The following is a 72,089-nucleotide window of genomic DNA, read 5'->3' on the forward strand; positions in this document are numbered from 1 at the left end:
GAGACTGAAGGGCTTGTGGTTCTGGCACATCTCAAAATTCAATATGGCTCTCAGCCATTTTTTGATATCTTTCATTACTGAGAGGTCACAGTGATTCAGTAGAATTCTGAAGAGAAATCAGCATTGGTAATCAATGTAAGTAGCTGTAGGAAGTATGGTCTTGTTAAATCTTTTAAAATATATTTTAGGATGCCAAATCTTTATTTTCTTAACAAAACTCATTATTTTCTGACTGAAGATAGAATCCATTCAACAAACATAACTCTCATGAAAATGCCTAGAAACTTAGAAATTCAGCATACTCCACCAAATCCTCATTTCTAGTCAATTTATTGAAATTAAAGACAATCATTAGAACTGGTCTGGAACATTTATACACATCATTATACATTCACACCATGACTTAGCCTATTCAGTTCTCTTAGGAAAATTATTACTTTATTCATTTGCTTTCTCCCCGTTTTGTTTGGCTATAGCTATTCTTACATGTCGCCTGGTGTTTACAAAAACTGCTACATCCTTCCATCCAGGAAAACAACTTAACTGATCTTTTCCAATAGGGCCCAATAATTTTATATCCATAAATTGTCCAGCTGTGTACTACTTTTATGCTTTTTTTTTTTCTAAAAATATATTTTAATGTTTTTACGCATGCCATTTAAACACAACATTTTCCATTTTTTAAATGTAATTGTTAGACTACACTCCAGAGATAGATTAATCTCCATGGAATTACAGACCTACAAGGAGTTTGGAGAAAGTGATCTAGACTCACCTTGCCCAGAGTTTCATGGAATTTCTGACGAACATTTTTTCTCGTATCTGTTTTAAAAGACTTTCAGTGAGGGAGGCTCCACACAAAATCAGAACTTTCAGAAAATTACTATCCTGTTCTTAATATCAGACCTCTCACTTAAATGCATTTTATCTTTTCCAGCATATTTATGAAGAAAGATGGTTTCCCTTCCTCTTTGCAAGTATTTCACATATTTGAAGGTATGTCACAGCCTTCAAACATCTTTTCTGGAGCTCTGATCATCCCTGCTGTCCTTTTTTGAGAGGAGACAGGGTCAGAGTGGAGACATGGTCAGAATTCATCTTACTGAAATTCATGACATTGATCGATCAGAGTTATTTGAAATACCAGTAAATGTAAAACAATAACTTGCTATACTTGCTATACCTGTTTACATTGTACCTCAGAAGAAGGCAGATTCCAGTCTTTGGCTGGGGCTTCTGAGTTCCACTGTACTCCAATTAATTTGTCAGACAGCAAACTCCGGTGGATATTGAACCAAAACTGAGATGTGAAGATGTCAACTTTTCTATTTCAGCACTCAAACATGATTTTTTTAAATCTGTTTCCTTCATAAAACCTGCCGAAGGAAAATCTTGCATTACTAATAACTTTTCAGAACCTTGATGTTACAATTGTACTGGTGAACTTTAGGACAAGATTACATTTAGTTCAAATAATGTGACTTCTGAAGGACTGTGTGTAGTATATACACAGAATAACAATAAATTATTTAAATACAAGACAGCCTGACGACTTGCCATTTGCTCTTTGAACTGTCAAGCTGCTGACAAACCTTGAATTTTGGGTTACAATGGACTTTAAATGATTGTGTAGATGTAAGCTCACTCCATTATTATGTCCATATTTATTAATGATCTGCCCAAACTTAGTTTAGAAGGAAATTAAGTTGTATATTGAAGTTGCCTCACCAATATCTGGTAATTCTATTATTTGTTACTAGGTATGGAAGATTAATTCGTTAAGAGGAGGAATTGATTACTGCCCTAAGCACAAGGGTAAGCAGCTGTAAAGAGCAGTTTGGGAAGGATGCTTCCCAATGACTCCAGGAAAAACAAAAACTTCTTGTGTTTTAATTCCTGGTGTATATTCCTGTTTGGGGTGCTTGAATCCTTTGAAGGGTCCTGAAGAACTATAAAGAAGCAAGATAACTACTGATTACTAACAGACTTTTTTCCCCTCTAATTTGGGTCTGTCTTATTTCTTCTCCATTTCCTTTCCACAATATCAGACATTTTAAATAGTTCAACTTGAGAAAACTTTCAAACTTTGCAAAGACATTTTACAATATCATTTACAAGAAACTGCTGAAAAAACTTGGTAATCAGCATGAGACAAAGTCATGGCATGGTTTAAAAAACTCTAAGTGAGAGAGCTCTAGAGCTTTTTCCCCCTCCTCAGCTTAGTTCACAGACTCTCATTAACCAAAGCGTTCAAGATTACACCAACATAGCATTTAACACTGCCCACTGCAAATCTATAGGCAATGGCTGTGAAAAAAATAAAGCTTTATGTCTAGCTAAAGGAGAGGGAGCTGCACGCCAAGGACAGGACAACAGTGGGACAATCCACAGATTTGTCAAGCCAGAGCAGCTAACCTTCCCGATAGATTTCTTCACTTCTGCCTCCAGTGGAATTATTATCCAAGAAAGCTTTCGTGTGTATATTGTTGAAATGTGCATACTTATGTATTAAGAATCACTGGATTGGGTAACTTTTTCAACTTTTTCTTCATAAGGAATCAAAGTAAAAAGTATCACAACTTCAAACCAGCTATAAATAAGTAAATGGATGTCGGTCACTCCTAGCCAGAAGGTAGACAGGGTCTGAAGGACTTGAAAGCCTGTGGAAACTAGTGCTTGGAAATAGTTATTCACTTTTATATGGTAAATTTTAAGTACACTTTTGCATTTAAAAAAGGTTGCCCTGTTTTGCCTACATCAGGAATAAACCTTCTAACTGCAGGCCCATGATATTTTACAATACTATATTTCACAATGCTGTTTCAATCCTGCAGCATACAGCAATTTTACAGTTCCAGATTAAATAGCAGTACCATTTAAGAAGCAAATATTGAACCAGAGAACTTCAAAGCTGCAAATTTCACTTACACAGCTTTCATATATTTAAAAACTAAAAGAAAATGAAAAGAAAATCAAATGATCAAGGTATGATCACTTAGCTGAGGATATTAATTTGAACTTAGTTTCAAGTTTAGATTTCTTTCAATCTCTCCCAAATTACGCTATGCAAAAACTTTTTCAACTGTTGTCTCACTAGACTGAGCTAAATTCCTCTAGAGCAGAATCCATTGGACTATGCAAACCTGAAGTATATTAGTGAATGCATTGCAGCAGGCAGGATTACTCCTTAATGCCTTCCTTTCTTCTTTCTGTTGCCTTTACCGTAAAGGCAGTCATGCTGTCACTGGCTCCACTGCTTAACCACAGTTCATTTTCTGGTCAAATACCACTTACTGATACACAAGCAGATTAAATTCAGAATTCTTCAGCTTAGTAATGCATCCTGTGCAGCTGTAGTACACAGACTTATAGTGCTTAAACTTGCTATTTTTGATCATCGCTTTCCAGGAAAGTCGGGAGGAGGGCACATGGGGAGAAGACTTTTAGCATTATTGACAAAAATCATTTCGAGTAATTGCTAAATAAGCAGGAATGTGAAAGAAAATAGCATTTTGGGGAACTCAGTTTATTTACATGACAGGAAAAACAAACAAACAAAAAAGCATCACAGTTCAGAAACATTTATGTGCCGTACATTCTGCGGCTGTGTTGTGCCAGCCTGAGTCTTTCTAGTGAAAGAATGACTCATTGCAGCAACAACACTCGAAGTCCAGCTTCAGCTTTGTAAATGCTAAATGCCACACATATAAGAACAGAAAAACTATTTAGCTCTCTCCCTATTTTTTCCCCCACATGCTTCTGAGGAAAGGGAAGAACCGCACTCTCACAGAAACAGAGCAGCTCAAAGTTGTTGAAAAGAACTGGCCTCCCAGCAGACACTTGGACTAACAGTTGACACAATGCCAGCTTCAAGCAATTGCTTGAAAATACCATCTAAATAGAGAGCAAACAGTAGACAGAGCAGAGACTAGCAGACAGTTAGTATACAAACCTCTGAGGCCTAGTATTAAATCTTCCTGTTTTATAGTCATTTAACATGGAGGAAAACTGTTTCAAGACGTCATAAATATTGAGACAGCAAGGCTTTTCATATTCTACTATATCAAAACACAGATTAAAAAACTGAATACTTGCATTTACCAGCTTTAGTGAATGAAATATTAATCTTCCAGACATCTCAGGCATGACTGCCAGAGCTGGTGTTTCAGGTTTCTCATCAGTACTTCTGGTTAGACAGTTGCAAAGGAAGTGAAGGATTTCCATGGCTGTTTCCTCACCTGCTTATCAGTTGCCATTAAGTAACAAGGGCATTCATTCATTTTATCACTACAGAGGAAGCATTTGTAAAAAAAGCTCCCCAGTGTCTACAGCTCTCAGGAAGAAATTCTTGTATATTAGGTAGCAGCTGTGATAACATATATAATCTGAAAGGATGCAGAATTCAATTAACAGAAAGCTTCCATCTGCTGTTGTTACATTGCACCAGCCAGAGATAGCTTGGTGAAGGAAGGCACTAATTTTTAGATCAGAGAATTGTACCAAAAGCCAAAAGATCAAGGAAATTCTTGTCTCTTTGCTATATTCAGATTGATGGCTTCTGCGTAAGATGAATTAGTCTTTCTGGAGGGAAAGCAAAGTGACTTTTAAGTAATCTAAAAAAGACTTTCTAGGCTAGATGTTACTCTGCTTATTTACATACACGAAAGTCTCCCTAGGGTGCAAAATACTTTAATTACCTACATAGTACATAAATTAATACACAACAGCTCTCCCAAATCTAAAGCTGAGAACTGAAAGACAGAATAATCAATCCCTCTACAATACACTGTGGGTACATTGTAAACATGAGAAGTTGAGTCAAATATTTTCTCATTACAACAAAAGCTGGAAAAACCAAGTGCTAATAACACTTGAAAAAGTTGTGATTATTTCCTAATTTTAAACCGTCCTGAAAATAAAACTGAATGAAATCACAAAAACTCTGCAAGACAAGCATAATATTCTTGTTTGGCTAAACACCTTAACAGGTCAACTTCTTTGCGAGCTGTTAACCTCCATCATTCTGCTTACACTTCAAAAAGAGTAAAAAGAAAACCTGCGACTCCCCCTAATACAGTGACAGAAAATACCATTGTTTTTCTTAATACAAGCACTGTAAAATATCAAAGGAAGCTTTAGATTGCAGACCTTCTGTCACCAGCTTTTTAACTGTGCAGCACACAACGTTACAACAAATGACATGATGGCAAAGTAGGAGCACTCTAGCCCAGGTACCGCATACCTGGCAGTGCTTGGAGCATTTTCTGAGGAGGGAACCCAGGAGAACACACTGTTCTCTGCAAAAGGTTTATGCTAGACAGGGCAAGCTTATATTACTTCTTTCAAAGCATCACTCTTTCCTCATTTGGGCAAATTACTACTACCTGAAATAATCTGATTGGAGGTTTTTTTTTTTTTTTAAGTGATGTTATTTTGCATAAATAGCGATAAAAATACTAGTTTTCAGAGCCACTAATAGGAAAAGCATTATTTGGATGTTCAGTCTCCTGCTGTGGTCCTCTACAGCAAAAACACTCAGGCATGCTGCAGACATTTCTGCACTGATGTGGGCCTCTGGTTCATACCTCAACTCTGGATCAACAGGGCAGCATTTCTCAGGCAGAAGGTTGAGAAACAGTTGAAAACTTGATTATTATTAATTTTTTTTCCCTTGGGGCACAGGAGAAGGGGTAAAGGAAGAAGGAAAGGAAGTGGTAGGGAAAAAGAAAAAAAAAAATGCATGGCACATCCTGCAGCTTCCACGTTAGATCAGGAGGCATCATATTCTTCAGCATGTAGCCCCAACCTGCATCATAAAATACTACAAAACAGTGCACATCAAAACATTAATAGGAAAAAACACCAATACTCTGTCAAGGGAATTGTGGGCTATTTCTCATATACACACTCACAGACATTACTCATTTAACATTAAATGCTTGGGAAAATGAGCTGGACTGTTAAACTCAAGGAGCTGAAATTACGATATCCTTTTCTATTTCGCCAAGACAGGTAGTAGTACTGTCAAAGTCCAGAAGAAGGGCAGATTCACTGAGCATTTCAATTTTGGGACTGCAAACATGACTTTATAAAATCCTGGAAAAACCGTCTCTGCTAATGGCGCACAGTTACTTATGATATAGATGCTTATTCAGGATTGAATTAATGAAAAGATTAGTAAGGATGTTTTGTACTTCTCCATGTCATAAAATTCCCCTCCAGACAGAGAAAGTTTTGTACATTTCAAGATAGAATAAAAGGCTTAAGACCCACAACCTCAGATATCTGAATGCACGTTAAACACTGGCATAGCTGAACACTGAGACAGACAAGAGTTTTAGGCCCATTAGCTTGCCCATAGACAAGCACAGTATATTTAAGTAGTGTGTTTTCTGTGTTATCTTTGATAGGATTACAAAGATCTGTAAATCTATTCACCAATATGTATTTTTTGTAACACAGACCTAGAACTTACTTGTTGCAGGGAGAAGACATCCATTTTGATATCATACGCTGCAGCAAATCAAAATAGCCTTCTAATTAGCAGAATAAAAAAGAAAAACAAAGATCAGAGTTAGAGCGCTTCCTTGCAGCCATGGATAACTTTAGCCAATGAATAAGTTTAGAATGTGAGCTTCAGCAGGGGTTTGCATTTTCATGTTCTTTGGAGAACATGTTCTACTTTTTTGATTTTTTTTTGTACTACTTGAAAATATAAATGTATCTAAGCATTTTAGAAGTATAGAAATTTCTCTCTTAGCAAGTACTTTCTCTTTTTACCACTTAATATTTATTTCACGTACTTCAATCTTCCACACAAAGTATTACTTGTTCCTGTTGTGGGAGAAAAAAAAAATCTTTCATTGCTGAAGTGTTTCAAATTTTCAGTATAATATATGAGGGGGTGTAGTGGGGGTGGGGAAGGAATGCCTTTATTAAGATCAGTGTTTAAAAAAAAAAAAAAGAGATCTGGAAGCTCCAGCTCCAGTAAGGTTTCTCATGTTTGCAAATAGGATGAGTCAAACATGGATGGAGGGTGATGCAGGATTAAGGTCCTGCTCAACTACCTCCTCTCTCTTCCTGTCAAACAGGTACAAGGGAATTCAGAACTCAAACAACGCATAGGTTAAAAATCCCTGAATTATATGCAAGCTAAATTAGTGTAGCCGAAAGAAGCAGTAAAATTCATCTCTGTGGCACCAACAGTACTACCATATTTTGCAAACATTTGGTCTTTCCATAGCTTTCAAGGAAAACCAAATGGAAAGCAAATCACATTACTTTAGAAAGAAAGTAGTAAGGAAATAAAGAATCTAAGGAAAAAAAAAGAAAAAAAGAAGGACAACATACTATAAATACATTGTGGAGAGCAACCCTGTAGTGGCAAGGAGATACGATAGAAGCAGCAATTAAGTCACTTCATTTTCCCTTGGTCTTTCATGTTATGATTTAATTCTTCCTTTCTATTTGTAGATGACAGATAGCCTTAAAGAGAATATATTCCTGGTTACACCTCCAAACAAGTTTTCTGCCTACTTTCTAAGCATCTATTAAAAAAGAAAGCTGGGCTGGAGGTAAACTACAGCTTTCGAAATCTGTACATTAAGGAAGAACAGAAAAAGATGAGAGAACACGAGCATGTTTTGCAGATCAGACCCGGAATGTGGAGAATGAATTGAAAGAATCTGATCTTTGAAAATCACTCAGGGAGACTTTGACATTAATTTATAGCACATTTCACTCTTCGTACATCTCTCTAAATCTCACCTCTGGCAGTTAAAAAAAAAAATCCACTAAAAGGTACTTATTCCCTTTCCCCAAAGCAACCATCTGCTAGGTAAGTGCTAATTTTTCTTAACAGACAAGACAGAATGACCAATTTATATCCAGCTGTTTATAGAGAGAGCAGTCTTAAAAGATCCTCCTTATTAAGCATATGGCCTTATTATTGGAGGGCTGGGTCTTTTTCAAGTTATTGTTTAATCAGGCTTTGTAAATACTTATAATTATTATCAGAAATTTCATTAATTTATAGCCTTTTTTTTTCTCCTTCCATTTCAAATCTCTGACATTAGAAGCTGTTTGCTTCCCATCTGTTTCATCTCTCTCTTTAAATAGGATCTTTTGTGCTTCTGAAAGGTTATTGACACTGGCTACAAAACATGGAAAAAAATGTTTAAGGTATGTCTAGCTCTATGAGACAATACTTCAATAAGCTTATAGGCTACGTGCAGAAAACGAAAGAAGGAAATAAATGAAGTTCTTTCATTAAAAAAGTGAAATACACAGAGTTTTGGACATGCCTCAAACACAAAAACTCAAAATATCTTTCCCCTTTTCCTTTTTAGCCTTAGCCCTACAGTTCAGCATCTTCTTACACGTGGATTGTGGAATCAGGTATAGGACTAGCTTTTCACAGCAATCTGTTGCAAATGTAATTGAGAAACATTTTTCAGTACAACCGTTCTTATGTAATAGATCAGAACGCACAAACTAGACTGCAAGACACTTCTTAAAATACCCTGAAGGAAACAGCATTTTACAAAACACTCACTTCCTCTGTAAAAGGTGTTTTTTTGATGCCACTTTGCTTTATGCAAAGCAGTAATGAACGGAAATTAAAAAGCATCCTTGTTTTGGAAAGCCCGTCCAATATATTCAAGATTAAAAATAAAATCAAAGGATACACAAATAAAAAGAACTCGTACCAAGAAAACTTGTTAGAATCTAACATTAGAATTTACTTGCTCTTACTAAAAGACTGCCATAGTATGAATGGCCTTAGCTCATTTAATTTAAAGACAAACACTGCTATTTCAGTCTTTAACACTGTTAGCTAACCACATTTTCTGCATGCTAACTGCATTTTCTGCAGGCAAGATAAATAACAGAAACTCTTCTGCATTGCAGAAACTGAATTGGGTAAACACCACTCTGGTTAGAGATCTGTCTTTACCTTAGTCATGATTAAACTTCTGTCTCTGCTGTGCACTAAAGGGCTATACCATGAAGTTCAGTTAGGAGACATTATACAACCCTGGGCTGGCTATCTTGCAGGTCTCTCAGGGATGCTGCTGCTCTGAAGCAAAAATGAAGCTGGATCATTAAAGAAGGACATGCAAATATTGATTTTTTTTTTTGCGGGGGGGACAGCTGCACCAAGAAGTTAGACCAAAAATGTCTGCCTATCTTCTGGCCATCTGAAGTGCATCTTTTGGTTTCTCATTGAAAATAGAAAAAAAAAATTGTGGTAGATTTGCTTTGCCACAGTATGCTGCTGCTAAAAAATAAAGGCCGTAAGGCTGTATTTCTAAATAAAAGGCTACTCTATTTATTTAATTTCATTTTATCATCATGAATAGAAGTTATTTATTTTTCAAGACCTTCCACCTAAAAAACCACTTTTGAGGCTACATTGCCAAATATGGATCTATTTTTTTTTTTTTTTAAAAAAAAGTGGAAGCAAAAGCTTTGGTGAACAAATTGAAATTTCTTTTGAATGTACTAGATGACTTTCTGTTAGAGCAAGCTTATCGGAAGCATGCATACAGGAATGTTCTAATAGTAAGTAACTTTATATATGAACCAAACTGGTTTATTGATGGTCAAGAAATGACTTTATGACTGAGTAATGGGTTGGGGAGCCTTCAAAATTATGCACAAGTGCAGACTATTAAAACAATTATCTCTAAGTGCACTTTAAGTTTGGTAGACAAATTGAAATATGCAGTCTATTGTGATTTTAGCACACTTTCCTGCCTCACAGCTTGTTATCAAGCAATGCCCCTTTATCTGAAAGCCCTATACCTTTAACATAAAAAGAACCTGGTATGTCCAAAGCAGAACCTCTTGTCCGTGCCATACCACTTCTCACCAAGACACTTCAAGATACATGTAACTGCATTAATGCTAATCAAAGTTTATGCTTGAATGAGATGCTTTTTAGTATCAAGCTGAATTAATCAGTTTAAGCTTCTTTAAAATAGCATGGCTAGATTAATATCACCAGATCAATATCACCACTCAGTAATCCAACATAACAGTAACAATTTTGCCTGTTATTGCAATAGGAAGCCAGTAGATATAAAAAAATCACGGGGCAATGTCAAAATCTTGTATTTATCATGCTGGCTGTGCAAATCTTTCCCTTGTTTGTGAATTCAGTGGATTTCACTGTGTGCATGGTTTTTCTTTTTTCTTCTTCTTCTTTTTTTTTTTTTTAATTCATCTGAAATCTGACTCCTGACTCTCTTTTCCTACCTGAAAATAAAGTTCACTTAAGTAGGGTAGAGAAGCTTTTTCTCGCAAAGAGCCAAACAGGTCTTGCAAATTTCTAGAGGAGTCTACCTAAACATTTTAGTGTTTTTCAGGACCAACACTAGAGAAACTAGAAATAATGACTAATAACTTCAGCTTGTACTGAGGTATCAATATCTCTTGGCAAGCATGTCTAAAGCATGTCTTACTGAAAACTGCCAATTACTGATCAGCATCTTTTTTTTTTTTTTTTTTCTTTTGCAAGTGCACATAGGCAAAGTCGCATCATAACTCCTCTGTAGGAGGTAGTCCCTATAACCTCTACAGGTATTTGAAAGCTCTCAAAGCTCTTGTGTAAAGAACAGGCAGACCACTGTCCATGACCACATCATGCCTGAAAGTCTCCACAGTGACATCACATGGAGTAGGAGACAGGACTCTAAAATTACTGGAGCTCTGACACCGCCAGATTGGTCATTTCAGCAGCAAGGTGCTTGAAGCACAGCATATCATGTTCAGGGCTCTAACTTGGCATCTTAATTTCACTGCACTACAAATTGTCACAATTTGTGTGTTTGTAGGTTAAAAAAGCAACATTCTGGATTTTTTTTTGTTTTGTTCTTCCTCAAAGACAAAAAGGCAAGTAGTCCTCGTAGTTATCTCCTAGAAAGAATCTATTTTTATAACTAAAATGGAGTACCTGCGATATCCAGAGTATACGCAGAAATTCAACTCTGAAACTACACAGGTAGTTTCAGATAGGTAGGCTAGCCTTTCCTGACTACACACATGAACAGAATCATAGAATCACAGAATGGTTAAGGTTGGAAGGGACCTCTAGAGGTCATCTAGTCCAACCCCCCTGCACACGCAGGGTCACCTAGAGCACGTGGCACAGGGCTGCGTCCAAGCGGGTTTGGAAGATACTCTCAGTAACAGCTCAGGGCCCATTAAGCATGGAAAAAAAAAAAAAGGCTTTTGAAGGATCAACCGCAAGCGCTCTCTCTTCCACCTTCTATCTAACAGACGTATTTCTGATTGCTTTATCAAAACAGGAAGACAGAATGTGAGCCACTGGCTCCAAGACTTGATCTATTAGCTTAAGAATCATGTTATATCCCATTAAGGAATTAGATTCCTGAGCAAAGGAGGATAAAAAAAGCTCTAAACATTAAAATCATCTAGCTAAGTGGAAAACCTACAACTGTCTCCCTGTCCTAAAGACAAGAACAGCCACTAGATGAACCTCATGCATTATTGTCAAAGCACTTTACTCATTATTTCAAAATGTTGTGAAATTAAGGCATATTTGTGAAGAGAAGCCTACTGCACATTCTGCAGCAGCCTTCCTGAAAATTGAGAACAGGAGAGAGGCATGAGAATAGAGGAGACAGAAGAATAGAGGCATGTAGGTATTTTCCAAATACTACCTGAAGAGTAAAGCAGCAAGGACAAGCAATTTCCTCAAGAGGAGGACTTCTATTTGTAGAAAGACTCTTCATATTAGCCTCAGATCACAATAGTAAGCAATACCACTACATGAAACTTTTTCTAGTTTTATGTTATTAGAAACACTGTTTGAACTATGAGGTGAGTGATAGCATTGCTGCCACTATGCAAAAGCAACATCCATTTCCTGGCCAGGCACCAAATACTGTGTTTTTCAAGCCATCCAAAGCACAAAAAGAAACAAAATGCTCTCCATAAGTTTACAACATAACTTCACTAAAAGCTGTTCCAGGATGTCAGATAATGAATAAAATGAAAAACTCTTTTGAAGAGAGTTTTGAAGAGAGCATATTTTTCTCAAACTTCAGAGTAATGTTCAAGTGATCCAACTGGAAAAAAAAATGCCTTTACAGGCCAACTTTCTTCTGGAATACAGCTGAAAAGAATTTGCTTCAAAAAATCAGCCACATAGAAAGCACAAAGTGTTTACATGTGCAGAAAAATTTGGTTATCCAGCCGCTGAACAGCATAAGTGAAATCTGCATTCTGAATGTTAGATAACTTTTCTGTAAAAACAATTACTACTCATTAAAACAACGACAACACAAACCCAACACAGGAACAAAAACTGAGTCATGCCACACTTATGAATTGCCACTGGTCAACATACTATTTGTATTGCCCTGGAAGCAATTCCAAAAAAAAAAGAGTATGATGGACATGTCCCTCTTCTATTTTCCACCACTTTGATGATGCAATGCATTAGAAATTCCTGTTTTTGAATTTAAGCACCAAAAAATTATTTAGAAGTACTATTTCTCCTATTTATGCAATTCCCCCCACTTCAACACACCACCTCCCTGTATTGCTTTTTCTTTCAAATCATACATTTAAAAATAAATCCCATCAAACAATTCAAGCTATCAGATCTAAATCTCTAATACCAAAGGTAATAATGGAACTCTGATGTGACAGTAAAGACACAGCAAGCAAAAACTATTTCTATATAGTTATGCAGAGAATACATCCATTTAGCCTTTGCAGATTATGTGGAGAAACATCATCTGCCCACAGACTGCTTCCTAGAATTTATGAGGGATAAGAGATGTTCAACAGAATGCATATAAGAGGGCAATGCAGACTAGAGAACCACAAAATTTATCAAAACATATTTTAAAAGGTATTTATGTAATTCAGAAAAATCAACTTCCTGGACTTGGTTTTCACAACAGCTTCCATCCCATATTTAAGTCTTAAGTATCAGAACATATTAATCACTCTGAACATGAGATAGAGCTTATATACCTTTCAGGCACACACACATACTTGAAGCCAGTAAAAATTAACACAGGAGCAGAAGGAAGAGGAGAAAATAAAACTACAAATTCTCATATCGCACAATTCAAGTTTATTCCATTCATTCTTGCAACACAAACTTAAAAATACAGTATCAATTAGCATTCTGATGTCTATGAACCATGATAATGATGAACTCAACTGTTACAATGTTGAAAAGAGGAAGTCAAATATCAAAATGCACAAAGCACTAATTTTCTTCCATCACTGCGTAGAAAGATGATTGTTTATCCATTTACAAAATATAATTAAGACAGTTCATTTTGAAATTTTGCATGCAACACTGCAATTGCTTGACCTAAGACACTCCACTCTTACCAGCCTCTTCTACAAATAATTCAATGCTGTGTTCAAGAAAAAGGAAAAAAAAAAGTTCCATTTAATTACTGTATTTCTTTTCCCACTTACTCCTCCTTAAGAATAAGGAGCAGCAGGTAAAAGATCCAAAATACATTTAAGGTTATAATTTATTGAGCAAAAAAATGAAAGGAAAAGGTACAAGAAGAGAACAGATTTGAAGTGTATGTAATTCCAGTCTGAGAAAGTATTTAATTACTGTTTGCAGAATGCAAAATAACTTACAGTTCGGTATTTTCATCTAGTTAAGACCTACAGGTAGGCAGCCATTTTTTTTGTTCACAACATAGCTAAAAAGAAGGGAATGAATGAACAAACCCTGTTTCTAGACAATCATGAAAGAGTTTAGCTTTTGTCATCATTATCATCATTTTTTTTCAAAGTCCTGGGCAAAATGACCAATCACCTCTCATGTAGTGCAAAAAAAAAAAAAAAAAAAAAAAAAAAAAAAAGGCATTTTTTTCACGATTCAATCAATAAATGCCATCTTTTCACTACCTAGAAAGGCATCTTGGGTGTACACTACAGCCAAATTCACACTTGAAGTTTGTTTGCATTTTTTCCTCAAGTAAGAAAAAGGTGTTCACACAATTGTAGAAAAAGAAAGGCAAAGTTGCCTCAGTGAATTACCAGAAGAGTTATTACAAAGATGATGTCTCTTTTATAGGATAATGCTCACTTAAATGAGAGTTGAAAGCAGGGGCAGGGAAAAATGAAAGTACAGGAGAGGGGAAAAAAGAAACAAAAAGCTTAACACTAATCAACACAAAACTTGAATAATCAAGTTGTCCACATAAAACAGATTGCAGTTTTCTAGATTAGGATTTTAGTAGCTAAGTATTTATTAGCATAACATGGAGACAAATTTATGCCAAGGATGTTTACTTTCGTGGCTGAATAAAAAATGAAACCTATATTCTATGTTAACACTACTGCAATGACATGACAATCAGAGTTAAGATTACAGGTTTTTCTTTAAGTACTCATTAAAGAGTACAGCTCATCAAGCTTACCAACTGATTTACCACTATTTCCTGTCTTCCTTCTCTTTCTTGTCACTCATTTCCAAGAAACACAATTAATTTCCAATTAATTTCACTGTACTGTTTATGGCTAGAGTTTTTTCTTTTTTCCCAGTGCTCTTCTTACGGAATATGTATATGTAAGTCAGTCCAGGGTCTCATTTTACTATTTAAACGCAAGATGCTTTATAGGTGAGACATTCACTAATAGTATGCAACATGATTCAAGTAAAACTAATCTCCATGAAATATTGTAGTGGTAGTCACCAGTCTACTTCTACCTACCCTCCCAATTTCAGCTATGATAGCAAAATAGTATCAGCTACTTTTGTTTAAGAATTCGGCATAAAATTTTATGTACAGTGTTGTTCTGTATGGTATCAGAAAGTCTGAAATTTGTATTTTAAAAAAGGAAGATGTACAACTTTGTGGTTTATACTTTTTTGTTATAAAACCTGTTATTCACTCTCTTGAGTGAATTGGCAGTCTGAAGAAAACTTTCAGGATGAAAGCCAGAAGCTCTTGCATTCTTGAGAACTGTAGGATGTGACAGGAATTCCTATCACTATTTTAAATACCTTCCCACGAGTTGTCAAGGCTGTCAGAGTACTGCCATGTTTAGTGGTACAACAAATCTTACCTAAATATTGATAACTAATATGGAGGGCTGTAGTGGGAGCTTTCAGAATAAGCTCCATGCCTTAATAATCAATTTTAAGAGGTTCATTCAGGCAGGAATGAAACATGAATTCAAGAATATGCACTCCACCCCACCTCTGGTAGTTATAGCTAATTAAGGTTTCTACTTGTAAGTCTTCCTGTTCCTAAAACTAAACTCAGGAAGCTTTGCATGTATTTTAAAGCTTACCAAGAAGTTTAGCATCTATATTTACCTCTGATATGAATGTCTAAGTAACTATTGTTCATTTTGAACATTTCACTTGATTATCCCTGCATACCAAACTGCCTGGAATTTTCAAACTATGCATTTTCAGCCCACTAACTTTATGCTGACATGGTGAGTAAAGAAATTCCTTTTTACAGTCCTTCTGTAAATAACTCAGTTTAACTCAAAATAACTCACTGATGTTTTTAATTTTCTCAAAAACAGCTGGTTAAAACTTCTGTTCTGGACTAGAACACATATAGGAAAGGAAACATCAAAGTTCAAGCATCCAAAAGTACCTTGGCAGATATTCTGGAGTGTAATGTAACGGGGCTTTGCCTCAGCTGATCTCCCTAGTTTACTCAAGAGTCAGAAAACCATTAGTGTGACATCGAATTAATCAATATGAAGTACAGCTCCATTAACCAAAAGTTCTCAAAACTGCAACATAAGCTTTAGGCAGAAGGATAAAGCTACCCATTGAGAGAAGAGAGAAAAGCAACCCAGTCAGCTATATTAATTACTACACTTCAGATTCTGGTAGACACTAATAACCATGGGACTATTGTCTCCTTCACAATTATAGTCTTAGGTGCATTCCATTCAAACAGATCTTTGAACAAAAACCTTAGTACTAACTTAGGAAGTTCACAAGCCAAAAATTCAAGATCATGATCTCTTTTCCTCCCTCCGTTTTCACTAGAAGTGAGAAAAGTTTGTGCACATAAAAGAGGTCCAAACAGATTATCTTTGATAAAGCCCCTAACTAGGCTGATTCACAGAGAATTTCCCTCCCCCCAAAGTATTTAGCTGAAGAAGCTGGAAGATGCAAAGAGTGACAGACAGGCAGCAGTGTGAGGCCACAGGAGAGACATTTAAGATAACAGTCCATCCGTCACTGAAGAAGAGTTTTGATTGCCTGGTTGTCAGTGGCTTCAAAGGCAGTTAGTCCATCTGGGCCTTTCACAGTCTTATCAGCACCCTGTAAAGACATTGAAAAAGACTGTCAGTTCATAAAGGCAAATGCGTTACAGCATTAGGTGTTTTGCAACAGTTGCTTACCTTAGATAATTACATTCATTACATATAGTTTTGTAGTCCAATGCACACTTTCACTTAAAAACCAAACAGGCCCACATTTACCTGTGAAACTACCCAGCATACAGCTAAATCTATTCCACCTCCCTGCCTTGAGCAGAGGGGATGAAGCTTGAGAAGTTGGTGACAGCATTTCTGCCACAAGAAAAGCTGAAAATCAAATTATTAATTAATATAGGATAGAGCCAAAGGGTTCTTTTTGGTTTTTTTTTTTTTTTTTGTTCGTTTGTTTCTAGCAACTACTTACATGAATGCAAAAATTCAATCTCATGCCTTTTATGAAAACTATGGTGTAATACACTTTTCCTTCTGCTCATAAGTATGTATTGGATATGTATGATTAAAGGCTTTAAAGAATGTATACACCAGAGGAACCAGGAATCATCCACACTGCAGACTGCAACTGCATAAAAGCCAAACCTATGACAAAAGTAAGACCAATGAGTTCTAAACTCAAGAAATATGAGTAAGGATGTTTCATAACCAGCCTGACTAAACTCAAAGAATCATACCCCATTTGTCTTTTACATCATAAGAATCACATTCATCTAGCATTACCTCTTATCTCTGTTTTGAAAAATTAAAAAGGCAAGCTTGGTACATTAAAAAAAGCCTTAATGTCCAAAACCAAATGAGTGTTTTTGAATGAGCTAGGCCTACCTAAAAGCAACAGAGTCAACACTACTTCTATTTACAAATCTGGCATCATTTCACACAAGGTTATAGACGTGCACAACTAGACATGGCAGACTTACGTAGACATAAGTAGCATCAATATCAGAAACAGAAAAGGAAAGTAAAAGTTAAAAACAGAGATCAGCTAATCATATTTGTTTTCAGCACTGTATAGTCATGTACATGAAAGTGAAAACCCAGGCAAAAATCACAAATAAGGCAGTTAATTTTTATCCCTTTCTTATTATAGCAGAGAACATAGGACTACAGAGATGGAAAGATGCTTCCTGAAAATAAGTTAGATTCCAGAACATTTCCTTCTGGGAAGATATGCAAGTCTTATTTTAAAATATCTAAATTAAAATGATAGTAAGAATACTTTGGTACAAACATGATTCAGTATGTACATACACTGCAGAGTTCTGTGTGTTTCAGTATGTTTTAGCTTAACTTGCCCTTAGAATAAGGGCAAGTCTCTCTCTTCCCTTGCACTACGCAGAAGAAAATGCACAGATTAACAGTAAAGAACACCCAACAGCTTTCTAAGAAAATTATGGACCTTTTATTTTGAGATTTGCTTTATTGAAATCTAAAACCATTTTTTAATTCCCAAGATAACTCACAATTGGAATAAACTTTCCATTTTAACTGACTTCCTAACAATGTAATAAATTGCATCTCACATGACTCATTGCTCGTTTGCTCTCATACTTTCCAGGTAGCAGAATGCCAACATGCCTTTTGTGCACATGCAGTAAGTGAGACCACAGCAGCTGCTCCTGCTCCTGAGCAGCTCTAACCCACCCGACCAGCACACTGCAGCACTGCCTTCAAGGGTATGAACAAAAGCTGAATTGCTCCATCCCCCAAAATGATCACTTGGTCATATAATATTACTTAGACTGAACTGGTGTTTTAGCACGGACTAACTATTGAAAAAACATTATAAAACATTTTTTTTCCTTTAAAAAAAAACAGAGAGAGAAACTTGACATATTGGTCAATAATTATTTCAGGTGACCTGGAAGACAGACAATCATGAAGCAGTAATATCTTCTCCTGCTAAATATTGTCCTGCAGGTGAATATTTCCACCATGTAGCTAAGACTCTCAGATTAGAATCCAAGTAAAAGAAATTAAAGGCCTTCAAAGTCAGCTTTTGTCTTACAGTTCTGAAAACTGAAAAAGTTTGAGCTTGAAAAAAAGGGACTACACAGTAACTGACCTTGAATTTTAAAGAAATGAGCTGGGTTATAATACTCTCCAATGTTTCAGCATTTATAAAATATATTCTTAACTGCTCACTGAAACATTTTTGAACTACAAAGTTAAATTGGACATAGTTCCAGTTTTCTTCCTCATACATGTGACAAAGATGACGAGGTTTTAAAAGCCGGAGTTTATCATTCAGCTAACTGACAGTTCAGATTTAAGCATGTGCTATTGCAATTTTACAGGTAAACATCAGAATATCACAAATTGATTTATACACAATTTCACAATCAAAGTAGGTAATTAGTAAATCTCTAAAATGACTTATACTGACAGACCTGTTGCATATGCTACCGTAACCAGAAAAAGAAATATTTTGCATACCATAATCTTCCATGAAATAAATTGCTCAAACCTTTTAAGTTATTTCCTAAGCAGCTAAATCCGCAAACAATCCCAAGCTGACCATGCTGTTACAAGACACAAGAACGCTGTATGCATGAAAACATTTCTAGAGTACTGGCAAGAACACTAGGTCCATGCAGGATTTCTATCTTCCCTGCCCCCAAAGCTCAATATTTTTCCCTGTTAATTAACAGTTTAGTAGACGTAGAATCAAAGATGCAAAACTGCTCCTAGTACGAAGCTCGCTCTTTCTCTCCATCTCCTGCAAACACTGAGGGTTACCCTGCCTGAAGGAACCATTAAAAATAAATAAATAAATAAATAAAATTCTCCCCCATAGAGTAGGAAAATATTTCTCTCTGTATATACACATATAGTAATAGTTTATTCGCCTTTTTAATATATTCTATACATTCTTTAGTATGTTGAAAGTTACGAGATATTGCAAATGTCATTAGTATTTCAAATTTTATGACAATTTGCAAAATTTGTATTTCACGTTACATACATTTGTATTTCAGAAAACAATTAAAGGCATGTAAGATATGAGTTTCTAACTTTACTTTTTTGAATATAGGATAACAAAGTCATAGCTACCTAAGAGACTGTTTAATATAGTCAGTATTAAAAAATGAGTTAAATGGTTCCTACAAAAACAGGCAAAAAAAAAAAAAAGTCATTCCAGCATTCTACAGAAGCAGATATAATCAAGTTCAGGCCAAGATGACTTTAATTTTGTGAGGCACAACACTGTCAGGAAGCATGTTTAATGACAGATCATTGAAATAAAATGATACCACAGTATTCTCTAGTTGTCCAAAGTAGCTAATATTTTCTCCTTCCTTTCCATATGTATATATATGTATATATGTGTGTACATATGGAACAGTGCTTATCGTTCACTATGAATTTATGAACAAGTCTGGGAACTAATCATGTTCTTCTCCATATATATCTACACACACACATATACATGAATATATGCAAAAGAACATGAAGATAAATGTTAACTTTATGACACACATACATTCTCTGCCTTTGATAGCATAGTAACAACCACGATGAATGCCTGGACTCTCATCCCACTGGGCAAAACAAGGCAGTACAACAGCCACTGGGATACAGTTGCAGCTCAGAAAAAAAACATCATTAAAGTAGCAGAAATGCTACTGCTACTAGCTTTACAAAACATGTAAAACTAAAATGGGGGTACCTGAAACTAAAAGATTGGCTCACAAAACAAGTAATTTCTGGAATTAGTCACCACAGGAAGTTACAGAGGAAGATGATATCAGCCAGTTCAAAAAGAACTGAAACAAATGCATAGACGAGAGATTTTATAAATACTTATTAAAGGGAACAGACATGCATGCACTTATAAAATCCCTAGTACAACTGAGGATATTATGAAGAATGAGAGGAAAAGATCACCAAAAGCAGCCAAACTCACAGCTCTTCCCAACTGGCATTCACTTGCCACTGCCAGAGGAAAAGAAAAATATGGCTAAATGGGTAATTCTTAAAAATATTAGTAGCATGAACAACAAAAAAAAAAATCCACAGTTGAAATGGGCAGACAACAGACCCTTCATTTAAACTTTAAACAAGGTGTTCTTTTAGAGTAAATCTAATTATTTTCATGTATTACAGTAAACCAGAGCAAAATATTATCACCAAATGAATGTCAGAGCCTGATGGAAATGCTTTAGATATTACTGTGCAAAACTCCATAGTTTGAGTCTTTGGGAGACCTTCGCCAGAAGCTTCATAAGCTTGCCTTCATTACTTGAAAGACATACTAAAGAGTACCCCAAAATTATTTTTGGGCTTTGGAGATGAGGCATGATAATTTTAAAACAGTGGATTACCAAAAGAGAAGTTTGGATGGAAATCTGCAAAACGGGTTCTTCAAAGTTATGTTTTAAGAAATTATGGATTTTGATCTCTAATCTGACCAAAAAAGTATCATCTGGCCTAGAGGCTGCTTGTGGCAATAACAATACCTTAAGATTTAATTCATTCTACTTGAAAAAAAAAAAATTACATCTACACAGGTTTACTTTACTTACTGAGAGCCCATGTTCCCACAGACTATAAATTTAAACTGCCCTGATATGCAAAATGCTCTTCACTACGCCCACAGCTATTCATCTGCTTTTCTTATTTAATCAATATAAATAACAAAGCTTTTAAAAAGGATTAAAATTCAATCACTGACAAGTTTTTCAGAGATTAATAGTATTACCAGAAAAGGATTATCAGCAATTTTCAAAACCAAGTGGGAACCAAAGAACAGCTATCGGTTGAGTATGAGGTTGATGTCAAACTGGATACTGCAGTCAACTCGATGTAGGTTAGGCTGACTTGTTAGTTCATCTGCTTTCAAAAGTATCTAGGCTGAGACTTAAAACCTGCAAAAGAGTTTTATCATCCATTAATTTTTAATGAAGCACAGCATTCATTTCAGTTCTTCATCAGTCTTTCCTATTTCAGCCGAGGCCTTAAGAGTATTTGTGGTTCACTATTAATCCATGAACAATTCAAGGAACCAGCAGTATTTATTTTTATGTCTTCATTAGCATAAAACTCCTCACAATATTTGCATTCTTTCTCTAGACATCAGGACAGTCACTGTAGCCTCTTTAAGCCAAGTTCTCATGATACAGTTCCAGTTTTCACATATGTTAAGATGGCAACGCTTCCCAAAAGAGTTGTGATCTGAGACAGGACTCCAACAGCTACTACAACTTAAACTAGGAGAAGCTGTGCCAGTCTAAGCCCCAGCAGTGATACCTGTCAGTTCTCTAATGTGGCTCTCTTCTGTAAAACAAAGACGATTTTTTTCCTCCCTGAACTTTAGAACAGGCAGTATCTTTGCACATCTTTTGTTGATCCACACTGATAGGTAGCACTGTTATTCAGGTAGCTGTATGTGATAAAGCAAACTGTTTCCAGCTGTTGAGTGGGCTTAAGTGAATCCACCAGCTCTGAAAAGGCATTTTCAAAATAGCATATCCAGAGCCTAGAGATACAAGCATGCCTTCAAAAATATTCATTTGGGGAGGAGGAAAAAAAAAAGAAAAAAAAAGAAAAAGAAAAGGAATTTTCAAAATAGCATATCCAGAGCCTAGAGATACAAGCATGCCTTCAAAAATATTCATTTGGGGAGGAGGAAAAAAAAAAAGAAAAAAAAAGAAAAAGAAAAGGAAAAAAAGAAGGAAAAGAAAGAAAAAAGAAAAAAAGAAAGTAAAAAAAGGAAAAAGAAAAAAAGAAAGGAAAAAAGGAAAAAAGAAAAAAAAAAGAAAAAAACACCCCACTATCCACACCTTTTAGAGCTTCCACCTGAAAAAGTAGAAAGTAAATCTACTACAGAAACAAGCAGAAGCAAGTCTGGGATACTCCCTGCTTAAAGCCCATACTTTACGCACTTTCGATACGGACTAATTTGAGGCCTCAAATTCTACCTAAAGGAGATGTCTCAGTTAAAATGGTGGAGTAGAGCAAACCCAAATACAGCAAACCTGTTGCTGGGAACTTAGCAGTTGCAATTCACTGAGATAATCACACTACATATAATAATTAACAAGCAAATGAACAATGGAACAATTTATTAGTTATTGAACTGACAGAACTCACATTCAGTATAAAAATTATAAGAAAGCTGGTCAATACTTAGTATTTAACCATGCCTGAAAAAATAGTTTTGCTTATGTTATTAAGCATACTGCTTGCACCATGGCATAAGGGCATGCTCCCTCTCCATATCCCTGCAATTAAAATTCTTTTATCTCAATGTATTGAGAGATGTGAGTAGATAAGGACTGTGGGGGAAGTTATTTCTAGCTAAGCCTCAGACTTTTTCTATTCCTGTTTTTGTTCTGAGCAACTGGAACATTGAAGCAGTGGTAATGATTCAAATAAGATTATGAAAATTGCTACGTGTCTTTCAGTCTTCTGTTAACCTAGGTCAAATACTCTAGGTTTCTCCTTTTCACACCTCTCCCAAAGAAGGCAGATCATTCTGAGCTTTCAAATGGAAAAGTTTTAACTAAAAGGATTATACTTGAGCAAAAAGAGCATTATCTCATTCCCCTAAATCCTTCACTTTTGTAAAGTTTACTAATGTATTTTGCTTGACTGTAAGGTTATTGAAAAAATAGCCCCTGTAAAATCACAATATTGTTCAAGATAGTTCCAAATATAGAGTTTGATGTCTGAGAAGTCAGACTAAAGCTTGAACATTAACCAGGCATCTGTCTTCTTTCTTTCTTATCTACTTGGCTCAAATGCCAATTAATAAGTTCTACAATTCTTCACTGCCTCTAATCCAGCAGAGCAAGACAAAACTCAGACTTGGCATAAAAGACAGGGAGAAGAATATGTGTGACAGAGAGCCCAAGTGTGTATGTCATGATTAGAGCAGCAATTCTACCCTTGCAAACCAGGCAAAATGGATTAAATACCTCCTAACTATCCAAACCAAAGACAATGGAGTCACGCAGTGCTAAAAAAAATAAAAATAATTTAAAAAAATCAAGTAGAAATAGAGTTAGGAGGAGAGAATACTCATTTATTCTTGCAGCACAAATATTTATCAGTAAGATATCCTGAAGAAAGGTACTGTATACCCCAGATCAATGTTTTAGATTTATTGAAAACTTTATAGAAGAGTTATTAGTAATCAACTGATTAGATGTATTGTGAAATCACAATTTGAAAAAAAAAATACATAGATTTTTCCTCTTACTGTGGTAATTTTAAGTATTCTTGAAGGTCACTGTGAGCTTTGGAAATTAGACAGATCTTTCCATTAGCCAAGATGCTAAGAAACAAAAGATGTATCAATCTAAAAGCAATTAAACTGCAAAAGATGAACTAGCATGCACAACAACAGCTTAGGTTAGGTTAAGGTGCACTTTAAAATCCTCTGCCCAAATGAAGTCTTTCTTAAAGTTAAGAGGGAACAAAAAAATCACCTTTCACTTTATAATGAATTGAAGACTTTAAATTATCACCAAAGCTTTAAATTTTAAAGGTGTGGAAAGATGACAGCATTTGAAGATATTACACACATCAACAAAAGCTTTTTTTCTGATCTTCAAGTTTAAACTACTGCCTTATCAATGATTTGCTTTAGCTGATATTAGGCAGGCCTAAACCAAGTCACCACAACTGTTTCTTTTTCTGTAATTCATTGAGGCTGATCACTGATTAACATGACAGCAGTGCTTGAGAACAATTACTTGTAATGCCAATTTTAAGGTTTTAAACTACTCTTATTTTCTTACTTCATTTTTTTAAGAAAAATCTTAAGTACTACATCAGATTAAGAGCTCTGCTATAGTTTTATTATTGCCCCAGTTTTAACAGGTAGTCAGTGCCACAGAACTTCCAGCTAGGTTAGAAGATGCAACTATGTCATAATTTGGAGCTCTGTTTGATGTAAGACAGAATTTAATGGAAAAATTTAATTGCTTCAGGGGAAGAAAGGAGAGAAACAGCAAATAAGATCTACAGAGTCTAATCTCTCCAGAAATAATGAACCCTAGTTGCCTGAAACTGTGCTGAGAGAGGCAGCTGTAAGATATTCCTTGTTTTTTTAGGGGCAATACTCCAGACTTTCTGCCAATGGACCCCTTCTCATTGACCATGCAGTTGCAGCTCCTTTTTCAAGCCTCTTTCATTTCAGGTCTCTGCTCCTTACAGTGTACATGTTATCATCTCCCCTACAATTACAGCTGAGCATTACTTTCCATATAAAGGTCAAAATCATTGCATCATCCCAAATCAGTGGTTAGATTATTTTGCATAGCACTAGCTTCTTAGCACTTTTATCTTAATTGCTAGAAGTGAGAATATTTCTTCCTGTTAGAAAATGCAAACACTGAGTTACAAGTACATTTTCCACGCAATGGAACTGTGCAGTCAAGCAACGATGTGATATGCCGAAATTAGATGCTTTCCAACAGAAGTGTTCCAAATAAATTGCTATCAAAACTTAGATTTCCAGAAATTTTATGTTACAAAGTATGTAGACTCATACTGGGGAAAGAAAAAAAAAAAAAAAAAGGGAATGAATAAAGGGAAGGCAAAACTTATTCATAGGCTAGATAACCTGTAGCCTTCATTTTTTTCTTAAAACAGAAGTTGCATGGATGTATTTTGCTCCCAGACAAGGGCACATTATAATAAGTAGGGATCACAAAGCTTATTAAAGCAAATAAAAATGGAACTAAGCTTTCAAAGTAATGATGGCAAAAAGACTTGCAAAAATATTTTTCCTACAGGTCTTCAGAAGCAAGCATGAAAAAGCAATAAGAAGGCATGGAAGAAACCACTTGAGCCTTTTTAAATCCACAGTGAGTAAGCAAGTATATGTCTAAGAGATACTATGTGGGTGCCTAAAAGGACTTGAGCCTCATCCTTCACATTCTTTCATTCTCACTGGCCTCAAATTCATCCTTCCCCTACAAAAACAGGTAGTTGAACAAACATTTAGTACATAGAAACAACTGCCACTACCAATTTACAGAACAGCAATGTAGACTAGGCAAACAGTACAACAGAAAATCTAAGTTTAGTGCACACCTACAAAAGCTATAATCAACACCAAGAAACCACCCTCTAAAATAAGCATGTCACACTTGAAGAGTGCTGAAAGTTTTCTCAAAGCAGCAGCTGAACTGAAACTAAAGATATCTCATACTGAGAATGGACCCATTAGATGAATTTACTTAGCAAAGAGCTACTCATGGGGCTCCTACCCTGTTCTTTTTCCATTTCTTGAAATGGCACCAGTGTTTCTCCAGTACCGTAATATATAACTGAAAGGAACTAAGGCAGCAAGGCATGAAACTAACTGCAGAAATTTAACTTGAAAATTTAACTTAAAAAATTATCAAGTGAATGTCAGGGCAGTGTAAAAATTAGCATAAGATATGCTGGTGAAAGTTTAAGGCAGAATAATCTTGGTTGCAACCAACCTTTTTATTGGCTTAGCTGTAACATGGATCTGCAGCCTCAGCTTCTACAGCTAATACTGGTGGATACCCATCACACATACTGAAGACAAAACATGAAAAGACAGACCATGCAGATACATCTCACTTAGGTGACTGAAGCTCCACCAGAACACCACAAATTAAGCTCTCAATAACTAAAGTCTGACTGGGGAAATTTTAATGTCACAGATCCAGTGAAAAAAGTCTTGGCTACACGTTACAAAGCATTCAGTGGCAATGCCTTAAGTAGTCCTGTTCTCTCTTCTCTCCAGACCCATATCAATCCTGACAAAGTCAGTCAGGCTACATCGCTTTCTGTAAGACCTGAACAGATTCCTCATCCATTTCAAAGCGCTGCCACACAAGATAGTTTAATTGGTCCATTTAAAGGTCTGGTGAGATAATTCATAGTGCCTTTTTTTTTTTTTTCCCTCCTTTCTTCCTCATCAAACTACAACCTCAAAAACTGTTTTAACACTAGAAAGACTGCCCAAGGAAAGAACCGTTTACAAAACACATAACATTTCTGCCATCTCTATTTCAATATAGAAATTGTCACATTACAGTCATGTCAACCTTCAGGTCATGTCACTCAGTTAAAGAGTGAAGGAGTTAAGGTTGCTGGTAAGATTTCCCTTCCTCTTGCCCCCTATGAAAGGGGATTAAAACATATTAAATCCACTGAAAAACGTAAACTTGAGAAGCAGCATGTGCATCCCAACCCCCCTCTCCCAGCCACATTCTAGAAGCTGACAAAACCATCCAGGAGAAATGTTTTGATAACAGTGGTGATACTACTTGATAAAGAGTTTGAAACAGAGTTCCAGACACTTGAACTCCAGCATGAGGAAAATGAGGAAAATTAACTAAACTGAGAAACGGCAGACATTGGACTAGTTGACTCAAGGTCTATAAGAACAGGTCTAATAAACATCAATTGCAACTACAGCATTCTTTAAACTGACTTGAAGATAACTTCTCAAGGTCCATTCCAAACTTCTTTTTTAAAAAAAATAATTTAATCTACATGTAAGATGTAGTCCAACTGATTGATCTACACCTTGCTCCTACATATTCTTACAAATACTGCAGAACAGAGTAGAAATTTCTGCTTCTTAGACTTGCCTGAGGAATTACTCTGCTATGGTATCTCTGACTGGTATCTCAGCTCTCAAAAATCAAGTCTTTCTTCTCTCCATTGCCTATATACAAAACTACCTGTGTAGGCAGTTCTGAGAGGTTCTAGAGGACCTAAATTGGCTCTGAATATGCCAGGACATATTAAAAACCAGTCTTAATGTTGTTAAGTCACTTCTGAGTAATAGAACTTTCTGTAGATAATGCTAATACTGGAAGCCTTTGCATCAGTAATAGTCCTCCAGGACTGTTTAGTTCAATCTCTTATAAATACAGTTACACTGTTTTTAACGAGAATTTAGAAGCAATTTGGATGTGGTTTTGTTAAGGAGTGCAAGCCAGTGTACTTTACAGGAGGCTTGATTTTGTGACATCTGAAATCAGTTTAGGTCCAGGTTACTGTCTCATCTCCTCCCACGTCAAGAGGCTGCTCATGCAGTTGCACAGTGAACTAGTAGAGATGGATCCACCAAAAACTTGTTTGGCAAACAAAATGGTTATTGAACAGAGTATAGACAGCAGATTCAGCAATGTGCAACTGCAAGACCACCAACAACAGAAAGTGTAGCCCAGTAGCCCAGGCTATTTCAGGAAATGGCCACTTCAATCTCATCATTGAGAGCTTAGAAACTTGCTTCAGTATCTCTTTACTACCTGCAAATAATTAGTTTCCTCTGCCAGTGAATTACATATAAATACTTTCACTGCTTTTACTGCTTTCCACAGAATATTCTTGAAAGCCTTTACTCTTTTATATAGTATGAACAAAACAGTTAAATTCCATTGGATGAATCAAACTTCTACAGTGACTTTACAAAATCTTTAAGGTCACTCTGACTAATTTTACAGTAATACCTGCTAGCTGCCGACTCCATGCAAGGCATGCAAGTTTTACACACTGAAGAACTGTACCAATAAAGCTCTCTTATTGTAACACATTTCCCTTAAATCATCACCTTTCACTACTGACCCAGGTGTGTTAAGGAGAAAAGCAAAATGTAGTGAATCAGTTCGCTATCATCTTACTATTCCTAGGAATACAATATCAAATGCATGCAAGTCACTTCAGGCTACAGCATGGAGACGGTATTACAACCACATTTGTCCTGGCTACTAGAATCCAAAGCAGAGCAAATTTATCAATCTACAACTGTACTCTTCCATTCTGGCTTGAAAACTGAAGAATCCACACAGACTGTACTCTTCCCTTGCAACAGAATTCCTCATGTGATTCATCATTAGAAGGATCTATTACAGACCCATGTGACCCATCATTTAAAATCTAAGAGGCTATTTTGAGAGGAACTCTGGATTTTAAAGAAAGATAAATCAACTCTTCTGAGCTAGCAATAAGCCCAACATCAAGAAACAAAGTCAATACTATAGTAAGAAAATAGAACAATAACAACACTGAAGTATGCTTCTGACACTAAATTCCCCAAACTGAACTTGCATCAGAAATGCTGTTAGGAACCAGACAGGTGCTCTGAGGACAAAAGTCTATAACTGAGTGTCTAGCGTACTTCAACTACAAAACACAAACAAACAGCAGTTCAGAAAACCTGTAAATAAGTTTGTTCTCTTATATAATTAATTATAGACTTTATCTGGAAAAATACACACATGATTAACTGGAATTGCCATTCATTATTGATTACATAAATATGTTAGGGTTTGGAGGGGCTTTTTTTGGTCCTAAAATAAAGGATCAGTTCTCACAACAAATGTGGACAAGACAGAAGCTTTGAAGCTTTTTGAGATTAGAGGTCATAACATATCTTTGCAAAAAAGATGAGCTAATACTAGACAATGTTACAGAAGTGAAGGAAAGAAGCAGCGTGTAAATCATACAGTGTAAGACAGTTTTAAGGACAACATTTTATTTTGGAAGTTAACATACAGAATTGCTACACAAAATATGAAAAAAAAAAACCCTATCATCTTTGGGCCAAATAATTTCAGTATAGTAAGGCTTATATATAGCAAATGAACTGCTATTAATCTCCTTTTTTCAAGGACAGTGAGCTCTAGCAAGAAAGTACATGCAAGAATGCAAATAAAACACTGTTTGAATCATCTAGTCGCTTTGCAAAATGGGCCACTTTTGCAATATGAACCAAAAGGGAGACCAAAACCAGATTTAGCTTATTCTGACCAGGACAAAAATGTAAAAACTTTATAGCAGAGAAACCTTGTCTTCTTCCTGCTTTTATATGTCCCCTCCCTCCCTGAGATGGCTTTTCAGTCATCTGGCACAAGTGGAGGAAAACCACACCTCTGAATAACTTCACAGCAGTGATCCCATGATTTGAGAAAACTTAAGTAGCTGCCAAAACTAAATCTCATTCCTCCTTGCCTGCTGAAAGAATGCACTTTCTTTTTTCCCTTGGCTGATATGCTCTTGAATTCTCCCTAACCAATTTGTGATACCATCCTGGTGGTCACTGTTACTTTTGCTCATGTGCCCAAGTGTAAGAATTTTTCCTTTCAGCTATTTTGTCTATTAGTGAGAGTGCCCTCCCTGGTTTAGCAACATGAGCAGCCTTTGGTGTTCTGAAATCAACTGGAGCAACATAATCTTCTTAAGAAAAAAATAAATGCAGTAATACACTTCACTAATGGGTAATTTGCCCTAAACATTTATATCTCACCTTTGACAGAAGCAATTTCACACAGGAAACATGGCCCTCATAGACTGCTGATAGGAGTGGTGTGATATTATGTTTGTCTGGAGCCTGTAAATTGAGACACAGTTATTTGAATTTCACACAGTATTGAAAGATTTCATTTAACATTTCATTCTGCAGTAAAGTGAAGTTAAGGATTTTTTAAAAAAGACTCACCTACCCATTGTAAGGTTCTAAGGTATTCCCTTAGATGTGATTTTTTTAATCTCTTCTCTCATACAAGAGAAGTCATGATGTAAAAAATATTTAGAGGAAGGAACAGACTATCTTCTTTCCATAAAACTACTTTTTTGTTTGTTTGTTTGTTTTTTGGTCAGTGACAGAAATCACTTCTTTTGTAGCTGACAAGTGTTGCCCAATGCTGATTCTCCCATTTGCCAGACAATTTATTTTCAAATACAGCATGTTTTGGCTGAAAGCTTCTTTGGACTTTCTTTTCCTCTCTAAACTATAGCCCTGTGAAAGAATAACAGAGCAACAGAAATGTTCTTGTGATGAATTAGCAGGACTCCTCAGAAAGTACTAGTCTTTGAGAAACCAAGGCAAAAAATCCAAGCCACTTTGAAGAATTAAAGTTAAGATGTTCCGTACATGAATTTTCAGGCAGATGTTCTAAAGCATAGTGTTATGTGTTTATAGTTAGTGTATTTAGAAACTTAATTGAGAGCTACACTGTTCAAGAGCACCAACCACAGAGCAGTCCAAACTTCATGACAAAAATTATGCATGCCAAACTGCAGCAAAATGGCTAAGTTTCTGCAAGTAAGAATCTCCCTCTGTAAAAAGAAAAGCATGTCAATTTCAATAGAGTTGATCTTACTCTGGAAAAAGAATGGATGATACCGTATTCCGATGCTCCTTCCAAAAATATTTTCATCTTTATGTACGTGTGATTTGTGATTTGAAGTCAAATTAAATCTGTTTTTTTTTTTAAATATATTAACAATTTTTCATAATATGTCCAAAAATGTAACAATATGTTAGGAAATGTCACTGAAGCTTCCAGGTTGTAATAGAACACTTTTCAGTATTAACCACATTGAATAGTTAAGTACCAATTTAGTCATTTATATGTCATATAAATATATGACATACATTTATATGATTTGAGTCATCCTTTATATGAAAAGTTTATGAAAGATTAAAAAAGCATTCTAACATCTCTTTTTTTTGAAATTGAAATACATACATTAATATCAGCTCCTTTTAATAGCAGAAATTCCAGAATTTCAAGCTGTCCACAGTCTGCTGCATAGTGTAGAGGCTTCCTCCCACCTTCAAGTGTCCTGTTGACATCTTCACCCTTCAATGTAAAAAGAATCTAGTAAGCTATTTTTAGCTAGTTATCAGTAGACAACACCACCACCTCAAATACGCTGAAGAACTTCCTATCCAAATACTTAAGTCTTTAAACATTAAGTCATTACTTAAGAAAAATGAAAAACAACCTGCTTAATTTCTTTCCCATTATCCTGTACACCTTTAAGACTGCATGGTACAACCTAAGCTTATTCTTCCACATTGCAGCTCTGATGTAGTGATTGCCCAAGTGAAGTTTCAAAACAATTAATTGCAGCTGTCAGAAATGCCTGTGTTGGCTTGTTTTCCTTCAAGCTTTCATCTGGCTACTCCAAGTTACTTTATCTGCTTTTATATATATGCATATATATATATATTCAGGTTTTATGCACTGAGAAAGCACAAGTAGAAATTAGTCAGCCTCATAACTACTAGCAAGTGCAAATTTTCATAACTCAAAACCCAACTATGAAACTGTCCCTTCTGTTTTATAAATAGCAGCTCCCAATTCTATAATATGACAGAAACAAAAGTCTGAAGACAGTCATTCAAATTAGGACACAGGAAGTTATATTCTAATACCACTTATACTAGTGGATTGAGACATCACTTAAGGCATAAAGAGAACTTAATTTAGTGAGTACCTAATCAGCTTTGTTTCCTTACCTTGTGTTGTGCAAATCAGGATAAACTGATTTGCTACACTTCAAATGTGACAAGAAAGCACTGGACATCAAATACTGACAAACTATGTGGTAAGGGACTTTGTTTTATTTGTGCAAGTGATTTTAGTCCTCTAGGACATGGCTATTAGTTTAGCATCTCAACTCAATAAGCACATCTCAGAGACACAAGTAGGAGAATTTCAGCCTCCACAAAAGCCCTTAGAAAATTCATAAAATGAAATGCTTGAAACATGTCTTGCAGAGAGCACTGAATCCTTGCAAGGACACGTTATTGTCAGAAGGAAAGCTTATTCTGTGTTTGATGCTCTATATCGCAAAGGTTTTATATTGCAGGCCAGGCAACAAGAACATCTCAGAATTCTTCCCTGTCTATCAACAACAGTATATTTAGCTCCTTTTATAATATACTCTGCTGAAAGTCAAAACAACAAAACAGCAATCTAACTTCAAGTTTTTAGCTAGAATTAATTCTGTACATTCTCTGGTCTTGGAGATCAGGACTTTATGTTCTTGTATTTCTAAAGGTTCTGACTTTAAAGTGGTATAAATCTTTAACAGAGGAAACCTGATAAAAATCACCTTATAAAATAGTTACTGACCCTCAAACATGGATGTGACTTCTGAAGCACGCTGTATACTAAGTACGTTAGTTTTGCATTTATTTATGATTTTCAGGACAGGCAATAAGTAAGGCTTCTAAACAAAGTCCACCACAGCTTAGCTATAGATATTCAATACTGCAACAATTAATAATGCAAAATTTCAGTATACCCGTTCAACTCTCAGTCTTATCTGTGACAACCTTACCATCGAACATGGTTTGGTCTCTGTTATATAACCTTTGTAATATGGCTTATATTATCCCTTGTTTTGCTTAATTTCAGAACAAATAATCAGTGGGAATACGTTATTATGGAACACGTTCCAAAATAATTAGCCAGATCACAACACACTAAGCACATAAAAATAATCACACAAGTCTGAAAAGCATATAGAGGAACAGAATACTTCACTGATCTTGTTAAACTCCACACATATTTTTATTTGAGCCTTGCCACCTCCTACCAATTATAAAGCAACTGGCACTTAAATAACACATGGTCTTTGCAGATATATTTGCACATCCCAGCCCTAATGTAAGAAGCCAAACAGTCAGATACTCACTATCTGAAAACACGCTCAAAAACACAGATGCCTGATACGCTAAATGAAGGAGGACAAGCCAGCTAAATCCTAGGACAGTACACAGTTCATATTCAGAAACTATATTGAATCATTATTTTTTTCAAAATTAGAGAAGTGCTATGAAATTAGGACTATCCAGCAAAAATCTGTCCTACTTTTATAAATATTGTTTAAGTGGCTTAAGCACATACACCTAACCCACAGATCTTACCATTCTTTCCTAAATTTGTTATAAGATAAATTCCTGCTAGACAATGAACTTAGAAAACTCAGCAGTGTTTTTCCTTAATTTTCCCTTGAACATGAAAGCTTTTTCATAGGAGAGAACCTAATCTGCCTATAAAGATGCCCCAAAGAAATCACAGAGCTGAAAAATAACACTGAGAAGCTCTGAGATATAACTCAACCCAGTGTTTTAGTTTGAACTAACTATGCCAAAATATCATGAGTTGAAAAAAAATGAAAAAGTATTCCTAGGTTCTGCAGTAAGCAGAAACAAATATTCAGTTGTTTTACAGTGGTTTTCCACACCCTTAAAGCAGACCCCAAAATGCTACAAAAATCCAGCCCCCCTCCCCACTTCCAAGCCAAGACACAAGCAATTATGGAAGGAAGACAAAGATCAATCAATTTGATATAGAGAGATTAAATCTGTCTAGACAGTGATGTGCAACACATTATGCATCTTAGATAAGGTTGCCAAAGCTATCTAAACAAGACGCTGCTTTCCTTCAAGCTTAGGATCTTTAATCATGTGGGTGTTCATTTTCATCTTCAATAAATGAATGATACAAAATGGAATTTCTTGCTCTTCCACTTCAGATTCTTTTTTTTTCTCTCCAGATCAGCCAAGGACAGATGCTGACTTATGCGAGCAGTTGAGGTCACTTTTTTGACAGACTGATCAGCCTGACCACAGCTGACCACATTTTGTATAAGCAGCATCATCACTACTTGGTAGTGTCCAAAAAGTGAATGAACACACGCTGGAGAATCCAAGCATTTACAGCCTTCAGAAAGGAATTATATACATGGTAGCTAAAACAACAAGCTCCCATCCCGATTCACATTTTCTGTTTCATAAGAACAGAAGGAAGGTAAATATGAACATAAGGTAAAGTTTCTCAAGTCCTCTCCAATCAACAAAAAAGGAAAAAAGATGACCAATCACACACAGCTCAGCTGAAGATATGGCTAATTACGTCAACAGCATGAGACGAACACGTCTCCCAATAATGTCTCCTGTTTACTCTCAGGAAGCAAATATCTAGAGCAATTGAGTTCTCTATCTATAGCTTCTGAAATTATTACATTTTGAATATCTGCCGAAGATATTATTATAATAACACTGAATGTTATAAACCTAAGGTACCCAATGATCTTACCATCAAATGACAATTCTTATATTGACTGCTCTGACAAAGTGATCAATTACATGGTAGATTGAAGTAGAGACTGTATTAAATAGCTGAAGATTTTATTTAAAAAACACATACGCATGCACCACATTCTGTAGAGTCCATAAGTAGAGCATGATTTTCCTCTATTTTCTCAACAACAAAATCTTACAGGTATAAGGCAAAAAGCGCAGTGGCATAGCACTTCTCCCAGGAAGTTTTTAAGGGGACTTCTGCCCTCTTCTAGCAGAGCAATAACAAGAATCTAGCAGAGCAATAACAAGATCAGTAGCTAAGAGAATACTTCGGAAGATTAAGCCAGAGTCAAAGATTCATATCATCTTCTGAATAAAACATGCCACACACTTCCTGAAAAAAGATTATTTTCTATAGGGAAGGTAGTTCTAAGTACACCAGCAACTAGCTGTTCATTCAAAGCTTGCGAAAAGAATGCCTTTTCAAAATGAAAGAGATCACCTCTTTTAGCAGCTTTCCAGAATACACCGAGTTTGTCAAACATTTAAGACTAAGTCTAGAAGAAAACACATCACTAATGCGCTTTCCTATGCAGAAAAAAGTCCTAGGGCACTAACTATTTATTAACATTATGAAATAGTTCAACAGCTAGAACATCAAAACCAACAGTTAGGAGGTATCTATCTAAACGCTCTCTTTAAAAAGTGTTTACAAGAAAAACCTCTCTGCATCTCTAATTACCTTTTTGAATGTTGGTTTGAACAATAAGGCATCATGAAAGAGTATGTCTGTGACACACCGATTTTATGTCCTAGTTAGAAAACTCATATATATGGATAATAGAATATTCATTTGCAGGACTTAAGTTAACAGATTAAACTATCAACTTTTAGTTGACAATTTAGTTGACTTTTATAAAGTTATCAACTTTTAAGTGAAGGATAAGAACACAGAGACACTAGAAACTCAGTTCAAAAAACTTTAATAAAAAATAAACAAACAAGAAAAAAAAACATACTAACATGATTAGAGTCCTCTGAAAGCACTGTAAGCCATTCTGCGATGGAACAATTTTCATACATTAAGAGGTACCTTTCAGCTAACTTTCTGAGAATACTCTCAAAATTACACACTAGAACTTACTGCCCTCTGCCCCTTATCAAACAAAGGATTTGAGGGGAAAACATGTTTAAGGTGAAACCTCCGTTTTGTCCATATTTTTAAATAACAAGCTATTAGTTGTCAGAAGTGAGAAATGAAAATTGAATCACAGGAAAAAGTAAGGTCAAGAGGTGCCTCAGGAGATTTGCTAGTCCAATTTCTGTTCAAAGTCAGATCAGATTGCTCAGGGCTCTGTCAAGTTCAGTTTTGAAAATCTCAAATAGGGGAGATTATACATCCTCTATAGTCAACCTTTTCCAGTGCTTAAACACTGCCACAACAAAGAATTTTTGCCTTGCGCCCAACCAGAAATTATTTAATTGCAACTTGTGACTGCTGCATCTTGTCCTTTTGCTGAACATCCACAAGAGAAGTCTAGTTCCATCCATGTTACTCTGCATTAAACGGGAGAAGATTACTACTAAATCCCTGGTTTTGATATTTTTTTTTTCTCCAAGTCCTCTAGAGCTCTCCTTGCCTATCATACAATCTATCCCCCTTGAACATTCCCCCAAAACACTACTTATGGGGAGGCACCGGTTGGATTTTGAACTACAGACACTGTGAGCCCAATGGTCTGGCCATTTTTTTTTAACCTACCAATCAGTACACATTTCTCTAGTTTGGCTACAAAGATGCACAGGAGACTACCTGAAAAAATAAAAGATAAATGACACTGAGTGTATCCCCGTCACCCACTGAGACAGTGACAGAACCAATCAGGTTGAAACGAACCTCAGGAGGTCACTTGTCCAGCCCTGTGCTCAAAGCTGGGTCAGGGCACAATTCAGACTGCGCTGCTCAGGACTTTGTCTAGCTGGGACTTGAAAACCCTTTAGCATTGGTTTGAATGCCTGTTCCAGAGCTTAATTATCCACAATGAAAATATTACATCCAAATGAAACCTTCCTTTTTCATTTGTGAAAATAAAATCATCATGGAAAGCACTAGGTTGGTTTGGAATAATTTGTTCTTAATTCCCGCTTGTTCTTGTTTTTTTCCCCCACCTCTTTTTTTTTTTTTTTTTTTTTTGCTATTTTTTTGCTAGTCTTTATGGGTCTGAAAAAGTCTTCCTGAAAGATTTTCTCCAAGATCTTCCTAAGGACTGAAGTGAGCCTGATTAGCCTATCACTCAACAGATCTTGCCCTTGTGGAAGATGGGCATGACATGCTTTTTTCCAGTCACTGGGGACTGTTATTAATGCCATGACTGAAAGCTCACAGTAGAAAAACATCTAAAAATAAGGCCTCACAGTGATGTCAGTCAGATCTGACAGTACTCTTGGATGCATGCATCTAGTTCCATGGACTTGTATACATGCAATTTAAGTGATCCCATACTCAATAAAATATTATAGGAAAGCACTTTAAATCAGGAAAATCCTGACAGCAGAGTTTACCTACAAAGAATGAGGCTCCTATCCTTCATAGGTAGGTCATCTGCTCCTTTCAGTAGGAAGACAACCTTTTCCTTTGTCTTCCCTTTTTCTGACAATATACCTCCCAAAACCTCTTGTTGCATCTCATACATTTCTCAAACTCCATCCAAGCTCTGCCCATTCTAGTTTTCTCCCTATATGACCTGGGAAACTTTCTATATTCTCTCTGGATAGCCTTTCCCCACTTTTCATACTTCTCTGTGTTTGAGCTGAGAGAGGAGTCCCCTGTTCAACCAAGGTGGCCTCCCATCATGCCTGTGGGATGTCCTAAAGTAATTTGGAAAAATCTGCACTTTAACAGCTGCCTTAAATGAGTTCTTTCAAAAAAAAAAAAATCCTTGTTGTTTTTCAAACAAAGTTATATGAATGACTTATATTTTACTGACTTTGTCCTAAAATAGAATATGACATCAGCTCCTTAAGACTGTTGAATGAAAAAGTTAAGTTTTAAAACATGAAATTACTTATTACCCTCCACGTAGATTCTTAAGCCACACCAAAATGGCAATTTTTTACTGTGAAAGTGTTGTCTAGAACAGTCCCCACAATTTCTATGATAAGACAATATTCCAGTATCTCACATGGTCTAGCTCTACCTAAAAACATGCTCCTTTCCCAATTCCTGTCAGTTTCCAAAGCATCAATGCTTAAAGCATTGGCATGGGCATAACTAAACTTATCTATAACAGCTCTAGCAACCATCTTAAGTGGATCAATCGGGGCTTAAACTACAGAGGCATCCTAACTGAAACCAGTTCTGACCTAACACAAAGCTATTCACTTGGACACTGTTTGCCAGTACTGTTGCTCTAGAGTTTTGCTGCCATGCAAATGCATGCAGCCATAGTTAATGGCATGCAGCCGTATGCAATGCCATAGCTCTAAAATCAGTTTAGCACCAATTTCCTCTACAGCCACAATATTATTATTTCTAGTAAAAATTTACCCTTATCACTCCGGCATCAGAATTAGTGGCTGAACAATAAATCCAGCAAGGAACTGATATGAATCTGAATTAACCTGACCATTTTTGTCTTTCCAGGTGAATCTGTTCCTTCATCTGAATCACTATATGGCACCCACAGACACCAGAAATCAGTAGCTGGCATGGGATTTACGCTGTAGTTCCACTACAGGAATAGCAACTGAATATTAAATCCTCATTAAATCCTATTGCATAGATTAACTGTTTTAACAGAGAGGTGGCTGTAATTCTGGTGGCATTAAAAATTATTTTGCTATCAGAAATGCTTTTTTTTTTTCCAGGTCTTAATGTCATTGTCAGTATGCTTAACTTCTCATTTAGAGATACTGAAATACACCTGTGCTTTCATAAGCTTAACATTAAAACTCAGTGAAGTCAGTTGTTGAATAGGTTTGGCAGACCAGATGGTCAACTGAAGAACTGAAGAACATTGGATCTGCTGCAAGTAGTAGTTTTATATAGTAAAATGACATTCACAGATGCCAAATCAAAAAAAGACAGCCCAAAGTTGGATCGCCACTATATACCAGAAGAATCAACTGGCTGTTGCAATATGCCTTCTTCTCCTTGACTTAGAGCTACACAGACTTCAAGTAAAACCTCACATTTGCAGTATATTCACACTGATATGTAGCTCACCCTAGCAAATCCACCCATGAATCAACATACAAGAGTCAGCATCAATCAAGCTAAGCTTGATAAAGCATACTTGTAGACCTGCACACTGTGCTTAACTCTCAGTTCAGGGACAATACACGTAGCTCGCTGTGTACTTCCCTCTCTGTCCTTACCCTCTGACCAAAAGCAGGCTAACCAAGACCTAGCTACGTACTCCCATCTTCACTCAACCAGAAAAAACATCACCTCCCAGAAAGAACCCTATCTCCCCATTTCAAGCACCCTTTTCTTCACTTTAATTAAGGAAAAAGGATTTTATATGCTCAGATGCCTTTATAGGGCAGGAAAACATCCAACAGGCACTGCATTACTGGGAAATTCCAGTCTCCTTTATCTTGGGAAAGAACTCCTCGCTGTATGGTCCGTTGTATTAGTCTGATCTTTTCACATACCAAAGTTATCTAATAGTCTGTAAGAATAACTAAATTCAACATTCTAAATAAAGCAATGTAACTTTACTGGTATAATTTGAATGGGAAAGGAGAAGAGAGAGAAGATTATTTTTATGTAAAGACAAGATAAGTCTTAAGGATGAGCTATTTGGTTTGTCTCATTGGATATCGAGAATAATACTTCCAAACATTTCAGACATCTTCCTTCCTTCTTCCAGACATCTTACTGTCTTTCCCATAAGCCTTTGTTCACACTGGCTAAGTTTGATTTAAAAGTTCAACAAAAAGATTAAATGAGACACAGTTCAACAGAAATACTTCCAATCAATCTGACCACACAAGCCTAGAGAAAAGGAAGCTAAAGCAACCAGAAACATTTAGACAAAAACCGTTTTATTTCTAGACTTTTAGAACTGGTACATAGAAACTGAGAATACCAACTTAAAAGTGCTAAATATAAATCCTCACACCTCCCAAGTGTTTCTAGACTCCTAGCATATGCTAGCTAAACAAGCATTGATACTAATAGCAATTATGACAACAGATGTGACCTCTTGTGGAAAGTAGCATCAGCAGCTGAGGGTTAAGATACTAACACTTCCCAGTGTAGGAACTATCAGACAACTGGCTGTGAATGAATGAGAAAGGTAAGATCTTTTATTTTACACTTACATTTTGTTTTTGCACATTGGTTTATGGCTTTCATAGATGAAAGATCACATCACATTCATTTTTTATGCAATATATTAGTGACATTTTCTACTTTTACATACACAAGGTAAAAAATAAATGAGATCATCCTTGTATTTTATGCCAGGAGAAATAGAGGAGAGCAAATAGGTGAATTTGTTTTAGATGCATTCTTCTTGAATAAACACCAACACACACTCCTAGTATATTCTAGGTAAATAAGAACAGTACCCCCAATAGCAGTTATGGGAATGGAAGTGATCTCCTCTATATAACTGATATATAAAATTCTTCTAAAAATACAAGGTGTTCTGAATCCAGAGAACTACAAAGTGCTCTATGAATGAGAATATGATCAGGTGTCCTGATTTAATTTCAACATTGAAATTAAATTGGTAGGTAAGGCCAAGTGCAAGGTCCTGCACCTGGGGAGGAATAACCCCAGACACCAGTACAGGCTGGGGACTGACCTTCTGGAGAGCAGCTCTGCAGAGAGGGACCTGGGCATCATGGTGGATGACAAGTTGACCATGAGGCAGCAGTGTGCCCTCGTGGCCAAGAAGGCCAATGGGATCCTGGGGTGCATTAAGAAGAGCGTCTCCAGCAGGTCGAGGGAGGGGATCCTGCCCCTCTACTCAGCCCTGCTGAGGCCACATCTGGAGTATTGTGTCCAGTTCTGGGCTCCACAGCACAAGAGGGATGTGGAGCTGCTGGAGCCCAGCGCAGGGCCACAAGGATGATCAGGGGCCTGGAACATCTGCCCTATGAGGAGAGGCTGAGGGAGCTGGGCCTGTTCAGCCTGGAGAAGAGAAGGCTGAGAGGGGACCTGATCAGTGTCTATAAGTACCTCAAGGGAGGCAGTGAGGAGGATGGGGCAGCCTCTTTTCAGTGGGGGCCACCGACAGAACTAGAGGAAATGGCCCACAATCTGAAACACCAAAAGTTCCACAGGAACTTAAGGAAAAATTTCTTAACAGTGAGGGTGACAGAGCACTGGAACAGGCTGCCCAAAGAGGTTGTGGAGTCTCCTTCTCTGGAGATCTTCAAAACCCACCTGGATGCAGTCCTGTGCCACGTGCTCTAGGTGACCCGGCGTGTGCAGGGGGGTTGGACTAGATGACCTCTAGATGTCCCTTCCATTCTTAAGCATTCTACAATCCTATGATTGGTAGAACCAAACTGTAAATCATCCTGTTGGATGCAATGTGCAGTCCTGCTTTACTAGAAGAGAAACTGTAACTGAAACATGTTTTTCCTCCTGAGCGAATAACAAAATAATTCATGGTGCGAAAGAACAGGTTTCATGCTTTTAAGAGGAGCACAGAGAACAGGAGATTCAAAACCATGCTGATGACATTTCCGTAGTCTTCTAAAGGGAGAAGATTGAACAAACCACACCTTAAAAACTTTATTCGCCACATATTCAAACTGTTTAGCAAACAGTATTGCTTTCTCATGTGGAAAGTGGGAAAAAAAAAATCTTCTAATGTTCTCTTTCCCTTTCTCCACTCAGCATCAACCCCCCTGCATTTATCTTCAAACTAACTTTTTTCTCCACATTTGTCTGGGGAAAGTTTCACACTCCCCTCCTCCCCTTCCCCTCCCCCACAAATATCCGTGCAAGCAGTTTGAGGATAAAAATAATGCTTCTTATCCCTTTACCATGCACCTTTAAGAACCTGGCTTCACCGTCCCTATACCCTCTCTATATTCTCTATACCCTTCCATTGGTACAAAATGACAACATTGCAGGACTCTGTTTGCAGAAAGTAATGAAGTTTCAGTGAGCACATTCCTCCAGACTGTCATCCCCTTTGAGTAGGGTTCAGCAGCCCTGCCCTCTCAGCTGTTGACTACTCCCCCAGATGTTACCAACTGCAGACTTTGCTTAGTCTGATTGTTCAGATTAGGAAAGACATTGTTCAAGTCTGAGAATAAAGATGCTACAAGTACTGCCAGTATCAACTCCTGATAAGCCACCCTGGTATCTAGGCCCCACTTAGACGTAGTGCTGATGTCAGCTGAGCCAGCTTTCCCCCCAGCCTTACAGTCTACTTCTCTAGTCTGTATTTCACCAACCTTGCTATAAGGATACAGTGAGAGACTATGCCAAAGGCCTTGCTAAATCCAGGGCGTACAACACATGCTGCTCCCACCTTCTTTGCTAAGCCGGTCAGAATACCATCAGGGTGACTGGGAAGAGTGACTGCGCTTGGAAAATCCATGTTGACTGCTCACAGATGTCTTTCTCCTTCATAAACGTGGCCATGTCCTCCAGGAGGATTTGCTCTGCAACTTTCCTGGAGATGGGAGGTTAGGCTGACAGATCTACAACCCCCCCCACCAGATCTTTCTTCTCACCCTCCTTGAAGGGCATGATATTTGCCTACTTCCAGTAACAAGGAACATTCTGAGAATCACTGTGATCCTTCAAAGATGACAGAGGACAGCTTCAAAGACATCAGTCACGTCCCTCAGTACCGTTAGATTTATCCCAGCTGATCCCATGGACTTATGTGTAGCCCATTTCTGCTTCTACCTTCAATGTAGCTCTGTGCGTTGGCAACATACTCCTTGAACTATACAACTAGGCAGATCTGTAACAGCCATGCAGAATACTCTCTCGACACTTCCATACTACAAGTCCATGTCCTAGGCTACAAGAAAAGGGCCCCCGAAACACCTAGCTTTCTTTACTGCAATACTGTATCATCTATACTCAAATGTCAAATAATTTGATTTTTCATCATACTAAAATAATTTTATAGATCAGCTGTCCTGGATGCTTTTGCCAGCAAGCTCTTGCTTAAGAACAGAACACTAGACTCAAATACTCTGGTTTACAGTTAAACTCTTAAGTAGAATTTGAATGCTATGAATTCAAAGATAAACTCTTTTTTTTTTCTCCCAAAACAAAACAAACAAACAGAAACACCCATACACCACTAAACTTGAGTTTTTGATTGTAAATCTAAGGGCTACTACCTCAGCCTTCCCACCACTGAAACATTTATTGAGTTTACTATGTAGAGAGTTCTGAATCTTCATATGACCTGATGGACAGCCTTTTGGGTCTCTTCCTCAGACTCCTTTCAGAGTAGGTCTGCACATGCCCCATAGTGCAACTTAAGTGTTTACTTAATGACTTCAAATAAACTGAATCACATGCTGCTAAATGCTGGGAAACATAAAACAATAGGTTTATACAAATCCAACTTCAAGTTAACACATGCATTTATGTAAAACACATTGAAGAAATGTGACTGCATTATAGAACACTATCTCAAGCACAGCATTCATTGCATGAAAGTATTTGCTCAGTCTGCACTTCATGCCTTCAATTTAGCGATCCCACAACATTCTGCTCGTCTTAAGACAAATTCTGCTTTTTCCAACCTACAGAACAGGCACAGGGTCTGGAAGCAGCTTTGGCTTTAACACAGTAGTTGCTGTTACTGTCATGATGACAACTGATTTAGTCATAACCCACACTGGAGCTTTTACAGGTCCTTGTAAATTACAGATAGAAACACCTTTAAAATGGATAACTCAGGCCTAATGGCTTTACCTCAGAACTTATTCCCATTTTCCAAGTATTAAATTAACACAACCTTTCCTGCCTCCAACACCTTGAAGTAGCAGGAACAATGGATTAATTTTTCTCAAAACTGTTCATATATTCTCTCTAGAAATTCTGATGGTAACTGAAATGGAATACTAGCCTGAAATAGCTGCTGCTGGGTAGAGCAGGGAGGTTAAGTATTTGCCTCCATTACTGAAATTAATTCTGCTTTAAAGTGCTACTAGCACTCACTCACATTCCCTCACTCTAGCTTTTTAATGCAAACCGGGAGATAACCAAGACATTTTAGACAAATGTATATTTATTTTTATTGTTAAACTTCCGGGTATTTCATGGCAGACTACACATGCTGCAGTCCCTTTTTTTTGTTTCCATTCTTGTTTCTAATAATAATTCAAACAGTCAACTTAGAATAAAAATAACAGCACAATATACTGTTACATACCTTATTCCTTCCCCATAAGAGTAGAAAAAGAAACACCTTTAATGTACAATGCCTTAGCAGTTGCAAAACTAAGAATTAGACAAAGTAGATTAAATTACACATTTCCCTCACACCAATTATGTCGCAAAAGCTACTCAGGAAACAACACACAGGAGCCCTAAAGATATTTCCTCTATATTCTGCTCAGCAAGAACTATGAAGTCTCAAGTTTTCCTGTCACTGTCTTCTGGGTCAGAAGAAAAATGACCCTTTTGTCCCAGTGCAATCTTCAACCTAGGAATGAGAGTGGAAATTAGAACATGGTGAATATTTAAGGAACTAATGACTCAATGGTTGAATTTAGCCCCACCTAAGAAAAGAAAGCGACAGAGAAAGAATAAGCATTGTAACTTGTACACTGTTTTTATGATTTCAAAGCAGATTTCTTGAGTTAAAAAGCTAAAGCTATGAAATCAACTCATTCTAACTACAAGTAGGCAGCTTCCCACGGCAATTGCCACAATCTTGTGCAGGATCCAAGCTTTCATTTAAGTTCACTGACTTTTCAAAAATAACTTACTCTCAGCCCACTTAACTTAATGTAGGCCCATCTTCTTGCAGCAGACAAACTACTTACAGTAGTTTCTGGTTAAGTAAACACTAGTCATTCCAGTGGTTTTTTAACTGTGATCTGAGCAGACCACAGTTGCCTGTAGACAATGGAAGAGGAAGAAAACTGACCTGGATTGAGTTACGCCTTTCTACTGTTTACCTTTGTATTTATAATAGAAGATATTTAATAACACCTTCTTGATAGTGTCATTCTTCCCCTCTAAATTCTGTAATCTGGAGCAACAAAATTTTCTGGCAGCTGACCTCCCCCTTTCCTCTTTCCATTTTATGGAACGTTTAGGGCAAGATGTCTTCACAACTTCCATTATGTCTTACTGAAACAGAACTAACAATCTCTTTGAACATTCTGATGATCAAAAGGGAAATCAAGTAAGCAGTTCACAAGGTAACTCCTTGAATATAGAAAGTTAAGAAGTATCTCTGTAAGAGGCATTAGGCAACAGTAGCAAGTCAAGTCCTTACTGCTGCTCTAGATTCTAGTCTTTCCAGTTACTTACATTCACCTTGGCTTCAGCAGCATTTAAGAGCTGAAAAAAAAAAGACTCAGAATTTCAACATAAAAAACCTTCATCTATTTACAAAAGATGTATTTGCCCTGATGGTAGCAAGAGTCTCTCCAACAGATACTTTGCAAGTAGTTCTATAACCAGAACAGAGAGATGTAGATCCCTGTGTATATCAACATGCATCTGCCATCCCAAGTACATAATTTTCTGTTTTTGATACAAATCTTAACTTTTAAAGACTTTGCACAATATTCTAAATATTTCTATGCTTTTGTTGGCTTAAGCCAACAAAAAAGGTATTAACAAGTCTAGTTTTCTGTTTAATATTTAGTGGTAAACAAGTATCTAGCCTTTCCCCTCTAATCAAGCACAATCTGGAATTCTTTGTCTCAATCAAGAGACTGATTCCAGAAGCAAACTACAAAGCAAAATGAAAAACGGAGCCATTTGCACTTTGGTTGTTGTATCAGCATTTTTAGACAAACAAACCTGATACATGAGTTGTTCTGTTCTGTAGAACAAAGATGAATATAGTGTTTAACACTAAAAGATTCTAGAAACTTGTGTCGCTGTTCCAGCTTTGGAAATATGTCTAATGCGTAGTTACTTTCCATCTGCTTCCGCTCTCCCCAAGTCTAATGGTTTAAGACTAAAAATGAGTGCTAATAAGCTCATTAGTTAACAGTTCTTTTAAAATTTGTATATACATCAGTTGTTCAGACTATCACATCCTGTCCATTTGTTTCCTTCCCTAACGACTGTGTCACTGCTGCAGGATCTATTCACTCAATATTTTCTATTCTGTGGCCTACATAACTCGTCAATTTCGTGGTCAAGAAGTCAACATTCAAGCATAAAACCTTCACAAATAAGTCTTCCGCATATGTTTCCAAATGAGCGCAAATCACAGCAGAACTGTTCTTTTGAATTTGCAAGAGGTTATCTCCTTTTCCTTATGCCTGCAACTTTAAGTTAACCAAAAGACAAGAGAGAGGGAGGAGTTGAAAAATGTAAATGTAGTAAAAAATTGATACAAGGGGGAAGACCAAAGCAAGCAAAAAAGGAAGGAAGAGGACAAAAGAAAGTACTAAAAGCAATATTCTCTCACAGCATTGTGTTCTCTGCTGATTATTTATAAGACTCCTAACCTTGCCTGCAGGGTAGCACTTCTTGATGTATATTCTAAGGATTATCTCGGATGAAACGGGGTATCAGGACTGCAAAAAGATTTATTTTTCGATTTGGGTGCTGGAACATGCTAGACTTTCAACAACAGAAACTTAAGTTCAACAGTTCATTAAAGTCTAATTTTGACCACTCTCAGTTTTTCCATAGTAAACTACTTAAATACAGAACAAGTAAACCAGTACTATTAGAGCAGACTATGAAAAAGAATCTTTTATCCGAGCAGAAAAAAAAAAAACATCCCTCAAAGAGATCAAACATTAGTCACATCTATAGTCAATCTCTTAAATCCTCAGAGAGCTTCAAGAATGAGGAGACCAATTGAACAAAAAAGAGATCTTAGGCCAAGCATCAACATCTTAAGGGAAAAAAAAATATTGAATTTACAAGTCACTGATCAGTTTTATCATGATCAATCCTATCATGAATTCCAACTATATCTGAGACGGAAAAAGCTTATAATTGATTCTTTGTAGTATTTATATATCTCTATCTTCATGGAACAGTCAGTCTTGAGAATGCCAGCATGTTTGTTAGTCAACAGTTTTTACATCCCAGCATTGCATCAGGTTTACAATTTAACAGACTATACTCCTTCCCGGAAAACACTTTTCAAAAACATAACTTCACTTGGCTGATCCCCTCTATGCTGAGTCAGGAAGACTCTCTTGATGTTTGTCCTATTTTTCCTGCTAGCCTTGTGGGGACAGCATATGCAACCTTAAAGAGGACACTGACATCACTGTTTAGCCTTTAGTTAAGTCTTGCGTATCTCATTGCATGCTCTCCAGAACTCCATGTTCCCTTCATAGGAACAGTAATAGCTGACAAACAGCCCTGTAGAATTAAAAAATAAATATAGAATTCACCAGTTTTCAGTAGCAAAGCAGAAATGCCTCTGCACACATGCCCAGACTGCTGCTCTTGGCAGCAAGAGATTTTGTTCTTCCATGCTTTCCCTACACAGCTAAAAACTGGGGAAAACCACCCGCCTTAAAAAGGTATTTTGCATCTACCTCATACAGCTTACTGTATCCATTTCTAAACAGTAGCTGCCATACAATTCTACTACATTCAAGGCATTTTTTTTAAATAAACACACACACAATTGTCATAAGTATGTAATAGACTAAATGTTTCTCCTCCCCACCCCTTTACAGCCATTCAGTGGTAAGCAACTGTTTTGTTTCTCAATAGAAAAACATTAGCTCATGTCCAAATCAACAAAATGCAAATTGAAAGACCAAGTTCAAGTAGAGCTAAGTAAAAACTGTGTCTCAAGAGATTACTCAAGTACGCTCAAGAGTAATCAAATTAAAATAATGCAAGACTTGGAAGACTCCGAGTAATACTTGTATTGCAGGAGTTTTTCTTTATTGAACACCAGGGAGCTACAATACACAGACACCTGAACAGCCTCATCTGGAGCAAACTCAGTCCAGCAGCCCCAGGTCAGTTCAACTCTTGATGCACTCCTGCACAACCACAGAGGTGCACTGTAACCCAGCAAAGCTTTAAGGTTTGCATTACATCATGAAAATTGCCTCCGTATCTGTGGCATTCCAGTTACCAATATAGGCCATAATCATGAAGTGTACTTTAGCAGAATACACACTGAATCAACTGGGATTTCAACGTATTCATGGTGAATAATTAATCTGTAACTCAAGTTATCCATATATAAGTTATATCATATATAAGGCTGACTTCAGTGTTTATTTTCATGTAGTTTGTTCCTGAGGAACAGAAATTATTTCTACGCTAGAGAAAGGAAGCAACCCCAAGAAGTTAAAGTTATCTATTTCTCTCTTATTTCTCCTTGGTTATCAGTTTTGGCCAAGACATATTTAAGTATCTTCTCTTACACTCAAACACTTGAGCAATACCTCTAATTGCTAAACCACCCCCCTCCAAAAGAATTTAAAAGTGCTTCTTGCCTCAGTCTCTCCACTTACTTTTGCAGTAGCTGAGTTTTCCTCATTTCTCAAGATGTCCATACAAATAACAAAGAACTTCAAGTGTTTTTGTAATTACTACAGTTTTGTGAAGAACATGAAGCTCCTCTAGCTTTACCCTGAATCATGACTAGAAACGATTATTTGGTAAGTGTAGGACTTATTTTCTCAAAACACTCACCTTCACCTGTAGTATTAGGCCAGATTTGCTAAATACAACTGTAACCCATGGCGAGTTTGAGAAGCAATAATATAGAAGATTACAACAGCTCATGAAATGAAGTTCAGCTATGGGAGATGCAATTATTCGGGCACAAAAAGAATTCTTGTTACCTATTTCTTACAAATCAAGTTCACCTTGCTAAAGTCTTTGTGCCTAGTGACTGAATGGGAATTACACTTAGGCTGAGAAATCTATGGCTAGCTGGAAATACTACATGTACTTTTGTTGACAGAAAAGTTTTTATAAGCCGTTATGCATGTTATCTCATTTATTCCACTGGGGAAGGAAGAGAAACAAAAGGAAAAAAAGGAGTGAATACCATTCATGCTAATAAAATAAGCACACGCACACACTCACAGAGCTCTTATTTCAAAGAGCAGTTTTTAAACCCTGTCTTCTGTCCCCAAGGGAAGCAAATTTCTCAGTTCTGCATGGGTACTTCAAACTCATTTGACTGGCTCATTTGATTCATCCATTGCTATGAAACTTCTGCATTCTTGCAGAATTTTAAGAATTTGAGCGGATATATGTGGGAAGAGTGAAAAATTACTTCAAACACAGCCCTGAAAAGACACCTCTGAGAGCAACATATGCTGGCTATATTCAAAAGAAAACAGTAAAAAAATATTGCATATCTAGTTATCATAAAATGATAGTTTCAAAACTATTCAAAAGCTAGTCTCAACTGACTAAAACCACAGTACTTTAGCAGAAATTAATGCTTAAAATAAAGGAAAAACTTGACACGATTACAAGTTGAGAAACAGAGACTAAGTTCCTTTTACTGAAAAGAGAGAAACCTTACAGGACTGTACAAACTGTACAAATAACGCTTCATATTTTTAATCAGGCAGAAGACAGCCATGTCTTCCAAACCCCCACACTGGCAGCACTAAGTTCTTTGTTGTGAAGTAACAAAGTAATACTATTTGACATTTGCTTGTTTTGTTGCCAACACACAAAAGTATATTCATGTGAAAGCCATTTTTTCTAGGGAAAGCATCTTTGGAATAAAACAAATCTCTTTATATAAAAATAAGTAAAACAAATGGAGATTCTGCTTTCTACCCCTCTAATCTTCCGTTGTTCAAAAACTGTTCAAGCGGCAGACGCTTTCTCTACTTAAAGAGGACAGATCAGCCATTGGAAAGAATCACACTGGGGGTTTCATCTGATGTTTGAATCAAAGTTCACCACTTGGCATGTTAAGCTAGACTTACTGATAACTACCAGCCAAACCCAAGGTGAAAAAATACATACCAATGATTCCAAAAACAGAATCTTTGCAGCTTATGATAAGTGAAACTATGACTATCTTATAACCCCATTAATGATGACAATCAAAACTATTATTTTTAATGCACCCGTGGTCATATTTTTCGCATTTCTAGCCCTGACATTTAGATATTAAACATCCAGAAGTCAAGTCATTTATCATACAATTGGCACCATACCTGTATTATAAACACTATTGCATCCAGTGACCTAATGCGGAATTTAGAATAGAAGAACTGAAACAAATGAAAATCAGAAATCAGTTTCAAGATGATTCAAGATGAAAAAGTTTCAAGAAAACAGAGAAGAAAAATAGCATTTTATTGATTGAGCATTTATAGATGCAGCTTGCAAGATATGCAAGATACCCTAACACATTGCGTAAGAAGAAAACTCTACTAATGCAAAGTTTTATGTAATTCTGGCAAAATCCCTGAATGTTAAATCATAATTGGAGCAGGAAATTAGTAGCGAACAGAAGCTATATAACGGATAAGCAAGATAATCTGAAGTGAACACAAAGAATGGAAAGAAAAATATTCTTCCAAACTAGAACTATCAAAGTATTGATTTGTCCTCATATGTTTAATTCAGGAAGCAAGGTACAGATTCCAGTTGAGGGACTTTTCCTACTGTCAGTGGATCTGGAGTTCTTATTCCCTTACTTATTGCATGTTTCCTGTTGACTAGTAATGCAAAAGTTCACTCTTGCATCTTTTCCTCCCTGCAACATCTCCCTCCTCTGGTTAACTTAGTTTCAGAAATCCTACCAGCACTTTTGAAAGTCTCTACCATGTAAAGTTTACTAGAAAGTAGCCAAAAAAAAGATTAATAAGCAACAAGAAGGAAGATGGCCAGCTGGACTTGGTCATATAAGCTTTGTTTCCACAGGAAACCAGACTAAAAGTTTACTAGCCCAAAAGTCATCAAGGAATTTTACAGGCCTGCAAGGTGTCAAGGCAAACATAAAGGTATAGAAATGATTTAAAAAAAAAAAAAATCTCTAGCTAGTATAATACTTAAGACCTAGGATAAAAAAAAAAAAAGTATATTTGAAAATAGGGTGGGTAGGAGAGGGAAGTCACAAAATTGCTGTACCTGTATCAGAACCACTCAGGAAGGGTGGAAGTATAAAAAGCGTGTGTAACTACTACTTTAATGGTCTTGTAGATACAAACTGATTAAAGGAGGTTACTGTCAGAGCGTTCCTTTCAGAAACTGATAGACAAGAACCTGTTAATGCTAGAGTGTACAGAGCTCTCTAAATATACAGAATTCCTACCAAAGCTGCAGTAACAATACACATTAGCTGCTGATAGATTTTTGGAGGCCCAAGACAGGAAATAAAACCCAAACAGGGTAGCACTCAACTTGAATAGGAAAAGAACAAGTACATGATAATTAAAAAATGGCTGAAGTGAGATAACATTATTATTCCTAACTACCTCCTCAAGCATTTCACAGAGTAGAGCATGCGAGCAGGCAATCACTTTGATGCAAAGTCCAGTAGCTTAGCTGAAATTGTCAGAGAAGACTATTCAAGCTAAGTCATTGGACTTTGTACTAAAGCAGCTGGAAGTACTCAAACATTTTTCTTTCTGCCAAGAGCACTGCAAGTTTGGGTAACTTTCAACCAAAGCTGACAAATGGAGTAGAAAGAATTTAAATCATCACAGCAAGATATGTCAGCACTTGTCAATACCTTAAGCTTCCAAAAACAATTATTAATGCATTCAGAATCTAAATAAGTATAACTAAACTATCAAAAAGCTTGTGAATCCCTACTGTGACATAATAGTTGACATAATCGTTCTAAATATTCCTGAACACTAAGGATTCACTGAAGCAGATCTGGTTGTCCCATACAGGCACTTCTCCCACAGACCTCATCAGCAACTGAAGGCAAATAAGGACAGCATTCAGCCTGCAAATGCTACAAAGTATCTGAAGATTTTTCACTTGTTAGCCAGGTGTCTATTGTTTCTTTAGCCCTAACTGGATCTCAGAACACTTCATGGAAGGTTAATTGAATTAAGCCTCAACACACCTGGTAGCTTAGCATCACTCTACTAAGGATGAGCCCTAAGGCACAGGGTGGGAGGACAGCCAAATAAGGGCCACATGTGCACACATATACACACACACACAGAAGATTAACAAGGCAGGACTAGGACATTAGCTACTTGTACCACAAAGCCCCGCAAAGCAGACTTCTTATAATAACTTCAGTACCAGGGTCGGTAGGAGGCGGGGGGAGGTGCAGGGCTACGGAGGAGGAAAGGAGGAAGCACGCAGTAACTGAGAGGGCCCTCGCAGGGGGAAGGGAAGCATGTCCTCCCGCCCAGCCCCTCGCCATCGCCAAAAGCTCACGGCTGCGACAAAGCAGCTCTTCCCGAGCACGTCGCAGATCCTGCGAGACACTTGCCTTCCCGAGCCCAAACACCCACCAGGCTGACTGCCCACTCTCCCCTCAAAAAGAGGCCACTGTAGCCTTAAAACACACAGACACACACCCGCCCCACAGCCCTCGCCGGGCCCGCGGCTGCCTACCTTGGCCACGTAGTCCTTCACCTCATCCAAGTCTCCGTTCTTGAGGGCCCACATGAACTCCTTGTCGGACATCGCGGCCGCCGGGCAGAGGCGCGGGCGGGCGAGACGGCGAGGGCCCAGCGAGAGCTCCGCAGCGCGAGGGCGTGGGCGGTGCGGCGGGCAGCGGCGCCTCCCCCGTGCAGTGGGCGCGGGCGCTGGCTCTGGCGGCGGCGGGACAGGGCGGGACGCGACGCGACACGGCAGCCGGGCGGCGGTTGTGGCGGTTAGGGCTGAGCGCAGCGGCCGGGGGAAGCGGGTCGGAATCCGCCTAACTGAAGGAAAAGCGGTTTACTCGCTCGCGGCGTTTCCGCTTCCGGTTTTCATTCAACGCTCCCCCCGCCGCTCCCCTGTCCACCCTAGCGAGACACCCACGCGGGGAAGCGGAGCCGCAGTGCGCATGCGCCTCCCTCGGGCGGCCGCCAGAGCGCTCGTGCGCCTGCGCGCACCTCCGCGTCCCCCCGTTCCCGCAGATACCGGGGGGGGAAGGGAACGCGGCGAGCCGGGGGCGGGAGGGGAGCGGTGCGGCGCATGCGCATCGCTGCCCTCTCGGGGTTGCCATGGCAGCGAGGGCCTGGGCCGCGCTCGCCAACTGTAACTGTCCCTCTGCCCCGCCCCGGGCGCCGTTAAACGGGGCGCGCGGTGAGCGCGGGCGGAGCCGTTTGAAATGCGGGCTTGGGGAGCCTCAAAGCTTTGGGCATGCCGCGAGCAATGAGTCTTTGCTGCTTCTGAAGCACGAGCAGCGAGACATAAAAGGGAGTATGCGATAATTAAATGATGGCTTCGCTTGTTTTTTTTGTAAGCCACGTGTTTTGTGTGTGGAATGGGTAGCCCCGGGCGTGTTTTCGGCGTTTCGGGCGTGATTCTTGTCAGGCAGATGCTCTGCCCAGCATGGAGCAGCGTGGCAGGCTTTAGCCCGGGCAGTCCCCAGCGGTACTCGCTAGGGCCATAGCATGGAAAAAGAATACAAAAAACAGATACTTTTTAAAAACAGTCATGCTATTACTAATGAGAAAGAATAATACAGAAAACAGCATATGTCCATCATACAAGCCCTCCTCAAAAGTGTAATTTTGGGAAGGGAGAGAGAACAGTGCCATACAGCTCATGATTCTTTCTGTATTGCTTTCTTTGTGCTTCTGAACCACAGAAATGCTAAATATGCAGGGCTTTGCAGATTTTTGTTGAGAATTAAGTAGTACTTAATGGAAATAGAATGTTACTTGCAAGAAAATAAAAATTGAAACTCTTTCAGGTCAGGATAGCTACTGATTTCACCTATTTTCTGAAACATAAAATAAGACTTTGTCCTTCTCCTAAGGTCTTTTATAAACAAACAAACAACAACAAAGACTGAAAGACAAAATATCAAGTGTACCATCTCAATATATTTGTATATATGAAGTTTTCAATGGTTAACATTCAATTACAGAAATGCTTAATGGATTTGGATTTTTTTTATGTAACTTAAATTCAGTTTCTCTCATCATTATTTAGGGAGATTAAATAATCTTGAGTTAATCAAGTGTGACCTGATTATTTACTTAATGTTTCCAAGAGGCAAACTATGGCCTTTCTTTTTAATGTTTATAGACACATCTGTTGCCCTGTTTGCATTCATGAATCCATGAATCTTATCATTCAGATTTGCCAGCAGTCTGTCTTACTTCTGTGTCATCATTGATCAGTTCCATCTTTTTCTACAAGTCCTGTTACCTAACATACCTAACATAACCTAGTCAGATGTTTTTCCTTTTACCTGACATATGCCTCTTCTAGAGGTACACTAATTAATTAGCTTCAGACCTAAATTCTAAATGGCTGTTGTCTGTGTAATGAATAACACTGAATTTTTTAGGTATGCATCCAGAAATAAAACCTGTGCCTGATACCATTTTCTAGCCCTGGGATGCTGTTATATGACTTCCGTAACACCTGCATGCAGTGCCTTAATCCTTTTATTTTATTTTATTTTATTTTATTTTATTTTATTTTATTTTATTTTATTTTATTTTATTTTAATTTTATGCCTAGTTCCAGCTCCTGAAAGTCTGCTTCTATATAACAGCCTTGTTTCCTAGGCATATTAATCAGAAAAGATGAGTAAGGAACATGGTGAATACATGTTTAGCAAAGGAATTTCTTAAACACAAAAATTTTGCTCCTGAAAGCACATAGAATCATAGAATACTTAAGGTTGGAAGGGACCTCTAGAGGTCATCTAGTCCAACCCCCCTGCACACGCAGGGTCACCTAGAGCACGTGGCACAGGACTGCGTCCAAGCGGGTTTTGAAGATCTCCAGAGAAGGAGACTCCACAACCTCTCTTGGCAGCCTGTTCCAGTGCTCTGTCACCCTCACTGTTAAGAGATTTTTCCTTAAGTTCCTGTGGAACTTTTGGTGTTTCAGTTTGTGGCCATTACCTCTAGTTCTGTCGGTGGCCCCCACTGAAAAGAGGCTGCCCCATCCTCCTCACTCCCTCCCTTGAGGTACTTATGTACACTGATTAGATCCCCTCTCAGCCTTCTCTTCTCCAGGCTGAACAGGCCCAGCTCCCTCAGCCTCTCCTCATAGGGCAGATGTTCCAGGCCCCTGATCATCCTTGTGGCCCTGCGCTGGGCTCCAGCAGCTCCACATCCCTCTTGTACTGTGGAGCCCAGAACTGGACACAATACTCCAGATGCGGCCTCACCAGGGCTGAGTAGAGGGGCAGGATCACCTCCCTCGACCTGCTGGGGACGCTCTTCTTAATGCACCCCAGGATCCCATTGGCCTTCTTGGCCACGAGGGCACATTGCTGCCTCATGGTCAACTTGTCGTCCACCATGACACCCAGGTCCCTCTCTGCAGAGCTGCTCTCCAGAATGTTGGTCCCCAGCCTGTCCTGGTGTCTGGGGTTATTCCTCCCCAGGTGCAGAACCTTGCACTTGCCCTTGTTGAATTTCATAAGATTTCTCACCGCCCAGTTGTCCAGTCTGTCCAGGTCCCTCTGGATGGCAGCGCAGCCCTCTGGGGTATCAGCTACTCCTCCCAGTTTGGTATCATCAGCAAACTTGCTGAGGGAGCACTCTGTGCCTTCATCCAGGTCATTGATGAATAAATTGAACAGGACTGGACCAAGGACTGACCCCTGGGGGACACCACTAACCACAGACTCTGTGTCACTGATCACCACCCTCTGAGCTCTGCCATCCAGCCAATTCCTAATCCACCTCACTGTGCACTCATCTATCCACACTTCTGGAGATTGCCCAGGAGGATGTTGTGAGGGACGGTGTCAAAAGCCTTGGTGAAGTCGAGATAGACAACATTTACCGCTCTCCCCTCATCTATCCATCTGGTCATTCTATCATAGAAGGCTATCAGGTTAGTCAAGCATGATTTTCCCTTGCTGAATCCATGCTGACTACTTTTGAGCACCTTCTTGTCCTCCACATGCCTCTTGTTGAGAAGAAACACAGTACTAAGCTGTGTTTCTCCTTGGGTTTTCATCTTGGCTTTAAACTAGGAACCAGTTCTACACTTCTCTCTTTTTACCTTGACTCTCTGGTGAGCAATATTGGATTGATCTCTTTATGCAAAGGCTGTTATCATCAACCATTTGGACTAAACCCTAGGTTGTCTTTAAGTGCCATATTTGAAGGATTAATTCAGTGCTGAGAGATGGCCATAACTGTTAGCCATAGAATCTGTGTTCAGCAGAGGTTTCAATACAGCCTGTAAATCGTGCTCCAGAGGAGATATTAGAAAGACCCCTAAACAAAATGTCAATAGCAATATGATAAAGATACATGCCAAATGTAAGAAAGAGCAAGAAAGAACTTTATCAGCATATTATTGTATGTTCTCTGAATGTGTGAATATCATCATGTTAAAAAATAGTTATTTCTGGCCCACATCCTATCACATGTTGTTGTATAAATTGTTATAAATTGTATACAGTTGCACAATGGTACAATTATATAATGCTTATGCTTGTATAAATCATAAATGCAATACAAAAATAGTCAAGAATAAAAGATAGTCCTGTGTATTTAGCCATCCAAAAAACAAACAAAAAAAAGCCCACCACAAAAAACAACAACAAAGAACAAAACAAAATAAAAACCTAAGCAAGAGATTTGAATATATATTGGTCCCCCTGTTTTATCAAAAATATTTTATTTTCCCTTTTAGTAACTCCAAACAATTGAGACTAGATAACTGTTAGTTCAGCAACAACAACTAAGCAGGAAAACAAATTATCGTCACGTATAAATTCTTTTATTGAGAACAAAATAACAAAAAAAAATCAATCTACCAGAAAATAACACTGAATAAAGTTATGCAACTTCACATTTTACAACAAAAGTACTGGAAATGACAGATGAATATTAGACAATTGCTTATTTTATTATTTGCTTCCTATTTTTATACCAGTTAATGTAGTTTGTTTGCCATAGAATATGTTCCCCATGCTTTAGGAATCCAGCAATATTTTATTTCATTTTAGCCAGAAAAGAAAATGTGGGTGTCTATATTATGAAACTGGACCTTTATAACAGGATATAAGAGGTTGGTATGTCCTATCTCTATGAGTTCTTTCATCAGCTGCCTGAATATTTGGTGAGATAATTTAATATTTATTGACAATACTGCAAATAATTTTATTCCTAACTATTACAAGATCTGTGTAAATATTTGAAATATAAGTATATAGAGCCAGGTTTTGCTTTTCCAGTGTAGTGAAGAAAGAGGGAGTGGAAATTAAAGGAGGAAGAGTTACTCTTTTTCTTCCAAGCAGAATGGTATCTGGGAAGGCTCCAGAACTTTTTGCTTATAGTCGCTGTGGGACTTGAAATAAAACTGGGAGAAGGCAAATTCAGACATAGGGCTCTAGTTCTTTGGCACTCATCTATGAATCCCATCACTTTCACACGTTAGAAAGTGGTGTAGTGATTAGTATGCTAAACTAGAGCAGTAAGGAAGAGAAGCATTCTGCAGAAATGAATCTTCCTTTAAAGTGGACCTGGCTTTTCTCTGGTTGCTACTTAGTAGACATGATGTAGCGCTCAGTTTAGCAATAGCTAGACACGGGCTGCCTCTGAAAACTGTGAAACAGGGGACATCAGTGGGACAAATAGTCCCAGCAAGATTAGCATATAAGTGACAGTTTGGAAGTTTAACCAAGGAATAGTAAGGTTGTGTTTATTTATTAACAAACATTACAAATCTCTTTTTGGCTCTAGGCCTTCTCTCTTTCAGTATCATTTGTAGATGCCAGAAGGTGTTGCTTATCCTTAGTTCATCTTTTATCATTTTGTATTTCATGTTAAGTGCTGTACCTTTTCTTCTTTTATTTACAAGACCATGGTTGTAAATCCTTATTTCTGTCTCTAGGACTAAAGAGAATTAAAGTCTTTGTGCCTTTATCAAAGAAAAGACACCTTTCTTCTCTAACTTTACTTCTCATTTCACAAGAATCCCCTTATACTCTTACTAGGTATTTGAAGGTACACATACACATCTCCTCACACTTTTTCTTTTCAGAGGTGAACAAGTCAATCTCTCCCTGCTTTTTGTCATCTACCATGTGCTCCCAGTTATCATCTTTGTCATTCTTTGATAGACTTACTGCAGGATGTCAATGTCCTTTTTTTTTTTGTTTGTTTGTTTTATATTGGGGAGGGCAAAATGAGAAGTAGAAATTCCGGATACAGTCTCACAAGTGATGACTAGAGGGGAACAATCACTCATTGTTGATTAGTCCCTGGAAGACTTTGCTTTCAAGCAAACCATTGCAGTTAAGGGTTAAACATGGGAAAGCTCATGCAGGCATGGGTGAGAATATAGTCTCTATTCCAAAGTGGGGGACTGTTCAGTATAACTGAGAAACACCATCAGGAGAAACTAGCCCAATGCTTTGCTGATGGTGCAAGAGTCTGAATAGGCTGCACTTTGCTTTTTCACAATAGTATCAGCTCTGCAGTGCTGACAAAGATGAAATCTTTTGCCAGGAAGCAAAAAAGAGTTGGGTGATTAGGGACTGACACTAACAAAAAGGAAAATTAGCAACATCATTTTTTTTCTCAATACTCTCAGTTAAAGTGATAAACAACTGAATGCTGAAGTGATACCAATGTAGTTTTCTAGTTAAATGAAATGAAAATATTTTCTGATTATTGAAGTTGCTTAGCTTCATAGTAATAATTCTGAATATTATTATAGGTGAAATTTTAGGATTTTAGAAAAGTTTGAAAAGAAATGAAAATTACCTAATCTATAGGGGAAAATTACAGATAGCAAAATTCTGCTTTTTGGAAAAGACATACATGGAGAAAAAAAATTTAAAAATAGTATCTCCTCGTGCATTTGTTTGTTTTGATTAAGGGAAGGCATCTGTGTGAAAGTTACAGATTGAAAAGTAAGTTGGTATAACTAATACGTTGGGTGAATGAATGACTGGAAAGGTGTGGTAATACCAGAAATAGAATTAGCAAAAAAAAAAAAAAAAAAAAGTTTCCAAGTTCAGTGATAAACCAGAATAAAGCATTTTATACTTAAAACTTTCTTTGCTGCCACTTGCATTTCCATCCAGATTGGTGACTTGAGATAGCATGCAGTTGTAGGCAACCTGCCAACTTTTTGGAAAAGTCATAGGTCTGCTTTTAGGTAACAGCCCCATTAGAAAAAAACTACAAAAATGCTGTTGAACCCTTTGAGTTTCTACAGACGTGACAGAGAAATCTCTCTCTTGAGCTGCTGCTTCTGACTTCTCCAGGTTGCTAATCTAACTGTGTATTTCAATGTATGGTAGGGTTTCCTCTGCCTTAGTCAACTGAGGATTCCTCAGGACCTTTTTTTTTTTTTTCAAAAAGAGAAATGAAACATGTATTCTAATATTACTTTCACTAACATAATAAAATATCCACACTGAGATGTACCATTTCGGACCTGCATGATTCAGGCTTTACATGACTGTTTGCTGCTGCAATGGTTGTCTAGCCAGGATCAGAAAAGAAACCAAAAATTTTCAAAATCACATCAAGAAAAACACATCAACAGTGTGCTTATGCAGTTGTGCTTATGTAAACAATATAATGCAGTTGCAAATGTTTTACATATACTAGTGTATTTAATAAACTAAGTTTCTGCTTATAAATCAAAGGGCAAACAATTACTTTTGTGTTTTGGGGCATTGAGGATTTCACTAATGGCATTTAATTAACAACAAGCAGTAAAAGTTACAGTGCCACAGGGAGACACTGTTGTCGCAGAATCACAGAATGACTAAGAGACCTTTGGAGACCACCCAGTGCACCCTCCCTGCACAAGCAGGACCATCTAGAGCAAACTGTGCACAATCATGTCCAGGCCGGTTTTGGATATCTCCAGAGAAGGAGACTGCACAGTCTCTCTAGGCAACCTGTTGCAGTCCTCTTTCGAAACCATCATTTGCTAAGCCTTCGTTTTCCCATCCTTACTCTAGTTTTAAAAAGTTTTGAGAATCTCAGATGAAAAATTCTATATTAGTGAAAAATGTTATACATATATGGTTGTTTGTGGCAATCATATGTTGAAACATGATAGGTAGGAGTGAGGAAGCAGTTAAGATTGATAGTACTCATCTCTGAAGCAGAATTTCAGGAAAAAAAAAAGTCAGAACTTCATTGTTCACCATGGTGAACAATGAATTCCTTCTCAAAATGGAATATATACTGCTTCTGAAGAATGCTTACATTGGAACATGAATACTTGGAAACAGACATAAGAAAGATCTTAGCAACACTACAGATAATTGTACTGCATTGAAGGTTTGTTTTTCTATATTAATACAAATTTTTCTCCCCTTTTGCAATAGATCTTACATCACCTATGTTGCAGTCCTATCTCTAGTTGCATCATTCTTCTAAAAATATGGACACTGTATACAGACTAAATACAGTATTTTTATGTCTACGCTTAAGATTTCTTTTCAATATTTTTCATAGAACTCCTGTGACTTGGACAGGTGCTCAGTTTTAATAAAAGATTTTCACTTATTTTTAATCAATTGTTTTGTTTTGTTTTGTTAGTTTTGCCCTTTTACCTTCTTGGTTTGTTTTCTTCTTTTCCCTATTTTTCTCTTGTCCACTTGCTACTTCATACATGCGCTATCCTTCACAGCAATAGAGTGATAATTACCTGTGGTAATGTGCTTGCCCTAATCTGTTCCTATAATGGTTTGGGGTAGATCCTCCTTATTTTTCAGAAGGAAATAGTGTTCTTGAATGGGTACACATTTCTTATTGCATCGTTTGTATGGATTATAAAATATTTTGCTTTCAGTTTCTAAGGATCTCCCATTGAGTTCAGTGTGGAGCAGTGTTGTGTTGCAATGCTACCCTTTCCATTTTCCCTGATATGGTCTTGCAGAATTCTCAATGGTCTTAGCAGGAAGTAAGTAATTGGTTACTAAAGGCCCTTGGAAACTTGTAATAATGAGAATACTTAAAATATTCTTAATAAGATAGCTAAGATATTCGAGGTGTTCTGTCAGATGGCTTATGCCCTGTATGTGCCACACTTCTGAAAGATCATTTTTACTGTTTATGATAGTAGACACAGTGGCATAGTATACAGCCATCATTACTGTTAATATTTTGCCGTCACTCAAACATTCTTTACTCAGTTTTGTAACAGCAATAGACATCTGTTTTGTTCTTTCTTATCCCAGTAAGACCATTACTGATCAACTGGACCAAACCTACCTTTCTTTGAGCTACCTGCATGTCCGACAGTAGTTGTTATCTCAGCCTCATCTCTGAACAAAGCAATCTTCCAGCATTCAAGCTCTTTTGGACCACGACTGGCTTTAAAGGCAACATCTCTGCTCTTGTGTGGCATTGATTTATGCTCTCCTGGACAAGTGGGACAAATATGTGCCCATGCACCATGCTATCCAGTACCTCCTCAATTATGTTAATTACCCTGATTAACAGGAGAGATTGTGTATCACAACCCTTGCAATAACTGAAAATTCTTTGTATCCTGATTTTGCCATTTACAGTAAATGACCATCAGTGTGCAATTTCTGAGCAGATCTATAACATTCTGAAGTCTAAAAATAACATAGAAAATGAGGAGAAATATCCTAGGTCCAGAATATTGCTGCTGGAATGTTTATTTTTAAAGCTGTATGCTCCATCCACCATGAAGTGCTGTTATCAACTTCTTATCATGCTTTGCTCCATTCCGTCAGTATGCTAAGTTCCGATGTTACAATTTTGTGAAAATACATGTTCTGTTTTTGCTGAAGTGGACAGAGTGTAGAAGCAGTGCATCAATAGTGTAACTGGATAAATTTGCACATTTTGACCGCATACTGTGCATGCCTCATTCCATATCTGTCCTCAATTTCTGATACTGTTGTCATTAACTTGTTGGAGTAGTAATAACAGCTTACTGAGTACTGAAAGTATTTTCTCATGACTCACTTTTGAAATTCAATTGCTGATTACATGTGTACGTGCTAATAAAAAGCTTGTGTTGTCCTATGCTCAGTTTTGTGACATTTACCTTTCTCCACCCACCAGATGTTACTCTGCAATTGCTAACTGCTGCACAATGTGAAGTTTACTGCTTCACAGTGGAGGTGGTGATAAAAACAAGTGTTAAACTGCGTATTTTCTGTCTTCTTTTTTCCTCTCCATGGAAACTAACAAGCTCTTGGCCCTATCTGTGTGCTTCTTTGAAGGAATATAAAGAAACTTAAGCTTGCAGGGGTATTTGTCACTTTACTAATACAGCAATGTCACATATATAAAATGTATAGGAACTGGAGTAGACTTTTGTACTAACATTTCAACATAATTCTGAAGTCCTTATTCATAGTCGCCACAGATCATTCCTACAAAAAAAAAAAGCAAGTTACTATAAGCCATAAGTGGAGAAACATGCTCACAGCATTACGCATGGCACACAGACATTAAATTTTACATATATATTCAGTTGCAAATCCAGAACACAAAGATTCTCACTTTTTTCCTGCTTTGGGTGGAGCCAGTTCTGACATGGAAGCAACTGCACAGAACATGTAGGGCTTGCTGGTTCATATAAGTAGAAGATGATGTCAGCTATTGTAGGTGGAAAAGGATTACCAGAAATTGAGAAGAATAGAAGCTTTTTTTTTTTTTTTTTTTTTTAATTGGGTAAGGTTAGGAGGATATTTGAGTATATTAACTGTATGCATGTGTTCCATTTTTTTGTTTTCTATCATATTGAAAATAAAATTTACTTCATATTTTCTTGTCTAATATCAGTAAGGATTACCTACTTCAAGTGACTGTTTCAGAGTCCATTAGATAGCAAATATCTATACAGATTTTGCCTCACCTGATTAAAATCTGGCCGATGAGCTGTTTTTAAAAGAGCTGGTGGTATCTCTAGGGTTAGATTCACAGATCTATACTGAAAGCATTGGGAATATAAGAGGTAGAGTTAGATGCAAAACTTAAGAAATGTTGCTGAGTTTGGGGTCATTTCTTCTGTTCATTGTGGGTATGGGATATGGTAAAACATAACTATTAGCACGTTAGTTAACTTGCCAAAGTCATTGTAGTCTTTTTTGGATGACTGCCTGTTAACATCAATGTTGGTGGAATTATTCTAATATTTCCAGTAAAGTGCCCTTGGATAACAAGAAGATAGATGTGGTAGATTCTTTTCCTAGGGCTAGTCAGGATAAGAATAAGTGCTCTGTCATGTTTAAGGTATTCAAAGCAATTGTGCTGACAATTTGCTGTAAAGTTGTTAAATTTAAATTTGTACAGAAGGTGTCAGAGAGCAGTGAGAGGCAGATGCTTAACAAAGGAAGGTGAGCTGGGGACAGAGCACAGAAATAAGGCAGGCATAAGAAGTTACATCACCAAAAAGGTGCCAGGATGTAGAGCAGCAAATCTGGGTCAGGATCAGGGGCAGCGACTTTAATCAGGGTTAGACAAGCCCAGTAAATCACCTGTCAAATTTGTGGTGATGAGATAGGTCCAAGGTCAAGCCAGGAAGCTGAGCTGTTGGGTCAAGATCTGGGTGAGGCTTTTGGAGATACAAAACTGGGCGCAGACACAGCTGCTGGACATCGGTGATGTAGCTCGGGCAGGGACCAGTGGTAAAGCCTGAGCTTGAAAGCAGATCCCAAGTAAAAGGAGGGGCAGGCCCTTGCTTTTAACTCTCTTCAGCATAGTGAAGGTGCTGACCTTTAACTCTAACTTACCCAGCTAGACTCCGAGTGTGCTCCTAGCGCTGGCAGAAGGAAAGTTCTGCAGCTAGAGAAGTGCCATCAGAGGTTGCACTGCACCCAGCTCCATATCAGGCTGGATGACCAGCTCTCCTGTAGCAGTGTCCTCAAGCTTGCTGGCTGAACATCCTTTCTTACAGAAGTCGAGTTGAACAGCAGACAGGACAAACAATGTGTATGAGTGCCCATGCAGTTCCCATGTAGTGAATTTGTGTATGGGAAGAAGAAACATGATTGTTTGAGCAAGTTGTCCAAAAAAAAAAAAAAAACATTACAGAGCATGATTGCAAACCAACTCTTCAGTTTATAGTCTTGCATAAGTGACGGGAAAATGAGCGTGTATATGTCAGCGGAAAGGCATTTTGAGCAGAAGTAGCATTCTTGTGGATAAGGGAAGCCTGTGGGACAAAGGAGGCACTGAGAGCAGCAAATTGGCTTCTCCACTGAGTGGAACTATTGATTTTGTGACAATAAGTGATCATCTTCACACCCACTCATCATCTACCCCCACTAAATACTGCTGGTTGTTGTACTAAGGGTCTCACCACAACACTGATAACTAGGTGTGCGGTTCGGGCAAGTAGCTGTTGAAATCTTTTGTGTATTTCAATATGATGCTATATTCCAAAACTGGGAATGCATTTCTCATATAACCAAGAAAAATAGAGCATTATAAAGTTTTTATCTCCCTCCTTTCTTCCCCAGTGTATAATGAGTATTGTGGAAAAATCCTGACTCAGCTGGCAAATAAAGTCCTGGTAAACAAGTAAACTTTGGTTAGATTTGAACATTTTGCTTAGTGAGATGCTTACTGTGAACAGCTTATATTTATCTAGATTGTCTTGATATACACTTGTTTTCTGTTTTATAAAAGTATTTTTGTTATATCATAACCTTCATATCAGTGCATGTCATCTGCCTTGAATATGATCAGTTTTGAAAAGCAGAGTTTTTCTTTATGACATGAGTAGTGTAATATATTTTAATCCTCTTATATAAGTTCCACTCAACTTATTTCTCTTGCTAACGGTGCTTATTAGAAGCCCACTTAATGGTACATATTAGAAATCCTGTAACTCTTTGTGACAGTGTGACAATATTGCCTGACCTCTAGTGGTTACATTCATGAATTGATTCTATTCCATGCAGCATGAATGTAACATTAACTTCTTGTGTTTGGTAATTGGTTAGGAAAGAGGTGACCACAAATTAAGGTAAAGAGGTTGTATCACAGAGATAAACCAAACTGGATTTTGAACTCTGGCCCAAATCCAAACTAGTGTTCCTAATTGCGTGAAGAATGGCATGTTTAATTGCGGGAGATTATAGCCTGTGTTTACCAAATGCTTACTGCATGAGTTTAGGTATGTCTTCGGCACATCTGTGAATAAATGATACCTAGCCATCTTTATGAAGTACTTTGAGATCAATAGATAGACTTAATCCACCAGTGGTAAAGAGGTAGGACACAAAATAAAGGCTACTCTGCCCTGGTGTTGTAGAGCAGCAATGATATCTGAGTCTATGTTGGGTTGCATTGTGTGTGTGTGCGCGCGTGTGTGTGTGTTGTGCTCTCCATGTATTTCTTTATACATGGAATTCATGTACCTGTACAGACAGAGGATGTCCCTATTGCTTAATAACACCAAGTGAAGACGTTGTCGTATTTATACATCCTATCTTTTTGCAGATAATTATGAAACATATATATGTGTGTAGGTAGGTTATGCAAATCTGTGCATGTATACTATATATGTACATATACGTTTATACATAGAATGAGATTCCTGCATGCTCTGGTTCTGTTTCATTAATGCAAAGTCAGTATGTTCTGAAACCTATTTTTCTCTTTAAGCATTAATCATGTTCCTACTCTGTGCGTTTAAACATTTCAGAACTATCTGCCTGCTCACAGAGACAGGTATCTACAAAGTTGGATTTGATGGTACTATAGGTTCATTTTCAAAAAATAAAGCTTAGAAGAATGTAAGAACTGGGTTAAATCTTTGCTGGTATCTTGAAATGATTGCTTGTTTAACTGATGATCTTTGAACAAAAGATGTTAATCCCTGCCAATTCACTCCTGGTCTTAGTTTTGCTTTATTAGTATTTATTCTGTAGACTGTGTCTAAAGCATATTCCGTTGACTGAGTGCTAACTGAGCCTTCAGATACTGGAGACAATGTCACGGTCTATAGAGTTGGTATATTTGCATAAGATCCATTAGATCTAACAAGTTATAGAATTTCCAGGCAGTGTTTGTATACAGTTTTGATCTTTGTTATTTCCGACTCAGAAGCTCAGATTTCAGCCAGGGAACTATAAGAATACTCTAACAAAACATCAGGAGTAGGCTTTGAGTGGATAGAAATTTTAAAATGTTATCCGTAATGTACTAATGTCTAAGGAATTAATTATGCTGAAAAAAGGGGAAAAAGCAACATTTGACATTTAAAAAGTCTACTAAAATAATGGTAAGTTATCAAATAAAACTGTATGGAAGTTTGACATTCAAACATTCCCAACCTGCTAGTGGGTATAATGTTTCTCCCTCTGTTTCCACTGTTTCAAGGGAGCATTTAAAATATACTTCCATAAAAGTGGAAGGAGGTCAGATAGCCAGTAGCGATGCTGTTACATTATGAAATTCACAATAATGGACAAATTTTCAGTTATTTTTTCCTCTCAAGAAAAAAAAATTGGGTTCCAAAAGGAGATGTTTTCTTTTGGAGGGATCAGATTTTCCATAGCTGGTTAGGGAAGGTGAAAACAATACCTCTTCACCTCCTCTTGTCACTTTCCTGTGCATTGCAAAGGCTTGATGTCCAAGGAGGCTATGAAAGGTTATTGACATTATTGTTTATTTTGGCCAGAAAGCAGAAATGATGAATGCATCTACAGACCTGCAAAGGCTCGACCTCTCAGCATGAGCTTTATTCTTCTGTCTCCTCCTTCGCTCTTCTGCGTGCCAAGGGCTTATGTCTTCCACCCATAAGTACAGGGCTTGTCTTTGACCTGTGAGACCAATATCCCTGTCAGAGGCAACTGTAAAGAAAAAGGGCTATGAGGTCACGGACTGAGTTCATAACATAACTGCATGACCTGAAACACCAGAAATGTCTCCCATCAAACGAGATGCTGCAGTGCTCTCACATACCTTAGGAAAAGAAATGTGGGATATTTGCATAAACTCTGCAGTAGAATGGCTGAAGGGATTTACCAAACCTAGTTCAGGCTATTTTCTAGCCTGAATTTGTTTTGCAGATTTGGTTTGTGCTACCCAACTGGGATCCCATTTTAGAGTCCTCAATATCTGAAGCAATTCATATTTACTTTCTGAATTTTATATGGGACCATCTCTAACCTTTTCTGTTCCTTAATCAAATTTTCTTTTTATTTTTCCATATAAAAATCCCCCCAAAATTATTATTAATGTGATATGACAGCTGTTAAGGTCCAGTATGGAAAACAATGCTCTGTTTTTAAATAACAAAAGCAATGAAGCAGCTAAAAGTATACACAATGCTATTTTGCAAGTAATTTATTTTTTAATGAAAAGTATTTTAGATCCTGATTTGCTTCCTTTCATCTATATTTATTATCTGCTCCTTACCTTGAAGTGAAAAATGTAACTACTTTGATAAATGGATTTGAAAGGTTATATAGTTTCATGGTAGTTTCTCCAAGTTACCATTGAATACTTCACTGAAATGTTATTTAGTGACTTTCTGAAGCAATACTTCTTGGTGAGGTGAATTTGGTACTGTAGGGTAGCAATAGCTCTCTCACTCTATATGTGTGTAGTCATGTGAGAGGTAGGAACCATTTCACGTTTCTCTCTGCAGATAATCATTCAAATGATCTAGTACTCTCCCACTGAAAGGTAGGGGCCACTGATTCTAGGTTCCCATTTCAGATCTTAAAAAATGCTCTCAGTTCATTTTTGTCTCAAATTCGACGTGATCTTTGATATTTAATTTTATCCGAAGCTTTTGTTTTAGAGATGACAAATGTTTCTTTAAACTGGATTAGTAGCTTAGCAATAGAATTTCTTGCATATGACATTTTAAAGTGATTTGGTGAAGGTTTCTCAACTTGCATACTTATATTCATCAGAGACCAGAGTGTTCATAGTAGAAATAAATAGGCCTTGCAGATGTAGTTCTAACCTGGGAAAAGGCAAGCTAGCTAATAGACAAACTCTCCATATGATTCTTCTTCACTGTATCTAGTGAGTACTTTTTCATTGACTTCAGCAGTGAAAGCTGTATGGCCATAAAGCAAAGGGCTACACATTAATGGTAGTTTTTCCAGTATCTTGGAATGAAGCAGCACAGGAAGACTCCCTGTGCAGGATAAGACTCTCATTACATCTTGCCATATCCAGAGGCCCGTGCCTGTCAGCTTCTTTATATCAAAATGCTCTTGCTCCCTAAGAGCCCTTTCTCCCTCTTCAACCTTTTCCCTATTAGGAGATAGAGGGCTTGAGAAAAGTAAGATACTTATCTGGGAAAACAGTCCAAAAATAAATGCTTTCAGGAACTTTTTGTACTTTTGTTTCAGCCAAAGGCACATGGTGCTCTGTTAAGAAAGTGCTATCCTATTTTTCACTATTGCAAATGGCATTATCTAACTTTGACCCACCATTTGTCTTATGCAAATAATTAACATATATATATTTATATATTACAGCTTTTATCTCCACAGTTTATTCTTCACCAAAGTTTCTTGAATCTCTTCTTTTCTTCCTCCCTTTTCATTAATAGGCCCTGTACAATCACTTGCTAAAGTGCTCTTGCTCTCTATTGATCACAGTTAGGTGTGCAGATTTATAGTTAATCAGCTAAACACTGTTTTATGATACCTGTTTTATGCTTGAATCATCCATCTCAAAACAAAGGACTGAAGCAGGACAAAACAAAAACATAAAAAAGTACCATTTGAAGCACACTAATTTGTACCATCTCTTTTCAAAAAATGCTGAAGGAGATTGGCAAGGATATAACAATGAAATAAGTTAGTTATTCATCATAATCCAGTGAGTTGAAAGGGAGGAAAATGGCTTGTGTGGGTGTATTCATATATATAATAGGCAAGAAAGGAAGCCAGTCTCCTTTAACTGAAAACAGTAAGCCATTTTCTTCTGGATTGGTCAAGCAGATGAGAAGGTTCAAATTTTAGACCCAGGTCTCAGTCTTTTGAGTGAATGTGAATATAGAGATTTCATATAAATTTCTTACTGCTTCTCTATCTTTTCTTTCCAATAGTGGGGGAATTTCTCTAGAGCTTTGCCTCACTTACATAAAATATTTCTTTAAAGGCTACTTACTTGACTATTTCTTCATACAATGCCAAATATTCTTTATGCAAAGAGAAAGGACTACACTCTAGTGGACTGATAAATTATTGCGGCTAATAAGGGAATACCAGTGGGATATTTATCAGATTTTGACTGATCTTAATTCACTAGCTGACAAAAAAAATTGCTTTTAGATTGTAAAATTCAAATCAACTAGAAAAGAAGTCACTATACCAATTGAAATAAGTACATTGTAAGCAATATATTTTTTATTATGTTAAGATATTTCTTCAGCATTGCTTACATTCAGGAAAGCAAGTTGAAGTCATCTGCTGAATCAGGGCTGTGTGTGAAAGATGAAGCTATAATATGAATATGGAAGAAGATAATTTAAAAACAGGGAAAAAAAGATAATAAAATTCTTTTGTTATCACTATATTGCTAGCTGTCATGCAAAGTCCTTTTTCCTATGAGAAGTGAATGAGGCACAGCTCCAGAAGTTCAAACTTGATGACAAGGAGTCATAGGTTTCTATTGTATTTGCCTGAAAGAATAGTAATTTAGACCCAAGTGAATAATTCACGGAGAACAATTTATCTGAGGAGTCTGACATCTTCGTTCGATCATGAAATATCCACAAGCAAATTGTAGCTTTTTCAAATGTACCCATTCTTATTCAGTTTGAATACTATATTTTTGATTTTTTTTCTCTTTTAAGCTTGCAATTGACAGAAATGCTTTAAACCCGAATTCTGCTGTAATTGGTTGGGTAAATCAAACATTTTACACGTCTGTAAAAGAGCATCTTCAGGATGCTCTTTTGCCTCCATCACCTCACTTTAAATGAAATGGGGACTTCTCCTTCCCCACACTTTCTTCCCCACTCTCTGCCTTTTTAAATTAAAAAGACTAAATCTGAGGATGGGTATATGTATGAAGAATTTAAAAACATGAAGAGAGATTTTATGGATAGGAAAAGTACAGGAAGGATAAATGAGGCAATTGTTGAGAGAATGTGGATTTGAATTTCCAGGGATTTTATCCACCTGCCTGGTGGGTTATACACCTATAGTAGGGATAGGTATCTTTTCTTTACATTAGTAGAAATCTGAACACACAATTCATGATATTTGCTTTGAAGATTTATCTCTCTCTCTCCTCTTTTTTTTTTTTTCCTAATCATTATTGCCAGTAAGCTGACTGGCTAGAAAAGTCCTCATGTAACACAAGAAGAGAGGGACAAACATTATTAAAGTAAATTTTAAAAAATATCAGTGCATATTGGCAGGCTTTTTCTTTATTTGTCCAGTTCTATGGTAACTTAAAACGTCTGCATCTGTGTGACAGCTGAAGAAAGCGTAGAGAGATGCCAGCTTATTAAAAGCTTTTTGGGTACAAAGATATTCCATGATAGCACTATCAAGCTCCTGTTACAGTTTTCTGTGTCAGATAATGCTTGGAGATAGAATGATGAAGTAAATCATCAGTTTTATAGGAAACGAGAACGGGAGCAGAGGGAAGCAAGAAGATTATTATGCAAGATACTTACTTGCAGATGATTGATTATGTAGTGTTATTCTAACAGTAACACAGTTGTGGATAGAGGTAATTATTTAGTAGCAGTCGTTAATTTATTTTCAAAACTTTGCCGGCAGGACGGCCAGCTTTACCCATCTTCAGTTCAGGAATGCCATAGCCTTCCCTCATCCTACTCTCTCTGGCTTCTCACTGTCCTCTGGTTCTGCATGGAATCTAAAAGCCATACAATATCTACTTAGAATGAAATGTCTTCAAGAAAAATGCACCTCAGAATCTAAAACCAGAACATATACATACTTGCTCTTTTTGCTAAATCTCATCTTTTCCTGGATTCGGGAAGACCAAAAGTCCCTTGGTTCTTTCCACAGACTCTCGTCTATCAGCTTGCCACACTCTTATTGGAGAATGTGCTGTCTCCTCTCTCTTCTAGATACATTGTGTAGCTTTGCTGCACACATACCCAAAACCTCAAATCGCTTTTTGATCAGTTAGTTTCCCTAAGGCACAGTAATACTTCACTATAATATAAACACAGATATAGATACATGCATACAGAATGACTAAACTGTGCATTTGGAATATTCGCTCTGTAATCATATCATCTGCAATATTTACGCTGTCACTGTATTGAAGTACTCCTATATTACTACCTAGAAGTTCCACGTATGACAGCATAGTGCTATATGACTCCTATTGAGTCAAATTGATGATCCATCCAATCCAATGTTCTGTCTCAAGACAGTAGCATTCAAAAATGTTTAGAGAGCGTTTGTCAGCCTTGCTGCCTTCTTCAGTACATTTCTCTTATACTGCACACATCCAGAATTATAGTAGAAGTGGTTGTCAGAGGTATTCTTTCAGAGATCTCTTGTCCCTGAATTTGTCTATTTCCTTTTGAACTTGCTGTTATTGTCTACGTCCACAACTTCCTTTGATGACAAATCTTGTTGGTTACCTCCATGAGTCACTTTGTTTTAAGTCAGTTTCTTAATAGATTCAACAAGTCCTCTATCTCTTGCTTTGTGGTATGGTGTACAAACTGTAAATTTGTCATTCACTTTATCTATTGCTTTTATTATTTTGTAAATCTTTATCTATCTATCATGCTTTTATTCTCTAATTTGAAGATTTCCAGCCCTTTTAATGCCTTTTTATGCAATAGATACTTCCTTTCTCTGCACCTTTTTTTGACTCTGACTACTGTATTATCTTGATCTGCAGAAATCAGAACTTCACACAAGATGTGGACAAACTAAGGTTTTATACATTGACAAAGTAATGCCTTTTTTTCCTTGTTCTCAATACCTTTCCAAATGATGCTTTTTTTTTTCTTATAATTTATGCCTTTTTTTTTTCTATAATCCTGTGGACTAAGTCATCATGCTGTCTTGTAGTTTGCCTAGCACACACTAGTTTATGCAAAAACTGGTATATACACATTTTGGTGTAATTCATTAACTCTCACATATGGCTTTATTATGGTTAGCATAAGTCATCCCTGCTTCATAGGTCTAAAGCAAACGTATTAGTGAATGTGGGGAAAATCTTTGCTATGCCTTAAAATACAATGGTCTCTTGTGGAGCTCCCATAACAGGTGTAAATCATGCATCTTTATGTTCTTATGCACAAGCGCTATATGACAATTTTTCCTGTGGTTTTGGAGAGTGTGTTTCTATTTCTTTTTCTTTTTAATTATTCTTTTTCTTCACCATCAGAAGAAATCTCAACTTTTACATCACAATGGAATTGGATTGTATGCACCAAATTAATGAATGCTTTTCCAGTGACGTTTTTCTTTGATGAGCCCAAAGCAGATTAGTAGTCCAAGATGTCTTTTGTTTGGAATGACATGATGCTAATTTATTGCAACATGCTAACATCCTGTGCTTTAAAAAATAGCAGGTGGAGCTTTCAGAGACAGAGATGTCATTTACCTGCCTAATTTCTACAGAAAGTCAGTGACAGTGAGATATGTGGTTGTCATTCATGTCTTTAAAGATCTTTTATGCTCTTATTGGCCTCCATAATTTGTTGAGATAAATCTACTCCACTTGAGGTCTCAGGAGCTATATTGCATCCAATTTTCCATTTAAATGATTATGGGGCAACCTATCCAGGAATGCCTGGCAGGATTTTATGCTTCCACAACCGTACAAATCCAGCAATCATGGCTGAAAACACAGGTCCTGACAACAT

At 37.3% G+C, this 72,089-nt stretch overlaps 1 protein-coding gene across 1 annotated transcript; it reads right to left on the minus strand.

The window, feature by feature from the left end:
* Positions 1–15,593: 15,593 nt before the first annotated feature.
* MTPN (myotrophin) lies at positions 15,594–51,972 on the minus strand. Its single transcript, XM_088521577.1, has 4 exons — positions 51,765–51,972; positions 30,732–30,845; positions 29,507–29,590; positions 15,594–16,309 (listed from the first exon to the last, which is right to left on the minus strand). Exons 1-4 carry the CDS (start codon positions 51,834–51,836, stop codon positions 16,223–16,225), a joined length of 357 nt encoding a protein of 118 aa, XP_088377703.1. The 5' UTR covers positions 51,837–51,972; the 3' UTR covers positions 15,594–16,222.
* Positions 51,973–72,089: the final 20,117 nt, after the last annotated feature.

The sequence above is a fragment of the Tinamus guttatus genome, unplaced genomic scaffold (genome assembly GCF_059628265.1).
Source record: "Tinamus guttatus ecotype Peru unplaced genomic scaffold, ASM5962826v1 Tinamus_guttatus_pri_ptg000125l, whole genome shotgun sequence".
In the NCBI taxonomy this organism is placed as follows: Eukaryota; Metazoa; Chordata; class Aves; order Tinamiformes; family Tinamidae; genus Tinamus; species Tinamus guttatus.

Bases quoted from the DNA above. Each gene is read 5' to 3' on its own strand.
- MTPN (XM_088521577.1), bottom strand. From the start codon at position 51,836: ATGTCCGACAAGGAGTTCATGTGGGCCCTCAAGAACGGAGACTTGGAT. The intron at 30,846-51,764 runs GTAGGCAGCCGC...TTTACATTGAAG, and splicing joins TGAAGGACTACGTGGCCAAG to GGTGAAGATGTCAACAGGAC. The intron at 29,591-30,731 runs GTATGTATTTCA...CTCAATTTACAG, and splicing joins TAAAAGGAGCTGATATTAAT to GCTCCAGACAAACATAATAT.